Source organism: Lactuca serriola, chromosome 7 (genome assembly GCF_051521515.1).
Source record: "Lactuca serriola cultivar US96UC23 chromosome 7, Lser_US96UC23_V15, whole genome shotgun sequence".
In the NCBI taxonomy this organism is placed as follows: domain Eukaryota; kingdom Viridiplantae; phylum Streptophyta; class Magnoliopsida; order Asterales; family Asteraceae; genus Lactuca; species Lactuca serriola.
Window position 1 is genome coordinate 175,466,461 of NC_136414.1, and position 72,089 is coordinate 175,538,549.

Genomic DNA, 72,089 nt, shown 5'->3' on the forward strand with positions numbered 1-72,089 from the left:
TTAAAACTAGTTGAGTTTGCACACATCACTCGCACACAAACATGTTGCGAACATGCGGTCGGGGCGATTTGCAGTCAGTTATAGAAACGATCCGATCATTTCCCTATGCTTATTCTAATCAACGACATCACCAGTTAGATCGGACAAGAATTTGTGTTTGAAACCCATGGGTACCTTGGCATAGGCATAGGCCTTCATTCAATACTTCTTCAAAAGTTTGGGAACGTATTTCTCTTGGTGTTTAAATATTCCTTAGCTTGTTTGTTTAATTTGTAATCCAAGGAAGAAACTCAATTCATGATTCATGCTCATTTGGAATCGGCTAACCATTAACTTAGCAAAGTCAACAAATATTGTGGCGTCTGTTCATCCGAAGATGATATCATCAACATATATTTGAACAAGCATAAGATGCTTTCCATTGGTTCTTCGGAACAATGTAGGATCAAGAAATCGAATTTGAAAATCATATCGCTTCAGAAAGCAAGTGAGAGTTTCATACCAAGCACAATGAGCTTGCTTCATACCATAGACAGCTTTCTACAGTTTGTAGCCGTAGTTCGGAAAAGTTAGATTTACAAACCCAAAGGCTGTTGAATATAAACGTCTTCATTAAGTTCACTGTTGAGGAAGACACTTTTGACATCCATCTGGTAGACTTTAAAGGCCTCGTGAGTAGGATACGTGAGAAAGATATGAATAGCTTCTAGATGAGAACCAGGAGCGAAAGTCTCATCGTAATCTAGACCTTCAATCTGTGTCAATCCTCTACCCACAAATCCCGCTTTGTTTCTGATGATTAGTCCTGCATCATCTAGTTTGTTTTGGTAAATCCAACGAGATTCGGCAATTAGGTGATCTGAAGGAGGATACATAAGAGTGCAAACTTGGTTTCTGTTAAACTTCAAAAAGCTCTTCTTGCATAGCGGTTATCCAATCGAAATCGTCTAACGTTTCTTTGACGTTTTTTGGTTCAACGAATGAGATAAATGTAAAGAAGTGACATTCATTTTGAATATAGGTATCATAGCGAGTTTATACTCCGGCATTCAAGCTTCCGACCACTTGGTTTAGAGGGTGATCCTTCATCCAGACATCCAATCGAGGAAGTTCTTGTGGTGATGATGGTCCCACGTCAATGATGGGATTGTATTGCTCCCCCTGGATATCTTGATTTTGGGGATGACGCTCCCCTTGAACTTCTGAACCAGCTATTGTTGCATCTTCTGAGGGAAAATCAAAGAAGGTCGCATCATCTTCATTGTTTGGAATAGGATCAATTTCAATGAATTGGTCTATTGTATATTGAAATCCTTTAGTGTTTAATCCATCGTTTGAAATGCTTCCCTGACCTTGATGAATGGAAGTAGAGACATTCTCCCCCTTAACCTGAGAAGGTTGAAACAATTTGGAATCAGGCTAGATAATGGTTGAGAGACCGGTGGAGTCGGAGTTGGAAGTGATCTTCATCAGACTTCAGAGTCCAATGCAGTTTCTAGTGGTGCAAAAACACTTTCAAAATCAACTCCATACATCACCTGGAAATTCATAGAACTAGTAGATTGAGCATCAGACTCCGTGATGTGTGTTGTTAAATGAGTTGGTTCCGAATTTCGAAGGAATTTGTCGTCAAAACTCACATCAAATCTTTCTTCAATGATTCTAGTACGTCAGTTGAGAACCCGATAGGCTTTCTTCAATGATTCTAGTATGTCAATTAAGAACTCGATAGGCTTTTGAAACTTGGTAAGTTAGCCTCAGTTGTTCTTAATGAAACATTTGCATCCAAAAACATGAAGAAAGGAGATGTTATGTGTTTTACCATTCCTTGCTTCTTAAGGAGTCATGTTTAGCCTTCGAGTGATGATGCTCCGATTTTGGGTGAAGCAAACAGTGGTGACTTGAAACAACCCAAAAACAATAAGAAAAATTTTCATTTAAAAACCATTAATTTTCATTCATTGACTGTACCAAAAGCCATCATTCATTACAGTATTCCAAAACATCAAAGTGCAAATACATCAATTACGGAAATCATATGAGGAGGATGCTCTGCCATCATGTCGGGCCTTCTCTTTTGAACTAGAAGTACCTAAAACCATACAGATAAACTATAAGCATAAAGCTTAATGAGCTTCCCAAAGTACCACATACAACATACATATAATATAACAACATGTGGCTATGTCGGGTCCGTATCAACCCCAATGTCCGTATCAACCCAAAATAACAACAAGTAGTTGTGTCGGGTTTGAGTCAACCCCCAGGTCTATATCAACCCCGAGTCTGTAGTGACTCTGAGCTCAAACTAGCTCAATACATAAACCATACAATAAAATCATACAATAACATATAGTTTCTACTTATACAAAACAGCGGGTCCGCCTTGGTGCCTTTGGCTCAATTCAGGTGGTAAGAAAGACTCACCTTACAGATAGACGAAAAACTGAAATGACACGCTGGTCTGAAACCCACACTATTGGTCACATTTACGAATAGCAATAACCAAAAGCTCCAAACTGCACCAAAAATGGTTCAACAAGCTTCACAATGCACAAACACTCTTTAGGGTTTCGAAATGAGGAGGGAGGCTTAAGATAAGAAGGTGCATGTAACCATAAATGTGTTCAAATAGGGTCCAAACCCTAAAAAATTTTGTTTTCACCCTGGCTGTGTACGCCCGAGCATACGCACAACATACTAATGCGATCCAGAGTACGCTCTGTGTATGAAGGTCAATGCCCCACATACTCCAACTGACTCTAAAATTATGAAACTGCCATCGAGGACTAAACTTGCAATTAAGGCACAACTCAAGGGTTAAAACGAATTCCTGAAAAATAGTTGTTCCAACTCCCCCCCACTTGAAGTAGACTTCGTCCACAAAGTCTGTTGTCGCGAATAAATCTGGGTAGTTCTCTCATATCTCCGCCTCAGGCTCCCACGTTCACTCAGAACCTTTCTAACGTTGCCACTAGACCTTGACCAGTGACACTTCCTTGTTGCGTAGAGCCTTTGTCTTCCGATTTAAGATCGCCACCGGTCTCTTCATATAATTCAGGCGATCATCAACCTGAATGTCATCCAGAGGAGCAACTACAGACTCATCGACCACACACTTCCGAAGCTGAGACACATGGGAGATGTTACGAATATGGCTGAGCTCATCGGGAAAATCCAACCGGTAAGCTACCTTGCCCACCTGTGCTGAAATTCTAAAAGTCCGATGAATTTGGGGCCTAGATTACCCCACTTCTAGAATCGAATGACACCTTTCAAAGGTGAGACCTTCAAAAGCACCAAGTCTCCCACCTGAAACTCAAGATCTGAATGTCGCTGATCTGCATAACTCCTTTGTCGGCTTTGCGTGAATCGCAACCTGTCGCATACATATTGAATCAAATTAGTAGTTTTAAGTACAACCTCTGTACTACCCATGACTTGATGCCCGACCTCCCCCAACAAACATGAGTCCTGCACCTTCTTCCATACAACATCTCAAATAGTGGTCAGTCAATACTGGCATGGTAACTATTATTGTATGAGAACTCGGCCAATGGGAGGTAAGTATTTAAATAATACTACATGTAACACATCATTTATAGTTTATTTAAGTTGATATAAAAATGTGTATGTTGCACTTGCTACTTCAGATACTTGGGACACACTTACCATGGAAAAAATATCATAGATTGTTCAACAATTGTATACTTGGTTGTTCTTAAAAAAAACACAAATGTGGTCTACATATGATTATAAATTGTATACTTGGTAGTTCTTTTAAAAAAGAACATTTGAAGAAAATAGAAATGAATGATTATACTCAACTTTTTAAAATCATTTGAATCATGATATTTTTTTCAAAGCATATCATAGGAATATTCTGCATTGATGTCATTATCACATATAATCCATTAAGTAGGATACACATCCCCGTCCTATTGGAATTTTATAAACCAATAAAGATTGTCTCAACTTCGTTCATGGATATTGTTTTTAAATAACGACAACAATATTGGAACATAAATAATTAATAATTTTAGTGGTAACGACAACAAAATTGGAAAAAAAACAACTTTGCATGGAGATGTCTGAATAAAGAAGAAGTGTATTTATAAAATAAAGAAGTGTAAAGAAATGAAGCTCAACAAACGTTTAGAACGGGAAAATGTATTTTTAAAATAAACACAACTGAATATCATAATTATGTTTAAAACTTATTAGTCTTATTTCAAAACTAATCAAGTCTATAATAGTTTTAGCGGCAATGACAACATTATCGAAAAACCCTGCTAGGCATGTGTAGGAAAGTCATTGATACTTGCTACAACTGACTTTTCTCTTTGCAAAGGTTTTCGTTGGAGGGTTTTCTCGACGAAAGAAAATCCCTTAGGAAAAAACTATTTTCAAGACATTTTCTAGGAAACCCCGCCTTTTTATCATAGAGTCGTAGTTTTTGTGGGTGATTAATATGTTACCAAATAATAGTCAATCCGACATTTTCACAATTTCATCATTTGATTCCTAAATACAATTTTGTTTTATATTGTTGTAATTGCATGAGGTACGTAAAATAGGCCCTTAATAGCATTAGGTTAAAACAATATTTCGACAAAAGATAAAAGATCTCACCAGATTAATAAATACAAAATCAAAAGAACACGACACAATTAATTTATGTGGTTCATACAATTAAATACAAAATCAAAAGAAGAAAACAAAATCAATTTACGTGGTTCACACGATTAGAATGATCGGCTACGTCCAGGACAAACATGAGAGAGAGATTTATTATATCCTGTCGTAAAATGCTTTTTTTTCGTACAATACATTAAGGTTATAGTAAATGAGACTATTTACAGAGGCTGACCTTATAATAATGGGCTCAGAAAACATCATGGGCCGAAGTCAACACTGACAAATCTGGCCCCACTTGAACATGCAGGTCAAAACATGCTCTTTAAGAAAACCTGCCCTGCTGCTTGAGCACTTGCTGATCACTTAAGCAATGTTGGTTGTTTATTGGCATAAGTAGCTCTGCTTACGCGGATTGCCATAAGCAGCTTGCTCTTGTGGACAGCCATATTATGCCAACTTGCTCCTGTGGAGTGCCATAAGCAACTCATACTCTGTACTCAAACAAGCGTGCACATAAAACTTAAAGTTCAATGAACATGTATACAAAACTAACCATCAACCGGCATTCCATATAATGATTTTAGGAGGCGGAGACAACTGGTGTATGTCAATTGTGTAAATACAGCGCAATAACCAAGAATACAAAGACATAAAAAAGACTCAATTTTTAACAGTCCACAAGTGAAACTCTCCACTACAAGTTCAACCACTTTGCTGAATATAATCAAAAGGCTAAAGAACAATACATGTTATATCCATTAATAACAAACTTTAAATGGTTGCAAATTATGCCATAAATCTCACTGCAGCTTGCATGGAGACTTTAAGTCTATCGCAAGACATATGCCTACCCAATAGAATATTTGATGTTATGTCAAAACTCAAGTATGTGCCTTTCATTAAGATTTATAAAAAAACACTCATGGTCTAGTTCATGGAACATATATTCTATATATAAACTAGGAAAGAAATGAAAGTTTAGGGCCAAAATATGATGATTTTGAAATTCTTTTTTCAAGTTAGTTTTAAACTAAATAAATTATACAAATTCATACAAGATGTAAAAGCTAAATTAAAAAACTTCGATCGAGATATCATTAAGAAAGATGTTATATCTTGGACATAATTGGACGAGATGCCATTAAAATGTGGGATTTAGTCAAGGCGAAGAGGACTAAGATGAAGACATCTTAATTACCTTACAAAAAAAACTTTTTAATACATCCTGACTTGCGAACGGATAACCAAAGTGATAAACGAGGTTAAGGACCGGTTATAACTTATACCCATTATATCATTTTTGGGACTAGACCCATAATTTGTTATGGTACATCGAAACCATCACCTATTACAACATATCGACCCATAACATGTTACGGTACATCGGACCTAGGCAACGACCAACTATAACCAGTTGAGAGCCTGGTTTGTGCACCTCCAACCGTTCTATTATCAGGTTGGACTTCATAATGTTAATGTTATAACTATTGTACTCAGTAGACCCTCCATAACCGGTCTCTAGCCCATTTTAACCGGTTTATTTAAACCATGGGATGAAATTCTTTAGGTTAGTTTGTTGACATTTATTTATGACTTGATTTACTTTTAAGGAAAATTAATAACATATGAGTTTTTTGGGATTGCTTATTTGAAGTGCTTATTGATTTATTGCGGTTTGGTACATGTAGGTAATAAGCAAGTTTAGTCTTTTGATTTTGTCACATAAGCAAAATTTATCAAACAATACAAAATAACTTATCAACTTATTACATTTTGGAACCAAATAAGCAATCCAATTTTCTTTTAAACTCTGTTTTGACACAAGATAAATTAATAATCATTTCTAAAAAAAAGTCGTTTTAATAAGTAAATCCCAAACACCTTTTAATTTACTTTTTAAGTAAAATTAATAATACATAATTTTTGAGCGGTCTTATAGTATTTAATTGTTTATATTCTATAAGTATCTTATTGCCCATTCTAGACGTTTGTTGGAGCCCCCACTGTATTTGTCTCCATTATTGTACATTGTATACGTCATAATTTAAAAACTTCCAAGTAAAGTTGATATTTTCCAATATTCTTGTCATTATACCACTTCAAACAAAAATTTCCAACGATGTCGTCAAACAAATAGGTAAAGACATACAACATTGTTGTCATTATTTGAAATTTTCCACGATCAAAAGTCGAGTCTTTGTGGGTGTTCAAAATTCCAATAGAATGGGGATATGTAACCTGCATGATAGGTTATCTATGATAATAATATCAGTGTAAAATATTTGTGGTTCGAAAAAAATTATAATGACAGCTATGCAGAATACTGGACCACAAAATACGGGTGATTTTCTAGGATTTGATTTGAATAAAATCTCGTAATACAAATGATTTTGGACATTATTATAATCATACATGCCATAATTTTTTCAAAGATGTTTAGTAAAACAACAACCAACTATACAATCTACAATCGTATGCAGGTTGATGAGGTCAGAAGTTTAGAAGTTTGTGTCTGAGTAAACATTAATCATCCGTCTTTAAGGTGTCAAAGGTTTCGTTGTTGTATTTGATTCTTCATCTCATAACAAAAATATAAACTGTTTGAGTGGAAATATGATTTAAGATTTATTTAATATGTTAATTAACATGTGCAAATTAATACAAGAGCTCTTCAGTTTTGCTAGAACAGCTTTGGAATTATCTTATATATCACCAAATAGCATATGACGGTAGTGATATAAGGAGTTGTTGGAAAGGATCCCTCAACAAAATAGTTTAAGGGTTCAACTCTAGATTTAGAAGTAGATTAGGAGTGTGAATTAGTCGTACAAAAAAAATATGCGCTATACATACATGGAATTAAATTGTAATGCTAAAAACAAGAAAATGATAAACATGAGGATTATCTATACCAATTTTTCAAAACTTGGACTAAACAAGTGTCAACCATAATGACCCAAACTGTAATTTACTATAAAATTTACATTCAGAACATTTTTCACAAAGATACTTGTTTTTTTATTTAGCACAAATTTAGACAGAAGAAAAAACGATCATTTACCATCATTTAGATATTTTATTTAGTTAAAGAAAAGAAATAAATTCATTATAGCTAGAACACAACATCCAAACAAAATCGTTTATCTGGATAACACTTCATAGAAATACAAAAAAGATCGAACCCTGAGCTTCTACTTTCCACTTTCCACATATCAAGTTTCTAATTTTTTTGATGCAGTCATCAAATGACAGAAGGCTATGAAAATCAAAACAGAAGACCAACTAAAGGTAAAAGTATATATACAAAATTTTCTAAATCCATAACAAGAATAACTAGTTGTTTTTAACATTCCAACTTGTATTACTTTCAGAAAAAGACAATAGTAATTCAGGTCATTTAATTAATTAAATTTTTTATTATTAATACCCAAATAAACGAAGTTTTTTTATTTTTTTTTCTTGTATTTAGTCCATATATTTCTCTTCTGGTGGTATTTTTTTCTTTGACTCTGTTAGTTGACTTCCAGATACATTTTATTGGTTCCCCTTTGCTCACAGCCATATATGTGACATCTTATCTAGTTATGGTGGAAGGTTAAACTTAACTTGGAGATGGTCTATATAATGATCATGGAACATTGAGCATTACACATCCACAAACAACTTAAGTACTATTAAACATTTCTTTCATGGCTTCATACATGAATCACTTCAGCTTGTTGCAAGCCATCTCCCTTTTATACTTTTTTTTCACACTCACCTGCATTGGATCATCCCTAAGCCATGATCAGGAATGCTCAGCCTTGTTTCAGTTTAAGCAAAGCATGATTTTTCAGTTTAAGCAAAGCATGATTTATCCAGATGATGAACCGTTTTGTGGTGCTAGTTGGTTTCAAACATTCCACTCCTGGAAGCCCACCAGTAATGCATCAAATGCTGGTTTTGATTGTTGTTCATGGTATGGGGTGGAGTGCAGCAATGACCATGAGTATGGTCATGTGATCGGCCTTGACTTAGACGGATGCTCTCTTTGTGGGCATATCAATTCTACCAGCACCCTCTTCAGCCTTGTTCATCTTCAAAGCCTCAACCTTGCCTTCAACTACTTTTATGAATCTCAAATCCCATCTGAGATTTCTCATTTAAAGCAGTTAAGAAGCCTCAATCTCTCTTATTCTGGGTTTAGTGGCCATGTCCCAAATGAGATCTCACAGTTGATGCACTTGTCGTCTTTAGATCTGTCATTGAATCCACTAAAGCTTCAAAATCCTTCTGGCCTCAAAAACCTAGTGCAAAACTTAACAGGACTCGAAGAACTCCATCTCTCATGGGTTGACATTAGTTCTTCTGTACCTCATTTCTTGGCCAACTTTTCTTCTTTGAGGTCAATCACGCTAGAAAACTGTTTGCTTCAAGATGAATTCCCTGCAGCCATTTTTCAGCTACCGAAGTTGAAAATTCTTGATTTGGCATTAAATACAAACCTCACAGGCACCTTTCGTGAGTTTCGTAACAGCAGCTTACTTGAACTTGTGCATCTACATTTAACAAGTTTTTCCGGGATTTTACCAGAATCCATAAGCAATCTAAACCATTTGACATTCTTGAGCGTTTCGAATTGCTCTTTCACAGGGCACATTCCAGGTTCACTCTCTAACATGACACAACTCACTAAACTATCTCTTGGTGGGAATAAGTTCACAGGATTTGTTCCTTCCTTGGTAAGTCTTTCGAAACTCATCATTTTAGATCTCAGTGATAACAGATTTGAAAAGGGGGTCTTGCCCAACTGGCTTGGCATGCTGGCTGAACTTGAAGAGCTGCATGTATACGATACTAACATAAACAGTAAAATACCAGCCTTTCTTGCAAACCTAACAAAACTTAGTGTTGTTGCGATGGGAATAAATTCTTTTACGGGTCATATACCATCCTGGCTTTTCAACCTCACCCAACTATCATTTATAGACCTTCAACGAAATCAACTGCAAGGACCAATTTCAAGTTCATTTTCCAACTTTAAAAGTCTTAAAGTTTTTCAATTTAGCTTCAATAATTTCAGTGGGAGTGTAGACGTAGACATGTTCTTAGGACTCAACAAACTCGAAATGCTCGACTTAGGTCATAACATGATATCATTAGTGGCCACCAACAATTACACCAATAGCACCTTACCGGAACTTAAAATCTTAGCACTGTCGACATGTAACTTGAAGGAATTCCCTGCCTTTTTGCGTTTCCAAAATAAATTGGAACTCTTATTTCTCGATCGAAACAAGATTGATGGCATGGTACCAGTGTGGATCTGGAACAACAGCAAAGAAACATTACATGCGGTTGACCTTTCATACAACTCCATCACAGGCTTTCATCAGTATCCTCAATTTCTACCATGGAGCCGTTTACAAGTATTTTTGATCAAGAATAATCAGTTACAAGGGAAGTTACCAATTCCACCACAAACCACAGTTGTTTATGTAGCCTCAGATAACAATCTGACTGGAGAAATACCACCATTGATATGTGAAGTGAAATCTCTGCGCTTATTACGTTTGTCTTCTAACAACATGAGTGGAACTCTTCCTCCATGTTTGGGTAACCTATTCAATTCATTGTTGGTTTTGGATCTGAGCAGAAATAACTTTCATGGCATAATGATGAATGTGTTTATGTATGGAAGCCAGTTGAAATATATTGATTTTAACAAAAATCAGTTTACGGGTGAGCTACCAAGATCATTGACAAATTGTACGAATTTAGAGTTTCTCAATCTTGGAGATAACTCGTTCCATGACATCTTTCCTTCTTGGTTGGGAAATCTTCCCAACCTGCAAGTTCTCTCGTTGCGGGCTAACAAATTTTATGGGCCGATTCAATCTTCGACAATTGTTTCCTCACAGTTCCCTAAGTTGCGGATCATAGACCTCTCTAACAATGATTTTAGTGGTCAACTGCATCAAAACTACTTCCAAACTTGGAAAGCCATGAAATCAGTTTATGCTAGCAAATCATCTGTTATGGAATCAGATATGACCATTATACCGTTCGGTACAAAAGATACATTCATAAGGGCTTTATACAGTTACAGTATGACAATAATACACAAAGGTGTTAGAACAAAGTACGAAAAGATTCTAACCATATTCACGGCTATTGATCTCTCTTGTAACCATTTTGAAGGAGAAATCCCACCATCACTCCAAGATCTTCGAGGCATTGAATCCCTCAATCTTTCCAACAATCAGTTTACTGGACGTGTCATGCCATCTTTCGGGTACCTAAAGAAACTTGAATCTTTGGATCTTTCCCAAAACCACCTATCCGGAGAAATTCCCCAACAGTTGGTGCAACTCAACTTCCTTTCCATTTTCAACGTGTCATTCAACCATCTTGAAGGGCAAATACCACAAGGTCAACAATTTGAGACATTCGAGAACGACTCCTACATGGGGAATCCACAATTGTGTGGAAAACCTTTATACAACGAATGCCAAGGTTCAATGCCATCAAGGCTTCCACCGGCAAGCAATATGTCCGAGGCCGAGTCTCTCCTCCCAAATGAAACAATCGATTGGATCTTTGTATTCTGTGGAGTTGCAAGTGGATTGGTTGTTGGGGTTGTTATTGGAAACTTTCTATATGAAAGGTATAGTGATCGGTTCACAAAGAGGAAGAACAGATGGGTGAGGCCACTTCGTCACACAAGGAGAAACCAAGGTATAATAATTCATTAGATGTGCATCTCTTATTTGATTTTTTATTGTGTTAAAAATCATTGAGAAAAATATCTCTTTACAAATCTATTTTTTTTAGATATTTGTTTACTTTAAAGCAGCCTTTAGAAGATATTTGTGATATTATCTTAGATATATAGACACACACACGTTTCTCAAATTTGTCTAATTAAAAATTTCTTTCATTTTTCTATCATTATTCAAAAGCTTTATCCTCGAACCATACATACATTTTAGCAAAGAAAATATTATTAACATATTTTAACATTAACATACTAAAACAATATTTCGTATTTTAAGTTGGATTTGTTATGTGACGTTGGTCGCTGTTTTCAGCATGTTATTTGTTAATGGTATGTTTAACATGATGTCTGTGAAAGACATTTTTGTTTCGGGATTATTATAATATAGTACATGTTTGAAGTATTTTGTAGTAATCGATATTATAACCATGTTTTCTGAAACGCAAGTTTTATGACTGTGGGCGCTGTATTTTGTATAGATAAAAAGCCATGAACTTAGCTGCGTAAAACATACATTATCATATATCTCAGGAGGTATCATATCTTCACATTCAAAGGGCAAGGAGAAGATGTAGAAGAGCTTCAAGGGATTTTAGTCTGTTAAACCATTATGCGTGTGTGTGTTTTAAGTGTAAGACTGTGTTGGTTTGAACTGGATTTCTTTGAGTTAGACTTTAATTGATATATCATTTAGTAAGAGTCCATTGTTTCAGTTTATCGTTTATGGTGGCATGATCATGGACTCTCACGTACGCTATTGGTTCGTACTGGGTGATAGTATGAGATTCATGTGTTTTGTTATAATAAACATAATATAAATATTTTTTAACAATTAGTTTATGTTAAAAAGAAAAATATACAAAAAACTGAACAATTTATAACCAAAACTTAATTATATTTACCATAATATCATTATATGCACCATACCACAAACTTTAACATTTACACAGATGCTAATTCATCCAAATAGAATCAAGTATGACATTTAGCAGTAAAGTTGTATCAATTCTTCATTACTAGGTCAAACTCACAAATTTCTACGTCAAGCTTATCAGCCATCAGCTCAAGCAACTAGAGATGATATACCAACTAAAACTGCATCAATTAACATTTATTTTCAAGGATTTCATCTGAATAAACACACACAAGGTACACATACCTTTTAAAGTTCTAGATGGGAATTCTGTGTGTTTCATCCATTTTCTTTCATGGTTTTGAAAAAATTCATCAGCCTTAACTCCTACAAAAGAGCTTAACTCGTTTCACAAACATCAATTTCTACATCAAATCAACAATTACCAAAATCTGACAAACTCTAGGTCAAACATTTAGCATCCTAAGCTCTTTTGGGTTGATTCCAAGGCTTGATTTTGGTTATAAGTATGACTATTACCATACTTTTATCATCAATTTGAAAACAAACAATCATAATAATGTCATTTCAATAGACATACCTTGTTCAACCGAGCCTCTGTACTCGGACCCTGATCAAGCATTAGCACTGATACAAAAATAGGTCGATTGCTGCCATATTTACTTCCAATTGCCGAGTGTTCTTCCATATTTTCGTTTCTCTCCTCAATTCAAGACCAAAACATATGCTGTTAACCCCCACTTTATCACTGGAAATATACGACAAAATTGAAGTTAAATTTCTAAACTCGGTATTTATACTTTTGCACTTCAACAAATTACACATTGGTCCACAAATTTGAATTTCATTCTACTAAACCCCAACGCTTTTTATGTTATTACTTAATATCGCAATGAGCATTTCACACTTAATCAAGTCAACCACTTGTTTCACTATTTTCCACACATCACGTAATTTACTCCTTTTACAAATATAGGTGATATACCTAATTTTTACCCGTGTTAGCAATTACTTTCATAGATTTACATGTAATAGCAACATGCTTAATTTTTTTAACATTAACAGAATTATGTAATCCATAACAACGTACTTGCATCTTATTTGACATAATAACAAAACACTAACAATATCTTAGTCATAAGAGAGATGTACTAATATTCAATAAGTGATTCGTATAGAAACAGGGGGTCTGGATGCCATAAACATCTTCCAGTTGGAGAGTGCAAGTGATCTCCATGACTTGCAAACTCCACTAAACCAAACAAAATCAACAATCCCCAGTTGCATCGTAATCCAAAAAAAGCACGTTATGGTTAACATCTGACCAAGCTGCTGCTGAATAGCCCTTGTCATAAAATCTCTTCTTGGTAGGTGAAGGTGCAGATGCTTCATCATGATTCTGTTTTCTACTCATATTCAAAATTCAAATTCAACATAAAATACAAGATCCACAAACAAGGGATAAGCATATACATCATCACACACCATAGTCTTATTTTTAAGCCAAATATAAAAACATTAATTCATATCTTGTAAACAAGTTCAAATTTCTACTAGATGGACGACAGAATAAGTACCCAGTCAAACCATGAAAATCCTAGACAAATCAAAATTGTTATATTGAGAATATAAAGATAAGGTTTAATGTATTGCTAGCTAATTTGAAATAAAGTCAACATCATCCAAACACACTTCATTTCGACTAACAAGTTTTTGTAATGTAAGGTAACACAATTTCAGCTCTATCTCCCTCCCACAAACCTTAGTCTCAAGGCTTGCTATTTTAATCTTGATGTTACTTACAACAGCTATTAGAAAAAGGTACTGATACTCATCATCCTCTTGCTAGATACTTTAACTATACTTATCTTACCAACAATCATCCCAAAATCATAAACCAGAAAGAAAATTAGCAGTAGTTGTATAAGAGATAAATACTGTTCCAGAGCCTGTTTAAATATTCTGCAACTCGTTAGTGGCAACCCCATGCAACTGTCCTTAGTGTCTCCTTCTGTACACCCTCCAAACTTTGGACACTTTGGGCTCACTCACTGTGGGCTGGGCTTCTTGTGCTTCTAAGTTATGTTCCTTATCAAATGCCCTACATTAAATGGTAATTTTGAGGGTGATATTTTCCACTAGATGGGATTCTTGTTTTGGAACGAATTGGTTTTTGCAAAATGTGTCATAATCATGGAACCTATTAAGTCTAAAAAACAGAACAACTATGAATTCGAAAGAGTATGCGCTGGTTTAGGCATTCAACAAACACTTGCAACGACTAATCGACACAGTTAGTTTCTCAATAACTTGATAGCCAACTGAGGTAAAAGGGAAAAACCAATCTGCATCCCACAAAATCAGTTTCGAAAAAAAAAAAAAAAAAAAGTAAAAGATACTCTGAAGTGATCAAATTCATATGTATGACAAAGAAATACAGAGACAACAGAGTGTATATATATCAACAAAGGCTGGAAATCAAGACTCAAGAGAAAGCAAAAGACTATGGGTTTTACCTGGCTTTGAACATGGGATACGGTTATCTAGACGATGAAACGGCAGCGGCAGTCGCGAATTTCATCGATAAAACTACAGGTTTCAATTTGAACGGGTTGGGTAGGATAATCCAGTAGAGCCCAATATAGGTTCCCTGGTATTGACTTATTGGTTCAGATCCAGCCCAGTCCAACATATCTAAATGTTTCAAGAAATTTTAAATTTCATTGTTTTTATAATGTGATACTTTTTAAATAAATAACTTTACATATTAGATGTCGTGAACTTAATCAACACACATCACAAGCCGGAATTATTGATTTGAGATGAATATGATTTTGGCTAGGGTATGACAAATGTGTAATATTTATTGACTTGATAGTGAATGCCTTACCCCTATTGATTTTTCGGTTCACTCGTGCACTCCAGATTTAGTAAATACTATATAACAAATATCGATTTTTACTTTGTGATTTGTACTGTCCATCAACAAATGTCAAGAAAAGCATATTAATGTGAGAGTATGTTCGTTAAAATCTATAAATAAATGTTATCTGTGTAAAAATGATTTCTAAAAGTATATTATCGGTATAAAACAAGTTGTAAATGAAATATTTTTTTTTTGGTCGGTGTTTGAAAAGATCTTTTCAATCACATTTTATACAACATCACGAGGTGAGGACAACATTATTGGAACAACTTGCATTTCACTACAAGAAAAAAGGCCATTAGCGGCGACAAATGTCGCCGGTAAAGATTAGTGAAGTTGCCGGTAATTGTAATAGTAATAGCGGCGACATGTCGCGGATAATAGGTCGCCGCTAGTGCTCTGTCACTATTGACCAAAATGTCGACGGTAAAGAGATTTGTCGCCTCTAATGTCCATGTCGCTGGTAATACTTTGTGTCGTCGCTAATGCCAATGTCGCTGCTAATGCCCATGTTGTCGGCTCTCCTACGGGATCACATGTCATATGTCTATCTTAATCCATGTTAATCGTTTTTCCTTATTCTGTAAGAGCGCTCTTTCAAACTTAATATTTTTGGCTTCGCCTCGGACTTTCTTACGTTGCTGAACCACAAATATAATTAAAAATTATTAGAAACGGTATTTAATTTATAATAATTGAATAAAATTAGTAAATAAAAATTCATAATAAGAGTTACGGTCCTACTCATGATGACCGGCACCTCTACCACCTGGGAAAGGTGGGTGCTCAGCTCCATCACCCCATGTCCACAATCCATAATAGTAGCCATGATGTACACAAACAAAATCCATATAGACATCATTTCTTGAAAAATTATAAAATATACTGATACAATTTTTTTTACAAATAGACATTACATAGGAATAAACATTTCTTTTTAAACTAGGAGTCCAAATAAAGTTCATATTACAAATACGCATTACATAGCAACTATCATATCCTTCGGTGTCTTTTTCGATATCATAATCAGAATCGGTCTCATCGTAATCAGTCTCGCAATCAGAAGCATCATTAACTCTACTAGTTGGCGGAGGAACTTCAGTTGCACCTTCTACATCAACGACTCTAGGAATGTTTTGAAAGTACATGTTGAACTCGATAAAAAGTGGAGCATCGGATGAAGAGATATTTTGAACTACGTCGACATTGTAAACACTTTCGTAGGAGCCATTATCAACATTTCGGATGGAGTCATTGTAAGCAAGTTGGATAGGATCATCGTTCGATGGTAGATCCCCAATACTTAGATAATTAACATGCTCGGCAACACACCGATGGTTATCATTTTGGTTTGTTCGAGAAGGCTCTCTAATGTAGAACACTTTTTTGCCTTGTGAATCATATATGAGTTGGTCATCTTTGTATGCTTCGCGTCGTGTGTTGATATTGGTGAAATTATCACTAGAAATAATTCATGTTCAAGTATCAAACCACTTGCAACAAAATACTACAGTTGAATAATCATGTGGATACCGCAACTCTATAATCTCTTCTAACTGGCCATAATATTTCTCGTCTTTCTCACCCAAAGCTAAAACCCTAGAGTTTTGTGTTGTGCGTTGTGCTTCATGACTAAGAACCATAAACCTAACACCATTGACTATGTATGCGGTGTAAGTATAAGCATTCATTTGCGGACCCATTGCAAGTGCCGACAACTCTTTATGGAATTCTGGAGAGTTTTCTGTTTTCTTTGATGAAAATAGGAAATATAAAGTAATACGTATTATGTATTCTTTAGATTAATGAAACAAATTTGTTTCTTAATTTGTATTACCTTTTCACGAAACTAGTTAGGAAATTCTCTGTTTTCATCACTTTGGGGATGTTCAGATTTGAATTTCCTACGTTGATGAAAAAAAAGATATCGATGTAAAAAGAAAAAAAAAATAAGGATAAAAGTTAGAGATAATAATAGTTACTTGATATATTGTATGACTTCTTCACAACTATTCAATACAAACCATTCCATTGTATACATTTCCGTTAAATTAAGAGTTTTGATTTGAGTTGTGCTGGCCGGTCGACATTTAGACTCAAACATCCAAAACATTTTTTTTAATGACAACATCTTCATTTCTTTCGGGAAGAATAAATTGAGTATGTACATCTCGAAGGTACATCGAACAAAATAATAAAGCTTTTTCAGCAACATAACCCTCAGCTATAGAACCTTCCGGCCTCGCCCTGTTTTTGACATAGTTTTTTAGTTTTTTCATATATCTTTTGAAGGGATACATCAATCTCATACATACCGGGCCTCCGACAATCGCTTCATCAGGTAAATGCAAAAGAAAATGAACTACAATGTCAAAAAACTTTGGAGGATAAATCAATTCTAACTTGGACAAGATTGCCATAATGTATACTTTTTCTTTCATCATATCCTCCACCTTAAATGTTCTGGAACAAAGTTGCTTGAAAAACGTACAAAGGTCTACAATAGGTGTATAAGTGTCTCTGTCTAACAACCCTCTAACTCCAATCGGTACCAAACATTGCATAAGAATGTGATGGTCATGCACTTTCAACCTAATAATGTTAGTATTGGAATCGTTCACTTTCTTACTGATGTTAGAACCAAACCCATCTGGCAGTTTAATATCTTTTATAAATTGACAAAAGAGTTGTCAGATAGATTTTGTGAAAGAGTATCTTGCATGGGGTCTATGAAACATGTCAACTTTTTTTTTGCAACCATTCATTTCTCCAAATGTTTAGAATTCTCAAGTTCTCTCGTGTATTTGATGTGTATTTACCTTTATCGTTCATTAGAAGAGTACCTAACAAAATCTCGTCCATATTTTTCTTAACATGCATGAAATCTATGTTGTGTTCCAGCTGTAGAGAAGAACAATACTCGAGTTCAAAGAAAATCCTTCATTTAGACCAGTTTAACTCGTCATCTTTCCGCTTTGGCTCCCTACCTCCATGCTCAAGATATTTATGTTGGATTAGGTGTCTAAGCCCATAACTAAAATTATGATGTACTTTACGTCTTTACCCAATAGTAGCATGGTCCTTTTGGGTTGCCTTAACCATAGAAATTTGATAGGATGAATTATGGAGAAAGATGTTAATTGTGATTTATTAATATATTATAAGAATAATATATTAATTGAGAAATCGTATTAATTAATTAGTATTCATCATAAATTAATTTGGTGATCAGAAGAGACTAACTAAATTAGATGGACTGATATTGCAATTATATGATAGTTGCAAGTTAGGCTTATGAATCCCTAGGAAGGGATAGACGAAATTCAATGTGTAGCCCACATAGAAATCGTCTAAAGGGGGCTTCTGGAAGGATCTACTAGGTTGCTTAAGGCCTAAGCAGAGAATTAGAGTTCCAGTCAGAAACCCTAGCAGCTCAGCTATATAAGGAACCCCTAGGGTGCCTAAAATCAGACAGTCCATCCTAAGAGGAAACAAGTGGGTATTCTAGGGAAAATTACTTGGGCTTGGCTGATTGCATGCATCACACACATTGTTCTATTCAAAATTCTTTTCCCTTTTTAGCTTCTTTTTCAAATTCCTTTTTGTGAAAAATGATTTTTGTTTCGAAAATTTCATACCAAGTCCTCAGTCTGAGTCCAGACACATCCGAGAGTGTACCTGAATCCCTCAAACCAAGGCTTTGATACCAACTTGTAACATCCCAAAATTCCAGACAAAAAATTTCGTTTTAACTAAGTTATTACATAAAACCATCAGTATAAAACATTCATAATAATATCTCATGTCAGAACCAGTGTATCAATAATTAAGCATGTCGTCACAAAATAATATCAAAGTTTAATCCCAAAGACCTCCTATACGGAAAACATAGTGTGATGCGCTGCGATCGAGCCAACTCCTTTCCTTTGGAAATGAAGTACCTGAAACAATAAATAAAACCTATAAGCACGAAGATTAGTGAGTTTCCTAGAGCATACCATACACACAATCCACATATCACATATCCTGTTAGCTATAAAAGCTACCTGTATCACATATCCTGCTAGCTATAAAAGCTACATATAACACATAATCCATGCATACAAAAACCTGTAAGAATGCCATGGGCTACCCCACATGGTCTTTACCTAGAAATGCCATGGGCTACCCTACATGGTCTTACATCTAATGTCATGGGCTACCCCACATGGTATTTACCTAGGAATTCCATGGGCTACCCCACATGGTGTTACTGTTGGAATACTGTCTAAGCCCGTAACTATATTTGGTATGTAATTGACCCGGTTGTGCATGGTCCTTTTGGGTTGCCTTCTTCAAAGCAACTTGACAAGGTGATTTTAGGAGAAAGGGAGAATATTATGGTTTATTAATATATTATAAGAATAATATATTAAAGGAGAAATCATATTTATTTGATTAGTATTAATCATAAATTAATTAAGAATTAATTTGGTGACTAAAAGAGACTAATTAAATAAAGAGGTATAAACTGTCAAATGCATGATAGTTGAATTTTGGGCTGGAGAACCTAATGGACTAAGGGAGAACGAAATTATGATGGGGATCCATCATATTTTCGTCCAAGGGCCCTAATCTAGAAGGTTCTATGGGCTGCTTGGTGATTAAGCTGTCCATTAGGGTTTAGGCTAAAACCCTAGCAGCTAGCAGTATAAATAAGACCCCTAGGGTATTGAAATCGATTACCACTTGATTCTAAGAGAATCCTAGGCCGATTTCTAGCATCTCTCACCCTCTCTCATATTGCCTTCTTGCTTGTGGGGTTTGTGAACCATTAGAGGAGTTGCATTTGTGACTCTAAGCTCAAGATCAAGAAGACTACAAGGATTCAAGCTACTTGGAAGAGGTAAACTACTTAGATCTGTTTTCCTTATGATAATTTCGAATTATATATGATAGATATAGGTTTGTAAGTTTTGGAATCAAAGCATGTACAATAGAGAAACCTAGATCCAAGCATTAGGGTTTGTATGAGCACATAGGAATGTTTCTTATGCATAAAACCCATCAGTTACATCCAATGGTGGTTAGAAACACAACAGTGAGCTTCATCAGAAACTACAATGGTGGTTGGCATCGGTGGTTGGCATCGGTGGTTGAGAAGCCCCATGACGACGATTAGAGAGAGCATAAGTGACGGCTTATGTCTTCAACAGCAACAGCGACATCCCGGGTGTGTTCCATTCGATCATTTACTTCCATGATGTCTAACAGCGGCTTTTGTCTTCAACCGGACGGCACCACAATGGCTCGGTGGTGCAACGTGACTACAGGAGAGATGGCAACGACTGCAGGAAGGATACGTGAAGGTGGCGGTTGAGGATATGAGAGTTTAGGGTTAGGGTTATGAACAAAGTGATAGGTTTATACCCGTCCACATGCAAACTTTATCCTTCATCCACTTCCAACCCCTCCCCCCATATTCTTTTCAACTTCAATCCATTATTTACCAATTAAACCCCTTCTATAATAGTTCATTACAATTCTAGTCCAAGAAGTTACCACTTGACCCCCAACATTCCAAAATCCTTTCAATCTAAGTCCAATAATTACCAAGCACACCATGACTTTTAAAATCATTTTCAAATTAAATCCAGAACTTACACTTTTAACCCCCAACATCTAAAACTATTTCATTTGGCTCCTCGAAACCTACACCCCGCTAAATAATATGAATTAATTGCGACTATTCATTCATCAAATTTTATCTATTAATTTATTAATTAAACAGGATGTTACAACTCTAAAGAGAGAATCCATGGGCTGTGTGGTGACTAAGCAAGGTATTAGGGTTTCCATCTAAAAATCCTAGCAGTGACAGCTTTTTAAAGACCCTCTAGTAAGGATTTTCGGCTCTATGCATTCTAAGAAGAACCTTGGCTGAAAATCCACCTCTCCCCAAGAGTCAAAGACTTCAAGGATTGTCTTGTTATTATAATATAACAAGTGAGGAAATCATCAAACCCTGAAATATATGTGATTTTCGAATTGTGTATGCGAGTTTTAGGGTTCATTGCTTTGGTGTTCAATTTGCATGTTCAATAGAGAAGACTTTAGATCCAAAGCAATTAAGGTTGCATGATCACATAGGATTGTAGATATGCTCAAAACCCATCACTCGTGTCATGCTAAACTGTAGAAGTACGTCCTCGTATATTTTTGTCACAGGATGGTTTTGTGAGTTATTCCTAATTAACTCTCACTGGCACTAGAATGGTACACTCAACTGAGATTCACAAACCATTGAACGTCTCGTCAAGGACCAAGTTAACTTATTAACTTTAAAAACTATATTGAGATCTTTGATCGAGGATATGCGGGGGCTAACATCAAAAATAACCTTGATTAGTTCTCCGATACTCAACAAATCATAGTGCATTCCTCCATGTTCACACATATACTGCGAGTAGTCTCGATCTGAGCGAAGGTTGGGTCCTTGAACAACTGTGGTGAGAAGGGTCTTTATGACTTTATGATCCACAGGGACTTTTAGTCATGGTTAATTTTTAATACACATCTATGATCGACGAAGAATATTCATTTGAAGGAACAAAAAGTGAAGATTATTTTTAAACTCCCAATCTTTCAACCCCAGAAGCAAGGTGAAGCTGTATTTGAATTTATGTGATGAGTTGCATTGAAGCCTCATCAATCAATTTGATGATATCTATCAACTTGATGAAGTGATGTAGAAGAATCGATTTCTCTGTAATTATCTCTGAAGTTTTTCAAAGCTGAAAGTGCGGATTTTCAAGAACCTATACAAGAATCCTTTATACCCAATTTGTGAAGAAATCGAAGATAAAAGCTGAAAGTCAAGAAAAAAGAAAAGATTGAACAGAAAAGAAAGTTATAAACCAAGGGGGAGATTGTTAGGACATGATTTGTGGTTTATTGTTAGGTGTATTTCATGCATTTATTTTGTAGTTTTAATCCATAAAAGTGCATTGCATTTAGGTTTAAACTCATGCATTTTGCATATTTTTCGGAATTTTTCATGATGCAAATCCATTCACACACTTTTGTGATATTTCAGGGACTTTTGAAGGTAGGATCTTAGTTGAAGTGATGAATAAAAGATGTGGACGAAGTTTCGGGACTATTGGAGCATCGAGGAGGAAGTTAAGAAGAAAATGAAGATCTTGACTTTACAGAGGTTTACACGGTCGTGTAAATGAAAGCCTCGAGTTTACACGGGCCATGTAAATGCATATTTAACAGTAGTGTACTTCGAAGACCTGGCAGATTTGAGCATTTTTCTTCTCGAGTTTACACGACCATGCAAATGGTCACTGTTAATTAACACGGGTCGTGTAAACGTGTCGTCAGTTTTAAAACAGTTTCATCCTTTGTAAAAGAGAGACGGCCAGTTCCAGAGGAAGTTAAGTCGTATTTTGGGAGATTTTGGAAGTTGAATAACATCTAGAAACACTTTAATTTTCATTTTGTAAGTCAAATTTAGGATTAAACTTGTTGAATTTGTAGTTTAATTTAGACATGTGTGGCTGATTTCTTTATCATTTATGATTCTCAATTCTTAAGTATTTGTTGTTAGGTTTTAATTTACACTTAACTTATGTTTAATATCTAGTAATCTTTGATTTGATCTTAATTATGTATTTTATTGGTTCACTTTATTCACTTGATCAATGAAATAGGGTTCTTATCAATCAAGTTATAAAATTCATATATGTTCTATGATTTGATGTTAGTAACATGCACTTGATTGGTTGTATTTAGATCAAAATAAGTGTAATCAAAGATTAAATGTTCATAATCACAAGCTTAATAGGAATGTTGAACATTGTTGGTAATTGTTGCAAGAACTCAATGTCATTTAATGATTTGATGCAAGAACTTATTTGAAATGAAGCAATTAAATGAAGTTTTATTTGAAGAACATGTTTTGAATAAAACACTTTTGTCAAGTTAGATATTAGAGTTTATTAATATCTAAATTACCAACCTAGATTAAACATGAGTCATAACCATATTACATCTTTCAACATAATACATATATAGAAATCAAAATTAGAAATGTATTTCTTTTACTAAATTTTGTTTTCAATCTTATTTCTTTATGAATTTCAATTTTAGTTCAAATATAATCCCCGATTATAATATTGTTTGTATAATGTGTGAGAATATGGCTAAATAAGGAGTCCCGTATTCCTATGGACTGACCCTTCTTACTCTATACTATCTTAAATGTATGAAGTAGCAGTGATTTGAGTTTTATTGTTATTATTTTATCTCATTATTTGTTGGTTTGACAGCCAAACAAATTGGCATCGTTGTCGGGGATACGGTAGTACTAATTGTTTATGCCAAGATCTTTTCGCACATGTATACCTTTACCAGTTAATTTGGAGATAGACAAATCTGCAAAACAAAGAAGGAAGCAAGCCAAACTTTTAAAGAAACAACAATCTAGAGCTTCTTCATCAAATCCATCAACCACATCTTCACCAACATCCCAAAATACCACCCACCATCTTCACCTTTACCCGTATCTGAAGCCTTTATCCTTACTCCTGCCATGGGAGACAACCATGGCCAAAATCCTCCAAATCCACCACCTGAACAAACCTTCAGACAGCGGGCCACTCAAGATGTCACCTAACAACCTTTGTGCATTAATTACCCTGCAACAATAAACTTTGAACTCAATTCTAGACTCATCCATTTGTTACCTTCATTTCATGGTCTTGAAATGAAGATCCACACAAATTCCTTAAGAATTTCATGTTGTTTGTGTGGGTATGAAGCCACATGAAGTTATAGAAGATCAAATCAAGTTAAGGGCATTCCCCTTTGCTTTACAAGATTCAGCTAAGGAATGGTTATATGACTTACCACTGGGGTCAGTCACAACATGGAATGAACTTGCAAGGATGTTTTTGAAAAAATATTTTCTAGAAATGAAAGCTTTATCTTTACGTAGAGAAATAATTGGTATCAATCAACAAAAGAGAGAATCCTTGCATACTTACTGGGAACGGTTCAAGAAATTGTGTTCAAGATGTCCAAAACATGGGATTTTAGAATATCAGTTGTTACAATATTTTTGTGAAGGAATGTCATCTTGGGATAGGAGATTACTCAATGGATCAAGTGGTGGATCAATACCTGATAAAACTCCAACAGAATTCAGAGCTCTTATCAAGAACATGGTAGAAGAGTCAAAGCATACAATTCAAGAAGAAGAATGGTACATTGATGCACCAAGAGGAGTGAAAGAAATTTCTACCCCAAAGATTGAAAGCCAACTGTCTGAGTTGACTAAAGTAGTGATGATGCTAGCAAAGGACAAGGGTGTGCAACCACCAACAGTTAGACCTTGTGGTATTTGTACACAAGTTGGACACCCCACTGCTATGTAACCAATGTTACAAGAAGATGTAGAGCCGGTTCAAGCTATGGGATTTTCAAGTCAACATCAAGGAAACTTTCAGCCAAGAAGCAATCCAAATTGGCATCAACCCAATGCCAATTTTCAGCCAAGGCTACCACCTTATCAACCAAGCCCTCCATTTCAAAACCGGATGCATCACCAACCAAATTATCAATCACGTTTCCAACCAAATCAACCTCCTCATCAATCTCAATTCCAACCTCAAAACATGCAACAAGGAAGTAGTTCAAGAGGATTGGGAATGTCTTTGGAAAACATTGTCAAGAGTTTAGCTACAAGTACTCAAACATTTTAAAATGAGATCAAGGCGAGTATCAAGACTTTGGAATAACAAATGACTCAAGTCACCACTTTTGTGAGTAAGTTGGAGTCACAAGGCAAACTACTTGCACAAACTGAAAGAATCCAAAGCATAGTGCATGTGCCATCACTTTGAGAAATGGCAAAGAATATGAAGGTCCTAAGATGATTGAAGAAGAAGAAGAGATGGAGCTAAAGAAAGAAGAAGAGAAGTCAACAACACCTTCAAAGCAAGTTCCTATTGAAGAAAAAGTCACTCCTCCTCCATTTCCCACAAGGTTAAGCAAGTCAAAGCATGAAAGGAAAGGCAATGAAATCATGGAGATGCTTAGAAAGGTTGAGGTAAATATTCCTCTTATTGATGCCATCAAACAGGTCCCTAGATATGCTAAATTCCTTAAGGAATTATGCACATCTAAGAAAATATTGAAAGGGAATGAAACTGTCAAAGTGGGTGAAAATGTATCTGCAGTGTTACAGAAAAAATTACCTTAAAAATGTAAGGATCCGGGTGTTTTCATAGTTCCTTGCAAGTTAGGTAATCTTCATGTTCCACAAGCTATGCTAGACCTTGGAGCTTCTATCAATGTTTTGCCATATTCTATTTTCAAAACCTTAAATATCGGCACATTGAAGAAGACCGGGGTAATCATTCAATTGGATGATAGATCTTTAGTACATCCAAAAGGTGTGCTAGAAGATGTGTTAGTCCAAGTGAATGAGTTAGTATTTCCAGCAGATTTTTATGTCCTTGACATGGATGATGACGACTCACCAGATTTAAGCTCAATTCTTCTAGGAATAACCTTTTTGAAAACAGCTAGGACAAAATTTGATGTTGATGATGGTACATTATCCATGGAATTTGATGGAGAGGTGATAAATTTCAACATCAATGATGCTATGAGATATCCAAGTGATGTTTCATCTTTGAATATTATGGATGTCATTGAACCATTAACCAAAGAGTGTTTTGATTTGTCTAATCTTGATGTGTTAGCTCTCATTTTAGACAGGAATCTTCAAAAAGGAAAGAGTGGAAAAACATGCCAAAATATTTAAAATTGATGAAGAGATTTTGGAAGTTGTATCTTGCATGGATGAAAAGAAGAAAATGAGGTTTGATGTTCCAAAGCTGAAATTACCGATGTCTACTGAGAAACTTGTTCGTTCTATTGTGCAGGCACCGAAATTAAAACTCAAAACTTTACCCGAGCATCTCAAGTACGCGTATCTTGGAGAGAAAGAGACTTTACCAGTGATCATCTCCACAAAGTTATCAACAAAAGAAGAAGAAGAGCTTGTCACCACCTTCAAAGAGTATAAGGAAGCTATTGGGTAGACTATAGCCGACATCAAAGGGCTAAGTCCTTCACATTGCATGCACAAAATCCTTATGGAAGAAGATTATAAGCCTTCCCGAGAAGCTCATAGGCATTTGAACCCTCCAATGATGGAGGTTGTGAAAAAATAGATTTTAAAGTTGTTGAATGAGAGGATGATCTATCCTATATCGAATAGCAGGTGGGTAAGTCCAGTCCAAGTTGTACCTAAGAAGACAGGTATTACCGTTACAAAGAATGACCAAGGTGAATTAGTCCCCACCCGTGTGCAAAACGGGTGGAGAGTGTGTATAGACTATTGCACACGGGTGGAGAGTGTGTATAGACTATTGCACACGGGTGGAGAGTGTGTATAGACTATAGAAGACCCAATTCCTCAACCTAGAAAGACCATTTCCCACTTCCCTTCATTGATCAAATGTTGGAAAGATTAGCGGAAAAAATACACTATTGTTGCTTGGATGGGTATCCGGTTTCCATCAAATACCTGTTGCACCCGAGGATCAAGAGAAAACCACTTTGACATGTCCCTTCGGAACATTTGCATATAGGCGGATGCCTTTTGGACTTTGCAATGCTCCCGCCACTTTTCAAAGGTGCATGATAAGTATTTTTTCGGAGTATGTTGAGGAGCTCATTAAAGTTTTTATGGATGATTTCACAGTTTATGGTAATTCTTTTCATGAATGTTTGGCCAATTTGAAAAAGATTTTGCAAAGATGTATTGAGACCAACCTTGTTTTGAATTATGAAAAATGTCATTTTATGGTTGATAAAGGTCTCATACTTGGTCATGTTGTGTCTTCTAAGGGGTTAGAGGTAGAAAAAGCAAAAATTGATGTCATCAAGTCTTTACGTTATCCCACTTGTGTTCGTGAGGTATGCTGGTTTCTTGGTCATGTAGGATTTTATAGAAGATTCATCAAAGATTTTTCCAAGATATCTCGTCCCATGTCTGAACTCCTACAAAAAGATGCAGAATTCGAGTTTCCAAAGGAGTGCAAGCAAACTTTTGATCAGTTGAAGAAGTTGTTAATATCAGCACCAATACTTTAATCACCGAATTCGAGTTTGCCTTTTGAAATCATGTGTGATGCTAGAAATCATGCAGTTGGTGTAGTTTTCGGGCAAACAAAAGACCGAGTTTATCATGTCATTTATTATGCTTCAAATTTTGCACAAGCCAATAACTCAACAATTGAGAAAGAATTGCTATCTATTGTCTTTGCTTTAGAGAAATTTCGTCAATATTTGTTAGGTTCTAAAGTGATTATTTATTCTAATCATGCAACTATTAGATATCTACTTGCAAAGAGGATTCAAAGCATAGACTCATTCGATGGGTATTACTCTTACAAGAGTTTGATATTGAAATCAAGGACAAGAGCGGAAAGTCAAACCTTGTAGTTGATCATCTTAGCTGGATTGTTTCTACCGATGAATCGACTCCCATTCATGATGCATTTCCCGATGAGAAATTATTTTCAGCAAAAGTTGCCCCATGGTATGCCAATATTGTGTACTACATCGTCACAAATCAATTTCCACCAGATTTGACTCGATGACAAAAAGATAAGATCAAGAAAGAAGCCAAGAGGTACGTTTGGGATGAGCCATATTTGTGGAAATAGTGTGCTGACCAAATGATTAGATGATGTATGGATCAACATGAGGTACCTTCTATCTTAACATTTTGTCACTCTTATGCTTTTGGAGGGCATTTTGGTCCTCAAGGACTGCAAGAAAAATATTAGAGAGTGGATTTTACTGGCCAAGTATTTTTCGTGACTCTTATGTGTTTTGTGCAAGTTGTGATGAATGTCAAAAGATGGGCTCTTTAAGATCAAAGAATCAGATGCCTCTTAATCCCATTTTAGTTTGTGAAATTTTCGATGTTTGGGGCATTGATTTCGTGGGACATTTTCCATCATTTTCGGGTTTTATTTATATTCTTTTAGCTGTGGATTATGTTTCCAAGTGGGTGGAAGAAAAGGCTACCCGTACTAACGATTCAAAAGTTGTGATATATTTCTTGAAGGCTAACATCTTTTCCAGATTTGGTGCTCCAAAGGCCTTGATCAGTGATCGTGGTACACATTTTTTCAATCATATGCTCGGGATTGTTTTGAAGAAATATGGCGTTTCTCGTAAAGTCTCCACAGCATACCACCCACAAACAAATGGACAAGCCGAAGTGAGCAATGGACAAATCAAGGGTATTTTGGAGAAAACCATGAATACAACAAGGAAAAATTGGAGTACACGACTTGATGATGCTTTGTGGGCGTACCGCACTACATACAAAACTCCAATTGGAGTGTCTCCATACCGCATTGTTTTTGGAAAACCATGTCGATTACCCATTGAGTTGGATCATAGAGCCTATTGGGCGATCAAGCAGTTCAACATGGATTTAAGTGAATCGGGAAAGAAGAGGAAATTGGACATACAAGAACTTTAGGAAATCCATAATGAAGCCTAAGAGAATGAGGTTCTTTACAAAGAAAGGACCAAAGCATACCATGACAAGATTATTACACGTAAGGTATTTCAAAAAGTTCAAAAGGTAATACTTTACCATTCTCATTTTAAATTGAAGCCTGGTAAATTAAGGTCCCGTTGGGTGGGACTATTTGTTGTAACTAATGTCTTTTTTATCATGGTGCCATAGAAATCACAAGTGAAAAACCAGGAAGATCTTTAAGGTAAATGGCCAATGTTTGAAGCCTTATTATGAAGGATTTCAAGTCAAAAAAGAAGAAGTGGAGGAAGTAATGGATCCAAAGTACCAAGATTGACAATTAGATGAGGTCCAAGTCGAGCCAACGACATTAAAATGGAGCGGCTAACCGGGAGGCAACCCGGGGGTATTTTTGTCATTCTTATTTCTCCATCATATTTTCTTCGTTTACAAGTTTCCAAGTTGTTTCTCATGTTTAAATAGGTTTAAAAATCATTTTCCGAGCAGTAGTGGATTCGCGGATTGCAATTTCCAAAAGTGAAAAAATCAATTTTATTGGCCTTTACAGAGGTTTACACGGCTGTGTAAACTTTAGCCTAAGGTTTACACGGGTCATGTAAACGCATGTTCCAGCACAGATCAGTCGTACCATTTACATGGCCGTGTAAAATTTGCCTTATAGTTTACACGGTCCGTGTAAACGTAAATTACGAGCTGGACGATTTTAAGCTTGAAACTCGATTTTTTAACTCATTCTTTTCATCTTACCTACGATTCTTCTCCTCCCTACTGCCCCCTTCGAAAAAACCCTAAAAAATATTCCATCTTCTTCAATTTTGAATAAAAAATAAGCTCCAAGGTATGAAATTCTTCTCATTTCTTCATCTTCTTTGTCTTGCATCTCAATTTCACCCTTTCAAGGCCGATTTACGGGATTTTGAGCAAACACTAGAATTTTTGAATCTCTAAATCTCGACCTAATGTTTACAATTTCTTATAGGATAAGCTTGGGGAAAGCATGGGGAAACATTGGACATCACCCTACCACCATTTTCAAGCACAAATTGGTATAATTGTTCCAAACTCTTTACTTGTGCATATAGTTAGATTTTGGGGTGATTTTTGTGATATTGCTAGTTCTTGTGCATACTTTAGAGTTCAAAAATTACCCAACATTTGTGTGCAAAACTTTGTTGAATTCATTTGGGCAATGGCTTCCCATGGAAAAACGGCTAGCATTGGGACTTCACATATGGGTGGTCAAGAGACCTATGATGAACAAGACCAACATTACATGGAAAACCCCTATGAATTTGTTCTTATTTTTGAGTCCAATAAACAAGAGATGTTGTATGAAAACCTTATTCACAGGGTAAAGGGGCACAAAAATTTGTGGACATCCAAGCCATCAAGGACCTTCATATCTTAAAGGTGTCCACAAGCTCTTTAAGAACATTGGTTGGGAAGGGTTATTGAATCTCCATGCTGTGAGCTATCAAACACCCATGTTGGAATTCTTGTCATCCATCACTTTCGATTACCAAACACACATCCTCACCTTCCGTTTGCTCAATCCATCCCATAGAATTCATGTTGATACTCTCTGTGATATTACTGGTGCTCCAAAAGCAAAAAGGGATGTATATACAGCAAGGGGAAGAAGAAATGTTGTATTTGAGCAAAACTGCAGGGTTTTGGAGAAGCATCTCTTGTGAATACGAGTTTCAATCAGGTACAACAAAGGCTTCCAGTATCATTCATCCGGTTCTTAAAGTCATCCACCAGATTATTACTTCTTTCCTGTTTCCTCAAGAAGAGATTAGCAAGGCCAACAAGAAAGAGTTGGAAGTCTTATGGTGCATTATTAACAAGCCCAATGAAGTTCCTCACTTTGGGTGTTGGGTAACTCAGAAAATGCTCAGAAACTCCTTGAGCAATGGTGGTCAGCTTCATTGTGGAGGCATGGTTTCTATTATAGCTGAACATCTTGGCCTCCATTTACCCAACAATCCAACCAATATAAATCCGGGCCGTACTCGTTTGTTACTTGATGTTATGGAAACCATGCATCTCTTTCACCGTAATCCCAATGGGGATGTTCGTTGGACCGTCGATGGAAAAGAATATCTACGCATTGACAGCCGAAATAAGAAAATATTAGCCTTGACCAATGACATCCCATCTACCCATTGCCACCTCCAGTCCAACTTGGGTATTACTGCATGTGACATCCCCATTTTCACGGCCAGAAAAGACTGATTTTTTTTTTATATTAGAGTACCTTTTTTAATAAAAATGTGCGGAATTTGTTCCTAGTGAAACATGATAGATACGTTATCAAGGCATTTCTAAAGAAAAGTATTTTTATTCATTTTAAAACATTTGGAATGTCATCATCAATACAAAAACATAAGCATAAACAAAATTTACAATCATTATCACTAGTGATTTATATCTCCATAATCTCTCAGTGTAATGTGACTTCATATCAACACCCGTGATACAAATAAACTGAGTGGGTCAGGTTGGGAAACCTGGTGAGTACATTGGGTTTTCAACACACAATTACCCATCCTCATTATCTTCTTTACTCTTAAGGATCTACCCTAAAAATCAGCTATTTCTCATTCATTCATTCCTAAGGATTATCCTAAGGAATAGGTGTGAAGTCCATCGTTGTCAATGACACAGCTGTCAAGCACAGCTACTAGTTCTATTACATAGGCGTAGCTGCCAGAATTGTGACATTCTATGTGAGGCGCAACTGCCAGTATTGTCGTTCGAGCACAGCCGCCAGGGTTTTCCCGTTTATTGACAATATCATTTTCGAGAGTCCACTTGCAATACATGTCAATGGGTTTTTAGAGTACACCTGTGAACACACCGTTCACAAAACCTATAGGTTGTGAGCCTGCTAGTGTTCCACTGGACTGTCTAGAATAGTTCGTGGTTGTCATCCATACTCTGCTAGATGACGGGGCCAACATTTGGGAACAAAGCTTCTCATATAGTCCACCTCTCACCATTACCTCATGGTCTATATCGCCTCTCAACTCATCATCCAACTCATATTTCATCTACCCATGTTTTACCCAACATTTATGTAAATATAAATAGATATACAATTTAAATCATATAAAACTTGTATAAAATCATTCATCCAACATAGATAGCAAGTATACAGATAATATGCACACATAACACGTAATTTATATAAAATACTTCATATCTATGTGTAAGATAAAAGGGACCATGCAGTCACATGAAAAGGTGGTGAGTCGGCACTCGGACAACACTTCGTTACTTTTAAAACAATTATCTCTTGACGAAACCTAGTATCATTACCACTAGAGTTTAGTCTAACGTTTGACGAGACTAATTAACAGTCTAGCTATTATTACTATTATATAAGCGTTAAACAATACTTATATAACCCATAATAATAGCCCAAATACTCCTTATAAGATCCTAATAACATTAACATATTGAAACATAAGCTACACTAAAGATAGGGTAGACAGAGCTCACTTACAGCGGGTTTTCTCGAAAGTCGGGCTTCGCTAGAGCTAAGGGTGTTACCGGGGCGGTTCAGTTCGGATAGTAATAAAAATTTGAACCATCACCACGGGGCGGGTACCTCATGTGCACTAACCGAAACCGAACCGAACCGAACCGAACCGTATAAAGGCGGATAACCGCGGTTCGGTTCACGGGTACCCGCTAAATATAAAAAATAAAATACAAGAAAACATAATGTAGAAGTATAAAACAGGAATTGTCAATCATGATTTTTGTGTGGGATATGGCTAACACTTCAATGGAAATGAATAAATTATATATATATATATATATATATATATATATATATATATATATATATATATATATATATATATATAAAGCGGTTTGGTTTGGTTATCCGCGGATACCTAAGTATCCAAACCAAAACTGACCCGTTGATATCCGGTTTCTTCAGTTTTGTTTTTTTTTTCAGTTTCGTTTTTCTTCGGTTTCGGATCGGCCGGTTTGGCTCGGTTTTTCGGTTTTGCGGTTTTTTTGCACACCCCTAGCTGGAGCAGCATTCCCGAGTCGAAAGGCTCTTTTCTCAGGGCTTTGGGAGCCTTGGGGCTTCCTTCGGGTGCTAGGGGGTTTACCTAGGCTTAGGGGGGGATTGGGAGCTAGAGAGTTTAGAGGGAGAAAGAAGAGGTTGGAATGGTGTGAAGAATGAGGGAACTCGACACCTCTATTTATAGGTTGGAAAATAGCTCTACTCGTCGAGTAGGTCCTCCTACTTGTCGAGTCCATGCCACATGTCACCTTTCTGGTGGCTTGCCTTGGGGAGATAGCCTTCGTCCACATTCAGCTACGTCACCCGATTTCACACAGCACCCTGCCGACTTCTAAACCCCGTAACATTCACGTATGAGCTTCACTTTCGACGTTTTTTATATCCACGCGTAGGTAAAATCAAGATCTACAACTTTCATTTAGACTCCTTTGACTAATTCTCAACCGATCTTAAATTTAACAATACGAGAAGATTATACTGTTAAATGTCTGCGTAAAATTCGTAACTTCTACATACGGACTCTGTTTTTGTCCGTCTTTTTACCATTGAGTTCCTATTAATGAGATCTTCAATTCTCATTTAGGATGCGTAGGCCAAAAACCGCTCGAACTAAAATTCGAGTTTCGGGCAATGCACTACTAAGCCAAATCTTAGAAAATTCATAACTTCCTCATACGAAGTCAGATTTGGGTGTTCATTTTTTGTATGTTCTCGGTTTAACATATACTACAACTTTTGTTTAGATCACTAAGGCTAAAAAGTACTTTATCAAAAATTCACTATTTACGTCTCCCGATGCCATGCTAGTTTTGCCGTAAAACTTCGACGAGCCATAACTTCTTCGTTGTAACTTGGATTTTGGCATTCTTTATATGTATGGAACCCTTGAGACATATTCTACAACTTGATTAAGATTAATCCTTCTAAATAATATTCCATTAAAAACTCATTTTTGACGTTCATTGTCACTAAATTGACTAGCCCGGATTTGCGGGAGTTACATAACAACCCGTAGACCTCCAACCACCACTCCTACCCCTCTTGCTCAAACTACAACTGTAGGTGCTTCCAGCTCGTCTTCCCCCATTCCTTTCCCTGAACACAACCTTCACATGGGAGAGTTTGCACGCTTAGACCATCATTATTCGAGCCTCCGGCAAGAAGTAGGAGAGATTTACACGGGTGTTGCTGAAATCACTTCCGAATTTCAGGACTACCGTAACCTTCAAGAAGAGCGTTAGGCCCAGCAAGAGCTACAATGGGCTGAACAAGATCAGCGATGGGTTGCTCAAGAGCAACACAATCACAATATCCATTTTTTGATCAATGACCTTCACCGAGTACTTGTCCTTCCCACGCAGAAGCAACCATCTGATGGGTTTATACAAACAGTCCTATGTGTGCATGCAACCCTAGTTTGGATATATGTTTTCACTATTAGATACACAACATTATGAACACATGAATAAAACCCTAATGTAGCTTACTATTTTCGAAATTCATATATAAGGTTAGATCACATACCTCATGTTGTTATATTGCAATAACAACTTAAATCTTCAAACCCTAAGTCTTTAAAGAAAGCACCACAAGTGTAGTGCCTCTAATGCTCACAAACACCACAAGCAATTGGAGAGGCTATAGAGAGAGAAGGGGAGAGGTAGAAATCGGCCTTGGGATCTTTTAGAATCAAGTAGACGAATTCATGAGGCCTAGGGGTCTTTATATTGGGTTGAGATTGGGGTTTCAGTCCTTATCGTTATCTAGTTTCTTGCTCACCAAGCAATCATAAGATAAGCCTTGAAAAACCCTTATCCTTTATCCCTTGGACGATTTCAAGGATGCCTTATCCCTTGAATTCGTCCAACCCATAACAAGGATAACCATTGCCCTATTTTGCAACTATCACATAATTACAATTCAGCCCCTCTAGTTTAATTAATTACACTTGTTTACAAAATTAATTCCTAATTAATTATTGACCAATATTAATTAAACAAATTTTATTTCTCCTTTAATATATTATTCTTATAACATATTAACAAATCATAATAACCTCTTTCTCTATTTAATTCTCCAGTCAAGTTGCTTTAGTGAAGGCAACCCAAAAAGGACCATGCACAACCGGGTCAAGTACTTACCAAATATGGTTACGGGCTTAGACACTAATCCAACAGTCTCCCACTTGGATAAGTCTAGTAACCACAAATGCAATGTACAACTCGATTAGCAATCGTAGCTCTCAAAGACGTTGTCGAACTTTGATCTTATCAGTAACCTGTCCTTTAGATAAGGGATCGTATAGTCCTCTGTTTTGATATCGTGCAGACAATCTCAAGAAACATTGTCATACTTATTGTCTAGCAATTAATTTCTCGATCTCAGATTTATTTGATATAGAACTTAATTGAACACATCAATTCAGTCTTGACCGGGCCCGACACATAAGTCAAATCAAATCATCGAGCGGCCATGATATCGCTTTTACCCTCTTAGGATAAAAGTAACAGATAAACTTCGACTTATATGCATTTACTATTCACTAATCAACTATACACAACAATGCGTTTTATGACAACAATTTACTGATGCGGTTTCGCATTATCAATGCACAACCAATTAGTAAACAATAAACCATATATCTTGGTTTTAAGACCATATGATATTATCGTCTTGCGATCACATGCAGTACATTCCATAAAGTGATTCCAGAAAGCGTGAGTTTATTCCAATGCTCAAAACTTGTTCATAAGCACTCATGAACGTTGTAACAAACCTTTGCTATGTCTAATACCATTTAGACAATCTACACACCAATTCATGACAGTCTTCATTCATATCTACTTCCAACATATGAACGACTGTGGACCATTTGAATAATTCGATTATTCTTAATAAACTTGATTATTCTGGAAGTCAAAACATGCAAAGTGAAACAATAGTTAAACAATAAACAAAAGACAATAACTTTACTCATAAATAATACTCCTTTATTTAATCATCAAATGTCAATTACATTTATCTATTAGATGTTTCTAAAACTATCTAATCTAAACTAATATCATCCTTCAGCCCAATGCTCTAGCATGCTGCAAGTGCTTAACCCTGCTCAGTCCCTTCGTAGGCGGATCTACTAGGTTATCTTTTGATGATATCCTTTTAACCAAGAGGTGTCCTTCTTCTACTCGATTACTAATAAAGTGATACTTTCTGTCGATATGATGAGATCTACCATGATCCCTCGGTTCCTTGGTCAAGGCAACCGCTCCTTCATTATCATAGAAAATTTCCATAGGCTCCTTTATGGCAGGTACAACTCCAAGGTCACCAATGAAGTTCTTCAACCATATCGCCTCCTTTGATGCTTCGCTCGCTGCAATGTACTCTGATTCGCACGTTGAATCAGCTACAGTTTCCTGCTTGGAACTTTTCCAAGTCACTGCTCCTCCATTTAGGGTAAAGACCCAGCCCGACTGTGAACGGTAGTTGTCGCCGTCGGTCTGGAAGCTGGCATCACTATACCCTCGCACCTTTAAGTCATCACTCCTTCTGAGGACTAGAAACCATTTATTGGTCCTCCGAAGGTACTTAAGGATATTCTTGACTGCAATCCAATGAGCTCTGCCAGGGTTCCCTTGATATCTACTGAACATGCTCAAAGAAAAGGCCACATCAGTGCGAGTACAAGTCATATCATACATGATCGAGCCAACTGCGGAAGCGTATGGTACTCGGATCATCTCAGCTATCTCGGCTTCGGTACTCGGACTTTGAGTCTTACTCAACTTGGCATTACTTTGTATCGGTAGTTCTCCCTTCTTCGAGTTTTCCATACTAAAATGTTTTAGTACTTTATCCAAGTAAGTATTATGACTAAGTCCAATTAGTCTCTTACTTCGTTCTCTCGTTATCCTTATTCCCAAAATATAGGAAGCCTCTCCGAGGTCCTTCATAGCGAAGCACTTCCCCAGCCAGGACTTAACCTCCTACAGAGTTGGGATATCGTTTCCTATGAGCAGTATGTCATCGACATACAAAACGAGGAAGCTAACTATACTCCCACTAGCTTTGACATATACACATGATTCATCTTCGCTTCGTAAAAATCCAAACTCTTTGACTTTCTCATCAAAGCAAAGATTCCATCTGCGAGATGCTTGCTTAAGTCCATAAATGGACTTCTCAAGCTTGCACACTCTATTGGGATGCTTCAGATCGACAAAACCCTCTGACTGAGCCATGTAAACATTCTCAGCCAACTTCCAATTAAGGAAAGCGGTCTTGACATCCATTTGCCATATCTCATAATCATGAAATGTAGCAACAACTAGCATCACCCTGATAGACTTTATTTTCGCAACTGGTGAGAAGGTCTCATCATAGTCACCTCCGGGAGTTTGAGTAAAGCCCTTCGCCACCAATCGCGCCTTATACATGTGTACATTCCCATCCACGTCGGTCTTCTTCTTGAAGATCCATTTGCACCCAACCGTCTTACATACGGGCACATTGTCAACCAAATTCCAAACTTGGTTGTCATACATGGACTGAATCTCGCTGTCCATCGCCTCTTTCCATTTTATAGACTCTGGGCCTGCCATGGCTTCCTTCTAGCTATTAGGTTCATCTAGATTTATTAGTGCACCATCACTAATATACGTGTCCCCTTCGGTAGTAATATGAAAACCATAAAACTGGGGTTGAACTCTAACTCTTTCGGAACGTCTAAGAGGTAAGGACTCATCAATTAGTTCAACTAGAGTTTCCTCCTCCGGTTGAGCGCCAGCGGTAGAGGTTCCTACATCACTCAACTCTTGAATCTCTTCAAGATCGATCTGCCTCCCACTGTCTCCTTGGTTTATTAGTTCTCGCTCTCGGAAAACCCCTCTCCTCACGACGAAGACAACATTGTCGCTGGATCTATAGAAGAGATATCCAAAGGATCTCTATGGGTAGCCGATGAAAATACATTGCTTACTACGAGGTTCGAGCTTTTCGTGAGTCTCTCTTCTTACGAAAACCTCACAGCCCTAAACCTTGATATGTGCCAACAAGGGAGCTTTCCCTGTCCACATCTCGTGAAGTGTTTTGGCAACCTTCTTTGTAGGAACTTGGTTAAGGATATGGGCGGCAGTCTCTAAGGCATACCCCCAGAATGAGATAGGTAGTGAAGCATGACTCATCATAGAACGAACCATGTCCAAAAAGTTTCGATTACGCCTTTCTGCCATACCATTCAACTGTGGTGTCCTAGGTGGCGTCAATTGCGAAACTATTCTGCATTCCTTGAGATAGTCATGGAATTCAAGACTTAGGTACTCTCCTCCTCGATCAGATCGAAGCATCTTGATTTTCCTGCCCAATTGATTCTCCACTTCATGTTTGAACTCTTTGAACTTTTCAAACGTTTCTAACTTGTGCTTGATTAAGTAAATATACCCATATCTACTATAATCATCAGTGAAAGTCACATAGAAGTGGTTTCCATCCTTTGTGGTGGATCTAAAGGGCCCACATACATCGGTATGTATGAGATCCAATAAACCCTTACCCCTCTCACAAGTGACAGTGAAGGGTGACTTAATCATCTTTCCAAGTAAACAAGATTCGCACGTGTCATCTTCCCTAAGGTCGAATGACTCCAACACTCCATCCTTTTGGAGTTGGGCTATGCGCTTCTTGTTGACATGTCCAAGACGATAATGCCACAAACATGCTTTATCCATACTATTGGAAGAATCCATACACAACACATCATTTCCTAGGTTATCTACAACCATAACAGTTTCATAAATTCCATTACAAGGCATTGCTTCAAAGTATAAAACACCATTTAGATAAGCATAAATAGAACTATTCTCATTATTAAACGAATATCTAAATCCTTGTCTAAACAAACCATGAAATGAAATGATGTTTCTTTCCATATCTGGCGAATAGCAACAATTATTTAAATCTAAACCTAATCCATTACTAAGCACTAAAGAATACACTCCAATCTTGGTGACAGGCGACGATCTTCTGTTTCCCATGATTAGATTTATTCTTCCATGCTCCACATCCTTATTTCTTCTTAGTTCCTGCAAATCAGAACAAATGTGATAACCACATCCTGTATCAAGAACCCAAGAAATAGCATGAGATGAATCATTTGATTTAATTGTGTAAATACCTGCGAAAGACGGCTTGATCTTCCCATCCTTGATGGCTTGCAGATATTCCGGGCAGCTTCTCTTTCAATGCCCTATTTTGTGGCAATAGTGGCACTCTGCCTCCTTTGGGTTAGAGTTAGGCTTAGCAGGGCCATCTTTGGTCCCACAAGAAGAAGAACCATCTTGGGACTTTCCCTTGTGGTGGCTCTTTGACGGAGCCTTCCTCTTCTTGCCCTTTCTTTGCCCAATTGCCAAAACAGGAGCAGCGGGTGGAGCGGGAGTTGGTGCAACAGACTTTTCCTTTGGGTTGCTCTCAGCAGTCCTTAGGAGCCCTTGGAGTTTGCTTAGGGTGACCTCTTCCTTGTTCACATGGTAGGTCATCCTAAATTGGTTGTAGCATGAGGGCAAGGAGTGAAGAACAATGTTGATGGCCAAATCCTCCCCAAAGTTAACATTTAACTTGCGAAGATGATCAACATATCTTTGAATCTTTTGCAAGTGCACGGTAAGCGATTCTCCACTTCCCATCTTGGCGATGATCATGTCCGTGATGATCTCATAGCGCTCTTTCCTCGCGCTTTGGTGGTACCTCTCAATTAAGTCTCGATGCATTTCATACGGATACATGTCCTCATAGGACTTTTGGAATTCTTGGTTCATAGTGGCTATCATGATGCAATCGACTTTTGTTGCATCACGTTCGTGGGTCTCAAAGACAGCCATCTCTTCGGGAGTAGTGATTTCTGGATTGATCTTCTCGAGCTTCTCGTCGATGACATACTCTTTGTCCTCGTAGAGCGCAATCTTGCGAATGTATCTTATCCATTCGCTAAAGTTCGTTCCATCAAAAGTCACCTTTTGACAAAGACTCATTAGCGTGAATGAGTTAGCAGCAACGTTGTTTGCGTTAGCCATCTACAAATAGAAAGGACAAAGTTTGATTAGAATTGAATTCCTAATTAAACACCCAAAATGAAAAATTAGGGCTAGGACCCAACAACATCATTTACATATTAGAAAAGGGATGCCGTAATCCAACACGCAAATAATTTGGAGGTAAGTGAATGACGATTCACTAATTCTTCACCATGAAAAACATAAGCTTAAGTTTTAAATGTATTGAGAATTCCTAGATTTTCTTGGAGATTCATTGAACTTTTCAATGGCATGTTTAAATCTCGATATGCCCCTCTTGTTTGTGACTGGGATGCTGAGGATCACAAAGTGGGTGTGAATAACCATGCAAATCTACGTGGTGCCTTCATTGTTACAATCATCTATTCGATGTGCCAGTAAACCACACACGCTCCATCGAACTATGATAAACAATGAATCACCCTTTGCCCCCTTTGATTAGAATCAATTAGTGTGCCGGTAAACTACACACGCTCCACTAACTTCTTAGCAAGGGTGCAAAGTGTAATTTCATGGGATTGCATCAATTTCACTTTTTCCTAAAGTAACTAGGATTGGGAATTTTGTAAAAACGTTTAGTTACTTTATATAGATTCATTATACTTATTAATGAAGAGAGGATTGCCTTATCCTACCCGTCCGGCTAACGATCATCCACCAGTCAAGCAAGCGGTGGGTGTGACTGTGCACCCATTAAGCGCCATTTTATAGGCAGCAACCTTATACCCACCTTATAGACCGGCTTCGTGAATGAGGCCTACTAACGGTAAGACTAGCAATTTAATTATACATATATATTCATTAAGATTGTAATAATATAATAGTATAGGGTGTATTTTAAACATTTCAAAATACTAGGCTTTTAATTTAAAATTTTCGAATTCAATACCATTTAAATCAAAATTTTAAATATTAAAACAATTGATTTAATAATTATCTTAAATTAAACTATTAATTTAAATTATGAAATCATAAGGGATTATCTAAATCATAAGGATAATTACCATTTAAACATTTAACTTATCCTAATCCCTTAAATCCCTCTAAATTTCGAAAATAAGGGGATGGGATAATTCAAAATCTTTAATTACCATATTTAACTATTAAAGGATAATTACAAGATATGGGATTATCCAAATCCCTAAAATTTAGGATCTTATCTTGGGGAAGGAGGCTAATCTCTAAATCTTAGGGTTTGCAAACCCTAGATTTCGAAATCTTGGATTAATGGAAAGGATTCAAAAAACCTTTTCATAATTTTCGCAAATTAGGGTTAGGAAACCCTAATCTCGAAATTTCATGCCTCCTAGGGTTTATTGGCTATAAACCCTAATTTATCAAGTTCATACAATTGTATAATACTAATTGAAAAGAAGTTAACCAAAGTCTCTGATACCACTGATGAGTTTTATACAAACAATCCTATGTGTGAATGCAACCTTAGTTTGGATCTATGTTTTCACTATTAGATACACAACATTATGAACACATGAATAAAACCCTAATGTAGCTTGCTATTTTCTAAATTCATATATAAGGTTAGATCACATACCTCTTGTTGTTATATTGCAATAACAACTTAAATCTTTAAACCCTAAGTCTTGAAAGCAAGCACCACAAGTGTAGTGCCTCTAATGGCTCACAAACACCACAAGCAATTGGAGAGGCTATAGAGAGAGAAGGGGAGAGGTAGAAATCGGGCTTGGGATCTCTTAGAATCAAGTAGACGAATTCATGAGGCCTAGGGGTCTTTATATAGGGTTGAGATTAGGGTTTCAGTCCTTATCCTTATCTAGTTGCTTGCCCACCAAGCAATCATAAGATAATCCTTGAAAAACCATTATCCTTTATCCCTTGGACGATTTCAAGGATGCCTTATCCCTTGAACTCATCCAACCCATAACAAGGATAACCATTGCCCTATTTTGCAACTATCACATAATTACAATTCAGCCCCTCTAGTTTAATAAATTACACTTGATCACAAAATTAATTCCTAATTAATTATTGACCAATATTAATTAAACAAATATGATTTCTCCTTTAATATATTATTCTTATAACATATTAATAAATCATAATAACCTCTTTCTTTATTTAATTCTCCATTCAAGTTGCTTTGGTGAAGGCAACCCAAAAAGGACCATGTATAACCGGGTCAAGTACTTACCAAATATGGTTACAGGCTTAGACACTAATCTAACACCATCATCTTCCCAACCCCCAATGGCCCCCATATTATCCCACTGATTATCCTTCATAGTTCCCACCATAACCACCACCGCCTGGCCCTCAATAGGCCGGCTAGGCCTCTCTCCAAGCATCAAGGACGATGTTATATTTTAAGCTTGGGGAGGGGCATCTATCCATGCATAATCCCGTTGCATGTAGGTTGCATGTAATTTTGCACTAATTTCCATTTTCTTTATCATTTTTCTGCATAGAAAATTTTTCAAAAAAAAAAAACCAAAAAGATTTTCTTTCTAACTTTTATTATTTTTTGCATTTTGCATTACATTCATTTGTTAAAATAAAAAAATAAATAATAAATAATAAAAAAATTTTAATCCAATTCCAAGCAACCGAATCTTTTCAAAACACTTGAACTGGTAAGTGAGTCATGTGCCTTGAGATTGGCTTGCTCTTTTTATTGAAAAATCTTAAAGCAAGTCAATCACACATGAACGCACCTCCCAAAGCTACTTGTGCAAAACAGAAAGTGAGAAGATTGTCAACATTGGAGCATAACAACAAGTATGTGTCAATTCTTTGGGAGGTATGACTGGTATTATGAGTAGTAAATGCTCAATTGAACTTAAAATGCAAAATTTAAAATTTCATAAAAAGAATACAAAATTTCAGTGTCTCGAGCCTTCCAGCGCTCTAAAAAGTCCTTTCTATTCATTTCCTTTTATATACCTTGCTTGGGGACACAGTTTCCGATTATACTTACGGGTCTTTGCATGTTAATTTTAGTCCCCCGAAAAATGTCTAGAAGCCCCTCATGGTAATAGACCGTGAGATATCCCACAATAGAAAAGTGAATGATGAAAATATAAACAAATAGGCCTAGCAAGTAAATTAATAAGAGTGTTATGTGTTATCTTAGTTATATAAAAAAAAATATTATATATATATATATCCACACACACACACACACACATATATATATATATATATATATATATATATATATATATTATTAAGTTAATATGTGACCTTTGGAACTCGAATAAGTAAACTCCAAGGGGTGTTCTACACCTAATCGCCTAAAGCAAAATTGTTTGGGACTGATTGGGTTGAAAGTTCTCTACATGGGTTCCATAGAAAGTCATGAACTTAATAATAGCAAATAAAGCTAATATGTGACCTTTGAGGTTCGGGCAAGTAAACCCGAAGGATCTTTTTTAAATCTAACACACTGAGGTCATTTGATTTAGATGTGTTTGTTGTAATCCCGTTACATGGATTTCAAAAAAAGCCATGAGCTTTGTTTGTAGAAAAAAATGTAATTCGGAAGTTTGTACATATTTGTTTATAGTTAATTGAATAATATGTTTAGGAAAAATGTTTGGCTGCCAAAAGATTCCTTTGGACTTGGATTTGAACTTATGACATTGGGACTGAAAATTAATTACTTTGACTGGAGTAAGTGGTTTGAAGTTTGTATCAATCTGGGTAAATTTTAGGGAATTTTTAGAAAAGATTTTTCAGAAAAAGATTGTTGTTGACCAACAAATAGCTGGAATCGGTCATTGATGTATTTTGTGAAACAAAGATGATTGAGCAAGTTTTGTCACATACAATTTCATGAGAGTAAGACCATAGTTTGTTCCATGAATTGGCTTGATGATATAAAAAGGGAATAAATGTTGTGATCTTTGATTATGTTGAGTTGTATTAGGGAGTAGCTAAAGTCTTATTTCTATTGTTATATAATTTGAGACTAAAGCCAAGTTGACTCAAGGCACGACATGTACATTCTCAACTTTGGTACGAAAACAGGGTTAATTGGGTTGGATCTTTATCATGTTTGTTTTAGTTTCATGCACTAAATTTCAAAAAGTTTTAGCTTTGATTTTCTTTTCTTCTATTTTATTTTTATATTATTTTATTTTCTCCAGTTAAAATTTTTCTTGTTCTTTCTTGAGGGCAAGAAAGGCTCAAGCTTGGGGAGATTTGTTAGGTGCATTTCATGCATTCATTTTGTAGTTTTAATCCATAAAAGTGCATTCCATTTAGGTTTAAAACTCATGCATTTTTACATATTTTTCTAGATTTTTCATGATCGAATTCCATTCACACACTTTTGTGATATTTCAGGGACTTTTGAAGGTATGATCTTAGTTGAAGTGATGAATAAAAGATGTGGATGAAGTTTCGGTACTATTGGAGCATTGAGGAAGAAGTTAAGAAGAAAATGAAGATTTTGACTTTACAGAGGTTTACACGGCCGTGTAAATGAAAGCCTTGAGTTGACACTGGCTGTGTAAACGCATATTTAACAGTAGTGTACTTCGAAGGCCTGGCAGATTTGAGCATTTTACTTCTAGAGTTTACACGGCCGTGTAAATGGTCAATGTTAATTTACACGGGGCATGTAAACGTGTTGTCAGTTCTCAAACAGTTTCATCCTTTGTAAAGAGATATAGCCAGTTCCAGAGGAAGTTAAGTCGTATTTTGGGAGAAGAGAAAGGATTTTAGGAGATTTTGGAAGTTGATTAACATCAGGAAACACTTTAATTTGCATTTTGTATGTCAAATTGAGGATTGAACTAGTTGATTTTGTAGTTTAATTTAGACATGTGTAGCTGATTTCTTTATCATTTCTAATTCTGAATTCTTAAGTATTTGTTGTTAGGTTGTAATTGACACTTGACTTATGTTTAATATCTAGTAATATTTGATTTGATCTTAATTATGTGTTTGATTGGTTCTCTTTATTCACTTGATCAATGAATTAGGGTTCTTATCAATCTAGTTAATAAAATTATAAAATTCGTATATATTTTATGATTTGATGTTAGTAACATGCACCTGATTGGTTGTATTTATATCAAAATACGTGTAATCAAAGATTAAATGTTCATACTCCTAAGCTTAAGAGGAATGTTGAACATTGTTGGTAATTGTTGCAAGAACTCAATGTCATTTAATGATTTGAAGCAAGAACTTATTTGAATTGAATTAATTAAATGAAGTTTTGTTTGAAGAACATGTTTTGAATAAAACATTTTTTTCAACTTAGATATTAGAGTTTATTAATATCTAAATTACCAACCTAGATTAAACATGAGTCATAACCATATTACATCTTTCAACATTATATATATATATATATATATATATATATATATATATATATATATATATATATATATATATATATATATATATATATAAATCAGAATCAGAAATGTATTTCTTTTATTGAATTTTTTTTCAATCTTATTTCTTTATGAATTTCAATTTTAGTTCAAACATAATCCCCCATTTTAATATTTTTTGTATAATGTGTGAGAATATGGCTAAATAAGGAGTCTCGTATTCCTGTGGACTGACCCTGCTTACTCTATACTATCTTAAGTGTATGAAGTAGCAGTGATTTGAGTTTTATTGTTATTATTTTATCTCATTATTTGTCTGTTTGACAGCCAAACATTTATACTTTACTTTTGATAGTTTTTAGAGTTCTCGGTCTAGGACCGAAAACACCATGATTTCGGTGGCTTTTGGTCCGAAACCACCATGTGATTTCGGTAGGCTTAATGATGCTTTCAGTTGGGTTTTGGGCTGGGCCTTTGCAATTATATATATATATATATATATATATATATATATATATATATATATATATATATATATATATATATATATATATATATATATATAGTATTATTTGAGCCGTGTAAAGGGTTGATCATTCTAAGAAGCTGATATCGAGTTTAGAGAGATAGAGAGATAGAGAGATCCGAGAAACATAAAGATCTTATGTACTAGACTATTGATCAATATAGTGTACATTTAAGATTCGATAATTATGTTCTTAATTCATTATAACTATTTTGCATTAATCATTAGAATGAGATTCCGCATCAAGTCTAATGACTTTGATTGACACATTAGATCGAGTTTTACACTTCAATGCTACATCTGGAATATAAATGCTCAGCCCTTAGTGCAAGTCTGCCACGCTCCCCTAGCCATCAACTCGCATCTATAATGCTTAGATGCCCTCAGTATGAGTGTGACATGCTTTCTTTGGCTCTTAGCTCATATCTAACATACTCCAGGGTTTGTTGGTTACCGTACGGAGCAGTACAACCTCAACCCTACCCACACAACATGTCGACATTTAACAGCTAAATACACATACAGATAATCAAACAATATCACAAGTAGTCCTACAGATCTTCTAGACTAGCATATCAAACTAGCATCCATAACTAACTCATACTCAGCATATCAACAACTATCAGGATACCAATCCAATGGGCCGGCATTGGTGTCTTCGACCCCTAAGTATGGTGAGGAAAACTCACCTCACAATATCGAATTGAACTGAAAAGATCAAGCTCTCGAATCATGACTCGAAACTCAAACACCTACAACCACCATAGGACTAATTACAACAAGACCCAAATTACCAAAATACCCTCAGAAATCAAACTTGGTCAACCCCGGTCAAAGTCAAAGTCAACAGCTAAAGTCAAAAGTCCATGTTGACCGAACTCGTCGAGTGCAGCTAGTAACTTGTCGAGTTCATTCCAACCTCAGAAAATCAGGAAAAACCCTAACTAACTCGTCGAGTTTATTCAGAATCCAGAAAGCGGGAAAACCCCTAGGGTTTAGATACCACGTAAAGTTGCTAACATTATGTCCATGCATGGCATCAAATGGGTTAAAACACTCATATGAAGCTTAATATGGGGTTTAGGGAATAGAGGATGGCCAAATATTGATAACGGTTGAATCTTTAGGCCCAAGGAGGCCTAGAGGTGTCTAGATCTGAAGTCACCATTGAAGCCACGCTCAACTCCAAAAATGGTTCCAAAGTGGGCTAACAAGTGTACTAAACATCCATAGGAGAAGATCTAAGAAACAAAAGGTCAAGGTAAAGACTTTTTACCTCTAAATGGTTGCTACCACAGTGTAAATGTCGGATCTACAACCTCTTCTTCAGCTATGCACTTATCACTTCAAGCTTCTTCAAGAAATGCACCAACTAACTCTTTATGTTCACAAACACTCAAAATGGGGAAAGGGGCGCGATTAGGGTTTTCTCTGGACTAAGGAGACGGTGAGGGAGGCCACAAATGAGTCATAGTATCCTTAAATAGGGTGTAAAACCCTGAAAATTAGGGTTTCATAAACAGCCGTCAACTCGTCTAGTTGGGGCCTTCCAACTCGTCGAGTAGACCCTGAAAAGTGTGCTGCTAGTAAACTCTAAACGACGAATTGGATCCTTCCAACTTGTCGAGTTTCCTAGAAAACACATATATAAGCTTTTAAATTTCATACCTAGAGATTTAGGATGTTACAACATCTCCCCAAAACCTTCTAGGTAAACCAGAGAAAATGAATAAGGACCTAGAAACATTTAAAAGATGCCTATGTTTTCTTTCAACAATACCATTTTGTTGCGGGGTATGAGCACAAGAAGTCTTAATAATGACAATATTATTTTAAAAAAAAAGTTTCCATTCATGATTAACAAATTAAGTACCTTTATCAGACCAAACAACCTTGATTTTTCACATCAAATCGAGTTTCAACAAATAATAAAAAAACCATGAAAACAAGAAAAAACTTCATCTTTAGACTTCAACAAATAAACCCAAGTAGCCCTAGTGAGTCATCAACAATAGTAAGAAAGAACCTATAACCTCTACAAGCAACAACCCTATAAGGTCCCCACACATCTAAATGAATTAATTCACCAATACAGTTAGTTTTACGTTTCCTTAAAGGAAATGGTTATTTAGTTTGTTTACCTTTATGATAGACTTCACATGACAAAATAGACTTGTTATCAAATTTAAGAGACTCTTTTAACAAATTTAAGGCTTTGTTAGCAGGATGACCCAGTCTATTATGTCAACTAAGTTTAAAAAAACATTAACAACTCTTATTAATTAAGAACTAGTTGGTTTACACAAATTACACAAAAAACCTCGCTACAATTCTCTTAATCACTCAAAATAACACTGATCCTCATTACAACTATCACCTATTTTACTCATTCCTAGTTTAGAACAAAAATTAGTAGAAGAACAAAAACATGAATGATATATCACAAACCCTATTTAGGAGAGACAACCCTAATCAAGATCAGAGAGAACTAGAGAGCTAAACATGTAGTGAAAAGTGAACAAATGACTCGATCTATGTCCAATTACACACAGGTAGAACTATATATACTTCGGGTAGGAAACGGGTCAAATACACACTGGATCCAAACAAGACCTGAATCGAAAAGATCAGTATGTGCTTGTGGCTTTTTATTAAGTGAACCGCAACCCACAATTAACACAAATGACACCTTTAGTCCCTCCTGTAGAATATCTTAACATAACAACTTCCAATAAATTACACAATAATCCTTCAAAACAAAATTATTTACATTGAAATAAATAAAAAATAAAAGGATATTTTTTCAATGATAAGTCTCAACAAAAATGATTAGGTGTCAGTCCATTAAACTCTAATAAGTTCAATGCATTATGGATGCCCTGATTACCTGTAAGATGGCTTGTTGTCAATGTGCTTAGTTATGATTCATATATATATATATATATATATATATATATATATATATATATATATATATAATGCAATATTAGTAATTCAAGGGTCTTTCCTCATTACAATTTTATTAGCTGAGACAACTCATAATAATTACTTTATTTGAGAGATTATGGGCTTAATGGTGAGTCCCTAGTACACCTGCCAAGGCTACAACTTCTTGATGTGACTTGTGAGTATTCACAATGATATTATTGGTTATTTACCCAAGTACTAAAGCATCTCATCCTCACATGAACAAAACTTCTCATGGAAAAGGTATTGGCTTTAGTGGGGAGCCTCATATATTTGAATCAGTTGGATCTAAATCTCCCAGGGACTAATATATTTTCTTTAGAGGTCTCAGATAAGGTTCTTATAAGGCCAGTTAGACAAGAAGAGAGAAAGTCAAATGGTTAATGTTGGGTGAATGAAATCAAACATTTATGTTAGACAAGAAGAGAGAAAGTCAAATGGTCAATGTTGGGTGAATGAAATCGAACAATTAAATAGGTCAATGAAAAAGTTAATCCATTTGGAGTAACTAAGTAGGTTAGGACTTTGGTGGGTGCTTAGAAATCAGTAGCTTGCTATAAAGTTAAGGTGGGAAGATTTAATTGTAATTGGTTTTAATTTCTCTCTTGGTGAGATATACCAGTCTTGAAAGTTAGTAAAATTAATAAAAGTAGATTTGGTCCAATTTGTTCACCGGTCTCTTCACGTTGAAGAAACTGTCGGCCCACCTTTCAAAATCCGCTCCTTTTAAGTTCCCATTACATGTTTTGAGAAGAAAGGGAAAAATTTAATGGAAATAGCAACATAAATACTACTTCTACCAAAATAAAAAATGTACTTTATTTTTTTTGGCCACAATGGCAAGGAACTTGAACACTTTTTCCCATAACAACTATATATGTACTTACAAGTTTTTATAGTTGATAGTAATATGTGATCCATGAATCAGGATACCAACTTACTTATATTTTATTTGACATAAAAGCAACATTCTTAGTATGTCTTACTCATTATAGGAACGTACTAGTATTTATTTATTGATAATAGCAATATTTAATAAATTCAGTGCAATGCCTATATATCTAAAAAATGTACGTGCATTGTTACTATTGGTTCAAAATAGATCATTGCTAGTATTAAAAAATATAAGTAGATTAGACTTAATATAGAGAAAAAAATAAATACAATACACACCAGCTAAATGATACAGTTTAAAATCCGTTTACCCGTCAAAGAAGTTAGAACCATAGTTAGTGGGGAGTCTAAAATAGAAAACCACCTATTTCACTAACAATGTTCAACCGAGCCGATTTAAGAGAAAATCGGGTTCATTTAGACCGGCTCAACTAGAAAAATATTCAGTTCAACTTATATAAAAACTAGTGGTGATAGAACATTATAGCCCAACTTAGTAATTACTTAAAAAACCAACTTAAAATTGCAGTAACGTCGGTATCAAAAATTAACAAGTTATATGATGTGGAAGAGTAAAAAGCGAATCGTGTATTTATAATGAAAAGTCACTCACCGTTTTCTTTTTGAACCGATGTAGGACTCCTACGTACCACAAAATATTATATTTATTTATTGTAACACTATAAAGTAGGTGTTAATATCTATCTTTTTTTCTTTTTTTGCCAAATACTAAAAGGTACGTCCTGTGTATTTTATAAGATATTTCATAATATTTTTAGTGTATATTTTTTGAAATTTTAGATGGGTCATAAGAACCCCCTTACCATAATGTGACCATAGTGGACATTAGGTCCACATGGAATATTGTCAAATTTCATTGCCCAAACTTTACGCCAATGACCATTTCCACCCAAATTTGTTTATTATTAATTTACACCTTAGTTTTATACAAACATTTTTAATGATTTTTTTTTTTTTTAATTTTACAATGTTTATTTTTATATTTTTATTAATTTCAATGTATTAATTTTTTTTACTTTAAACAAATAAAAAAAGTTATCTTTTATTTTAACAAACTATGCCATTTAATTTTTATACTATGTTCAAAACAATATAATTGTTGAATATTATTGATTTTAGTTCTATTTTTATTCTTATAAAAAAAGTTAAAATACTTATTTAATAAATGTATAGATCAATATAATCAATGAGTCCACATATTTATATTTTCAGATTTTTTTTTCATGTTCTTAAATGTGTTATTTATTTATTTATATAAAGATCATAGCTGACAATTTGATGCATTAAACATAATATTAGATTTTCCTTTGGAATGCTTGGGACCACAAGAACTTCAATTGAGTTGTGGAATCTCATGAGTGTATGGCGTAATGATGAATGTGGAATTTAATCGAATTGCTAAGCATGTGCATAGACTTATATTAGTGTTAGAACTGGATGGATTAATGTTAGAAATAACTTGTTTTTATACGATCAACAACAAAAAATCTAAACAAAAATGTTTGAAAAAAATATGAATTTTTGGAAAAACCATAAAAGCTTATTGGGTTTGATTTTGGGAAACATTTTCAGAAAAAAAATGAGTGATTGTAGACGCCTGCCTTACTTTATTGGTCCCTAGTGTTTGTTCAGAGGTCTGAAGCAACTTATACTACACTTTTTTTTTTTCCTCTAAAGGTTCAACGGTTTGCAAGTGGTTGATAGCTCAAGTAAGAACGCTTGGAGGAAAACAATACATGACCATTGTGTCTTGTTTTTATGGTTTGTGGACCGCCACTAAAGTTCACACTACAAGTGGATTGACTATGATGGTAAACCAGAATAATGGAGTAGCCTGAGTACATCTTGTGTTCGATTTTATATTTCTAGCTATCTCTTAATTTTTTTATGTTGTCACATTTAAATTTTACTTTTTTTTTTATGTTGTCACATTTAAAATTTATCATTGGAATTCCTAACCCCTAGTTGAGATATTGTAACTAATTTGTATATGTTTTTATATAAACTGAGTGTTGCTTATATGTTATGAACAATAATTTATTTGGTGTTTTGACTTTTATTTAGTGACATTAACACCTTTCCCCCCTAAGGTGCACCAATTGAATAATATATATGAATGATTTGTTTGATCATTTTATAATGAACCCCTGTCCTTTTCCCACCTTGAACATATACCCATTCCCCTCCCTCGTCACCAACATGAACCCCTCCCTCACCTCCTTATTCTCTCTCATATTTTCCTCCCGCCAAACCTCCCCACTGGAGCCTAGCTAGGCATAGAAGGTTCCACAATTTCACCATACCTCTGCCCCAACAATTTAGGCTTTTGATTTTGCTTGTCTTGGTACCAAATTTCCATTTAGGTTCACAAAATCTTAATTTTTCTGGTTTTGGTTAAGTTTACATGTACTCTTGAATCTTGATTGTTGTCTGGTTATTGTAATGATCCAATTTCATTCGGGTATAATTTTTGTGTGATATTGGTGTTCACACCTGTGTAATATGTTCTTGACTTCTAGGTGCTTGGGGTTAAAATATATTCTAGGAAGAAAAATAGTAAATCAAAATAAAATCACACTACAACATTAAAACCCTATGGTGACGACAAATTCCGACCCTATACCGATGACTTGTCGTCAGTATACCGTATACCGACAACTTGTCGTCGGTATAGAGTCGTCGGCGTAGCCTCGTCCGCATAGGTCAATAGGGTCGTCGGTATAGGGTTAAAATAAACGACATCGTTTGCTATTTACGCTGAAATAAAAAAAATGAAAAATAAAAAAACATCTATGCCGACGACAAGTCGTCGGTATAGATTCCGTAAAAGTACATCGTTTCTATAAACCGGGCCAGCGAATATAAATAATTGGAAAATAGATTTATCAAAAGCTGTACCAACGACAAGTCGTCGGCATAGGTTTTCAGCAATGACGCATATTTTTTGGTAGTTCCCACCAGAGGTTTCGAGACAACATGTCGTCGGCACAAGTATCCGGGTCAAACGATTTTGGTCAAAGTTGGCAAAACTTGTGGCGACGACTAGTCGTCGGCGTAGGGGGGTTGTAGCGACGACATTTGTCGTCGGCATAGGTGTCGTCACCATAGCCATGTATTCCTGTAGTGTCAAATTCATAAGAGATTAATAATAATAAGAAAAGGAGGATAAATTTGAGTTTATATTTTAAAAATGAACAGACAAGATAGCAAAAGCAACCCAACCTACTAGATCCATTACATAAAAATAAGGTTAAGAAGCGATTTCATCCATCTTGAATGTACACCTAGTCGATAAAGTCACATTTGTCCAACCAGCCTTCCTCATCTGTCAAATAATGGTCATGATTATAGGGGTTTTGTTCGGGTTTGGGGTTAATCGGATAATTTTCATCCAAACCAAATATCCAAATGTAAACCACAAACCGGTAGAGGATTTTTTTAATAGTTGGTTTTTGTTGTTCAAAAAAAGTGCAATACTATTTTAATAGTTGGTTTTTGTTTTTCAAGAAAAGGGGAAAGTTGATTTTTCCCTTTAGAATTATATGTCAAAAAGCTAAATAATGTGAACAATCAGATTAGGCCAACCCATGCTATAATAAAAACAGGGGACTATGTCATGGAATATTAACCAAAAGTCAACAGTACCTTCTTTAAGAGCTGGATGAGCAACATTTATTACCAAAATAAATGATCCCATTCTTTTAATCCTCTACATACTCCTAAACCTGAACATTACATATAAAGTGCATAAATAGCTGAATAGTAAAAGCTAGAATCAAGGAGCTATCAACACGTAAAAACTAAATGAAAAACTTTTCTCCACTACCTATGCTTCATTTTACCGGTCTGAACCTTCATTTTTTTATCCTAAAGCAAGTGAATAGGTCCATCATGAAACAAGATCCATAAGAACAGGTAGTTGGTATTTCTGTTTTCAAATTACATAGAAACGAAACAAATAGGTATAAAGATTGATAACAGTTGAATTAAAAAACTTGGGTGGTTAATTAAGCTAGTTCAAAAAAGGATTTGATGTGCTTAGGTGGAACAGATTTAAAACTTGGCTTCTATTTAATCAATTATTAAAGCTAGGCCACCAATTCCTATAAAAAGAAAACTTTGTTAAAGTTTAATAAAAAAAATACAAAATACATAAAACATGTTTTTATAATAACAAAATAAATAAAAATATATTATCATTTCATGTATTTGGACCATATTTTTTTCCCCAGTTTTTTTTTTTCTTTGGATTAACAGTTGGTTCTTCATCTACCTAACTAAAGCTAAAGCAATATGTTTTTTTATCTTTCCACTATGGCAACTCACGCTTCATCTCTCTCTGGATAGTGCATGTCTTATTCATTTATGATTGAGCAACGTACAAATGGTCTATATAAAGAACATTGCACATCCACACAATTAAAATATTTCAAACCCTTTTTCCATGGCTTCATACTTGAATCACTTCAGCTTATTGCGAACCATCTCCCTTTTGTACTTTTTAGTCACACTCATTTGCAGTGGATCATCTCTAAGCCATGATGAGGAATGCTCAGCCTTGTATCTGTTCAAGCAAAGCTTAATTCATCAAGATGATGAGTTTTGCACTGCTAGTTGGTTTCAAACGTTCCAATCTTGGAAGCCCAGAACCAGAAGCAATGCATCAGATGCTGGTTTTGATTGTTGTTCGTGGTATGGGGTGGAGTGCAGAAATGACCATGAGAATGGTCATGTGATTGGCCTTGACTTGAGTGAATGCTCTCTTTGCGGGCATATCAACTCTAACAGCACTCTCTTCAGCCTTGTTCATCTTCAGAGGCTCAACCTTGCCATAAACGACTTTGATGAATCTCACATCCCATCTGAGATAGCTCATCTAAAGCAATTAAGAAGCCTCAATCTCTCTTATTCTGGGTTTAGTGGCCAAATCCCGAATGAAATCTCACAGTTGATGCAATTGTCTTCCTTAGATCTGTCGATGAATCCACTAAAGTTTCAAAGTCCTGGCGACTTCAAGAATCTAATGCAAAACTTAACAGGACTCGAAGAACTCGATCTCTCATGGGTTGACATTAGTTCTTCCGTACCTCATTTCTTGGCCAACTTTTCTTCTTTGAGGTCAATTGGGCTGTATAATTGTTTGCTTCAGAATGAATTCCCAAAAGCCATACTTGAGATGCCAAAGTTAGAAATACTTGATGTGGCATCAAATACTAACCTCATTGGTTCCATTCCTGAATTTCATAACAGCAGCTTGATTAAATTGGGCCTTTCAGGTTGCTCTTTCTCAGGTACCATTCCAGGTTCACTCTCTAACTTGACGCAACTCACTGGCTTGACTCTTGGTGGCAATAAGTTGAGAGGATTTGTTCCATCATTGGCAAGTCTTTCAAAACTCAGTATTTTAAAACTTAGTGGATGCAAATTCAAAAAGGGACGCTTTCCCAATTGGCTCGGCAATCTGACTAAACTTAATAAACTGTATCTAGATGGTATGAACATAAAAGGTGAAATACCACCCTTTCTTGCTAACCTAACCGAGCTTGGTGTGGTCGCGATGGGAAGAAATTTTCTTACCGGTCATATACCATCCTGGTTTTTCAATCTCACCCAACTATCATTTATAGACCTTCAACAAAATCAACTGCAAGGACCAATTTCAAATTCATTTTCCAAATTCAAAAGGCTTCAATTTGTTAGCTTATTCTCGAATAATTTCCAAGGGAGGGTAGACATAGACATCTTCCTACAACTCAACCAACTTGAAACTCTCAGGTTAGGAGATAACAGGATATCATTACTTGCCCCCAACAACTACACCAATAACACATTACCACAACTAATCGAATTGAACCTCGAATCATGCAACTTGAAGGAATTTCCTTCCTTTTTGCGCTTCCAAGATAAATTGATAGACTTACGTCTCAAAGACAACACAATTGATGGCCTGATACCAGTGTGGATCTGGAACAACAGCAAAGAAACATTACAGAAGATTGATCTTTCATACAACTCCATCACTGGCTTTTATCAGCATCCTCATTTTCTCCCATGGAGATCTTTACAACTATTTTTCATCAGTCATAATCAGGTGCGAGGACAGTTACCAATTCCACCACAAACCACAATCGCTTATGGAGCCGAAAATAACAATCTGACTGGAGAAATACCACCAATGATATGTGAAATGAAATCTCTTCAAATGTTAGATTTATTTTCTAACAACCTAAGTGGAACACTTCCTCTGTGTTTGGGTAGCTTAAGCAATTCGTTGTCGTTTTTGGATCTGAGCAGAAACAACTTTCATGGCAAAATTATGAATTCATTTATGCATGGATGCATGTTGGAAAGCTTTGATTTGAGTGAAAATACATTTACGGGTCAGCTCCCAAGATCATTGACAAATTGTACCAATTTAAAGGTTCTCTCCCTTGGAGCTAACTCTTTTGATGATGTCTTTCCTTTTTGGATGGGAACTCTTGCGGAATTGCAAGTTCTTGATTTGCGGTCTAACAAACTTTATGGTCCAATAAACGGTTCCACAGCTGTTTCCACACACTTCTCTAAGCTGCGGATCATAGACCTCTCTAACAATGGTTTTAGTGGTCAATTGGACCAAAAGTACTTCCAAGCTTGGAATGCAATGAAATCTGTTGGCAAATCATCTGTTATGCAAGCCAATGACAAATCATCTGGTTTCACTTGGGATTATACAATAAGAGTAATTCACAAAGCTGTCAATACTCAGTACGAACATATCTTAACCATAGATATGGCTATTGATCTCTCTTGTAACCATTTTGAAGGAGAAATCCCACTATCACTCCAAGATCTTCAAGGGCTTCAATCACTCAATCTTTCCAACAATCATTTTACAGGACGCGTATTGCCCTCACTAGAATCTCTAAAGAATGTCGAAGCTTTGGATCTCTCCCAAAATAAGTTATCTGGAGAAATTCCTCAACAGTTGGTGCAACTCAACTTCCTTTCAATTTTCAATGTGTCATTCAACAATCTTGAGGGGCGCATACCCCAGGGAAAGCAGTTCAATACATTCGACAACAGCTCCTACATGGGGAATTCTCGATTGTGTGGACAGCCTTTATCCATGGAATGTCAAATGTCAAAGGCGTCAAGACTTCCACCAACAACCAATATGTCCGAATCTCTCTTCCCAATCGAAAGAATTGATTGGATTATCATACTCTGTGGAGTTGGAAGTGGGCTGGTTGTTGGGATTTTTTTTGGAAACTTTCTATATGGAAGGTATAGTGATCGGTTCATAAAGAGGAAGGACAGATGGGTAAGGCCACTTCGTAACACAAGGAGAAACCAAGGTACAATAATCTACCCTAATAAATGAAATGACTTTGCCACATGTCATTCTCTCATAATTTATTAGTCACATGTCATTTTGTTATAATTTGAGATATATTTATTTTCCATTTGTCATTACTTTAATTTTCATTTTCAATATATCATTAATTTGGTTTCCATAAATTAAACCTACCATTAATTTTAAATTTTAAATTTTAAATTTCAAATAAATTTACGGTTTAAACCTTTATTTTTAACATTTTGTTATAATTAACCCGTGTACTACACAATAAATACATATTTTTTTTCTTTATTTTTTGCATGTTTTTTTCTAATAATTTTCACTTATTTCAATTTCAAATTCAAATAAAATTTCTATTTAATCGTTGGTACTTAACATTTTGTTTTAATCAACCCGTATAATATACGGGTCTCACAACTAGTCCTTTATATTATCTTAAAACTTTGATGCAATTTTCTAAGACAATATTATCTTAGCGTCATCTACAAAAATCTAATACTTCTATAAATGATTTTTTTTAAACTACATTTTTTACTTGAAAGCAACCGTTACAATATATTTGTGAGATTAACCGAGATATGTTTCTCAACATTGTCTTGTTAACAATTACTTTTAGTTTTTCATCATTATCAAAAACATTATTAAATTATATATCAACCCAAATATGCATCTAAGCAAAGATTGTATTATTTACATATTTTAAATTTAAAATACTATGGAAAATAATTTTAATTTTTTACTTGGCAATCTGTCCAATTATGTGATGTCGGTATGTCTTTTTCAACAAGCTATTCTTTTACGGTACGTTTATGATGATATTTATGAAGGAATGTTTGTGTGGAATGTGTTATGGTATGGTACATGTTTAATGTATTTTGGTATATAACCATATTTTCTCATGTACACATTTTATGATCTTGGGTGCAACAGTTTCTATAGATAGAAAACTGTGAATTACCATCATAATCCTTACCTAAACATGTATCTCAGGACTATCATAGCTTCAAGTTCGAAGGACAATGAGAAGATGTAGAGGGTCAAGGGATTTTAGTCTGCACACTGTTAAGTATGTGGATTTCCATTATATTTCTTTGAGTTAGACTTTTGTTTTTAAGACTTTTATACACCTAGGACTTTTGTTGCTTATGTGTATCCTTGATACATAAAAGGCATACTTGTTTTAAAATGTGATATACTAACTTGGACTATATATATTATTGACGATTTCAGTGTCAAGAAGGTGTTTCTTTCATGCTTTTAAACAACTTTATGGAACACTTTATTCGTTTACCTAACATCAATTTCTACGTTAAGTCAACAATAACTCGTATGACAAGAAACTCCCAATATTTATCTCTTTTGGGTTGATTCTCAATATTAGGCCAACCCAAAAAGGATTTTGCTTCTAACTAAAGTATATACCTATTTAGTTATGGGCTTAAACATCTTAATCTAAAAGTTTAGCCATAATACAATAATCACAAAAATGATTGTATTTTTCTATATCTAATTGATGAATTTTCTTCAAAACTTCTTTTGAAGCATGTCCTAGTCTTTTATGCCATATTGCTTGTTTGCCAAAAACCGCCACGACCATTTTATTTTTCTTGAGCGGCTCCAAGTAATACAAGTCGTCACATTCCTTACTTGTCCCAATCAGGTTCTTCGAATGCACGTCATGGATGAACCAGATGTCCAGAAGGAATGTTAGTGAACATTGCAAGTCATATGAGAACATTATCGGTCCCTTCAATGGGAATGGTTTCACTATTCGGAATGGTCAGACTAATGCCATCTTTGTTTTATTTAATGGATTTCAACCAATTTTTATGGTGGTTATATATTCACTAGCCCCCGAGTCTATAATCCATGAGTTTCTAGGATTATTTATGTTGATCAAATTTTCTTGAGGAGCATAAAGTATCTTACCATCCATATTAGCCTTTGAGGCATGTTCTTGTGGTTTCATCGATTGGGTCATTTGAACAAGATTGTTATATTCCTCCTTTGTAATGTTGGTATTGCTTTGCTGGTTCACTTTGGACATATTTGCAGCCCTTAGTTGTAGTTTCTTCCCAGTTGACCTTTTGTGTTGATAGATATCATATTCCACCTTGTGTTGATAGATATCATATTCCACCATTCTGGATAAAATGCTATTTGGAAACAACCATCCATAGTATGGCTCCCCTTTCGACAGTGGTTGTCTTTCGTCGTCCCTTTTTTTGTAATCATCTCTTCTATTGTTTAGAGTATTGGTTTTTTGTTGTTGTCGGTTAAAGTTTCTTTTGTTTGCTTGGAAGGCAGCAACTTCTCATGTGGTCTATCAGCAGTTTCGATGATGCGTTGTTGTTCATCTTAACTCACGAGATGGTAGGTTATTCCAAGAAGTGGATGGGTGCTCATAATCTGTGTCTTGACTGTGTTGAACTCATCATTGAGATCCATCAGGAAATAATAAAGTTGTTCTTTGTCACGTAGTTTAGTAATCTCCTTTGGAGATGTTGCATTTACAACCTTGACATTTAAACAACGATAATTGGGTTATCGATTGATTTTCGTCCCAAACGCTTCTTAATTTGGTATAATATAGAGACAGTTATGCGTTCTTGGTGAATAGCGGTAATGGTGCGTCTGAGCTCATAAGCCACTGGGGTGTTTTCCTTATTGAACCTTTCTTCAAGATCTATCCATAAGTCGTGGGCGGTGATAGCGTATTTAACGCTACCTTTTGTTTCCTTGTCCACGGAACTAGAACTAATGAGCCATCCATCGCACTATGGCATTGCATCACTTCCAGTTCATCAGTTTCGAAGAATCATCAGCAGGCATTCGAATAGACCCATCTACAAACCATATCTTGTTCTTTGCAAATAATGCTTTTGTCATCTCCATCTTCCAATCATTGTAGTTTCCATCGCAAAGTACGTAGATTATCGCCAACAAAGTTTTGTCCTGGGTGATCGACATAAGCAAGAAAATATGAGGACGAGATGTCTATGATCGACGTCTGTTTCTTGTCACCGGACTGTTCGTCGGTGCGCCGATCATCGTTTCGAACAAACTAAGTTTAATTCTCATGTTTGCTTTGATACCGTAATATATTTCGAGAAATTGATTTCATTGATTAATTAAATTTGATTACAATCCCTAGATTTATAGGGTAAAAGCAAAGACTTCTAAAAGGAATCTAAAACTAAAATTAGGAAAAACAAAATACTTAGAAAACAAGCAACCTTGTTTAACAAGGAAACGTGACGTATCACTACAAGAAAAGTTAGCATTAGCGGCGACAGCCAGCAATAGCGGCGACACGTAAAAGACGCGTTACGTGTCGCCGCTATTGCTGGCTGTCGCCGCTAAAGGCGTCGCCGCTAATGCTTTCATTTAGCGATCCGCGTCATTTTCACCCCAGCCGTCCGATTTGTTTTCAATCTAACGGTTGTTAAGGAAAAGGGAAAGGCGCGCTGAGTTTTCCCTCCGTGTGTCGCCGCTAATGCCCTAATGTCGCCGCTATTGCCATACGTCGCCGCTAATAGGCGTCGCCGCTAATGCTAAACGCATATACCCTTCACAGTTTACCTTTCTGCCATTCACAGCTTATACCCATAACTCTTTCTCTCTCGTTTTTTCTTCAATATCTCGCAATTTTTCAACTTGGTGGACGCATTGCTTCTTGGACCGGTGCTAGCTAGCTTCTCCTTCCCTCAAGGCAGCCACAATACCGCCACAACCCCAACCAAGGTCGACATTTAGCCAAAATTCCGAAATTGCCCCCAACCAAGGTCAAATTTCTCATCTTCTTTATGATTTTTCTGTTTTAGATGATAAATAGTGAGTATTTTTCAAGTACGTTGAGTGATTATGTTTGTATTTTGATATATGAATTGGTTATGCATTTTGTTGGATTGTATGTATTTTGTTGGTTATGCATTTTGTTGGATTGTTGAATTATTATGTGTGTTTTGTTCACATTTGTGGGAATTTTGTTGGATTGTATGTATTTTGTTGAAATTTATGTTTAGATTACATTGAAGTTATACCACATTGCCTTAACATGAAACTTAGATGTATATATTTGTATGAAATTGGAATATGCAAATTGGATTAAATTGGAATATGCAAATTGTATGAAATTGAATATATACATTTGGCTTAATTGTATGAAATTGGATGAAATTGAAATATGCATTTAGCTTAATTAGGTTATTGAAATATGAAATTGGATGTATACATTTAGCTTAATTAGGTTATTAATAGCAACTTACTTCTAGTAATGTATTGTATATGGTTTGAAAGTGCTTAATTTTGTTAGTGACTTAATGTTTGGCCAACTTAATAGCAACATACTTTTAGTGACTTAATATTGGTCATTACAACTTTAGCTTTAATTAGGTTATTAATAGCAACGTACTTCTAGTAATTTTAATTTAATTATAGAATAAATTTAAATTAATTTAAAAAAAACATTAAAAAAATAATAAATTAGTTGTAAATCAAGTTAATATTAATATTAAAATAAAATAAAGTTAGTTTAATAAATTAAAATTAATAAAGTTAGTTTAATAAATTAAACTAATAACAAAAAAGAAAATATTAAATTAATTATAAAATCTAATTAATTTACCTTTAGAATCAAATTAAGTTACCTTTATAAAATCAAATTATATTAATTACAAAACTAACTTAATACCAACATATTTTTAGTGACTTAAAATAAAGTTAATGTTAAAATTAAAATAAAATAAAGTTAGTTTAATAAATTAAAATGAAAATAAAGTTAGTTTAATAAATTAAACCAATAACAAAAAAGAAAATATTAAATTAATTATAAAATCTAATTAATTTACGTTTAGAATCAAATTAAGTTACATTTATAAAATCAAATTATATTAATTATAAAACTAACTTAATAGAAAATATTAAATTAATCATAAAATCTAATTAATTTACCTTTAGAATCAAATTAAGTTCCCTTTATAAAATCAAATTATATTAATTATAAAACTAACTTAATAGAAAATATTAAATTAATTATAAAATCTAATTAATTTACCTTTAGAATCAAATTAAGTTACCTTTATAAAATCAAATTATATTAATTACAAAACTAACTTAATAGCAACATATTTTTAGTGACTTAAAATAAAGTTAATGTTAAAATTAAAATAAAATAAAGTTAGTTTAATAAATTAAAATGAAAATAAAGTTAGTTTAATAAATTAAACCAATAAAAAAAAGAAAATATTAAATTAATTATAAAATATAATTAATTTACGTTTAGAATCAAATTAAGTTACATTTATAAAATCAAATTATATTAATTATAAAACTAACTTAATAGAAAATATTAAATTAATTATAAAATCTAATTAATTTACCTTTAGAATCAAATTAATTTACCTTTATAAAATCAAATTATATTAATTATAAAACTAACTTAATAGCAACATATTTTTAGTGACTTAAAATAAAGTTAATGTTAAAATTAAAATAAAATAAAGTTAGTTTAATAAATTAAAATGAAAATAAAGTTAGTTTAATAAATTAAACCAATAACAAAAAAGAAAATATTAAATTAATTATAAAATCTAATTAATTTACGTTTAGAATCAAATTAAGTTACATTTATAAAATCAAAATTTATTAATTATAAAACTAACTTAATAGCAACATACATTTAGTGACTTAAAATAAAGTTAATGTTAAAATTAAAATAAAATAAAGTTTATTTAATAAATTAAACTAATAACAAAAAAAATATTAAATTAATTATCCCGTGTTGGAATACTTTTTGAATCGTCAACTTTATGAATACTCTACTTGATTTTTGTTTCCCGTAAAGTAAACCTTAAACACTAAATTATGTTTCAGTTGCATCATGTCTATTGATAAAAGCTGGACTACTAATCCACATCGTCAATCTCCCAAGTTCCAGCTAGGACTCGACACTTTTGTCGAGAGATCCATGTTACACCTAGATTGTAAAGGTGAAACCAGATGTCCGTGTGAGAAATGTGATAATCGTTACTTAATGAATCCGAAAGCAATGAGACGTCATGTTCGTATATATGGTTTCAGTCAATCATACAAAACATGGATATATCACGGTGAACCTTTAATCCCTCCAGTTGTAGATGCCGTATCGCCAAGCAACGAGATGGCTGATGTTATTGACGATGTTATGTGGGAGTCGAGAGAAAATGATATAAACCTCGATGAAGGAACCTCGAATACAGGGGGTAGTGGTGTCGATGATGATTTTGAAGAGTTGTTAGAGGCAGTCGAAACCAAGTTATATCCTGGTTGTACGTTTTCATTCCTTGATTTTTTAGCAAAGCTGATGCATATGAAGGTCAACAACAAATGGACTGATAGTTCATTTGATCAACTCCTTGAGTTGTTGCATTCGGAATTTCCACCGGGCAACAAGGTTCCCCGTTCATATTATTTAGCAAAAAAGAAACTGAAGAAGTTAGGTTTGGGGTACGAGTCTATTCATGTGTGCAAAAACGATTGTTTTCTCTTCTGGAAGGAACACAAGTCATTGCAAGTTTGTCCCGTTTGTAAAGAGAGTCGGTGGATTGATAAAAACACCAAGGGTAAGAAAGTGGCTCATAAGGTGTTACGGTACTTTCTAGTGGCCCCTAGACTACGCCGTTTGTATTGTTCACGGTACACTTCCAAAAATATGATATGGCATAGTACTGGGAGATCAGAAGATGGTGTGATGCGTCATCCCGTTGATGGAGAGTCTTGGCAAAAATTTGATGTAGATTTCCCTGACTTCTCGAGTGAACCTCGCAACGTACGACTAGGGCTGGCAGCTGATGGCTTTAATCCATTTGGTAACATGTGTAATCCGCATAGTACGTGGCCGGTTGTACTCACCACTTATAATCTGCCACCATGGCTTTGTATGAAAGAGTCATCATTCATGTTGGCCTTGTTGATTCCTGGCCCTAAAGCGCCTGGAAAGGACATAGATGTTTTCCTTAGGCCGTTAGTGGAAGAGCTTAAGTTTTTATGGCAATCAGGCATACGCATTAAAGACGCAGCGAAAAACACATTCTTCACGATGAAAGCTATGTTGTTATGGACAATAAACGACTTTCCAGCTCGTAGTAGTTTATCGGGTTGGAGCGGACAAGGGTATAGAGCATGCCTGACTTGCAATGAAGACACTCCTTCGTACCGTGCAGTAAACAAAGTCGTTTATATCGGTCATTGTCGGTTTTTAGATGCTGATGATCCATTAAGGATGAGTTTGAAATTTAATGGGCAACCAGAGACAAGACCCTCTCCTAGACACTTTACTAATGAAGACATACAAGAGCAACTAGGTCGTCTAATACTTCGTAAACCGGGTAAACATCCTAACACTCTCAAAGAAAACATGGATCGGCAAGGATTCGAGTTGAACTGGTCGACACGTAGCATATTTTTCGAGCTCAAGTATTGGTCTTCTCTACAGCTGAAACACAACATAGATTTGATGCATGTCGAGAAAAATGTGGGTGAGAGTCTTTTGGGTACTTCTATGATGAATGATAAGAGTAAAGACACATCAAATGCACGTGAGGACTTGAAAAATCTGAATATCCGGCGTAATCAATGGTTGCAAAAAAAGGGTAACAAGTTCACTAAACCACATGCAAGCTACTCATTCAAGAAACCTGACCGCAAAATCTTTTGTCAATTTATAAGAGATGTTAAATTTCCTGATGGGTTTGGATCTAACATTAGTAAGAAAGTGGTAGATAATGATACTAACATTGTTGGGTTGAAATCTCATGACTATCACATTCTTATGCAACGTTTGATACCGATTGGAGTTAGAGCGTTATTGGACAAAGAAACTTCTACACCAATTGTAGATCTTTGTATGTTTTTCAAGCAAATTTGCTCCAGAACACTAAAGGTGGAGGATATGAGGAAAGCAAAAGAAGACATTATTAGAATCTTGTGCAAGTTAGAGTTGATTTATCCGCCAACGTTTTTTGACATTATGATTCATTTAGTTTTGCATTTACCTGATGAAGCGATTGCCAGAGGCCCGGTATGTATGAGATGGATGTATTCGTTTGAAAGGTATATGAAAAAACTAAAAAACTATGTCAGAAATAAGGCGAGGCCGGAAGGTTGTATAGCTGAAGGTTATATTGCTGAAGAAGCTTTGACATTTTGTTCGATGTACCTTCGAGATGTCAATCGCCTTGAAAGAAACGAAGACGTTGTCATTGAAAAAACAAAGTTTTGGATGTTTGAGTCCAAGTGTCGACCGACGAGCGCAACGCAAATCAAACATCTTGATATAACAGTGAAACGTAATATTGAATGGTTTATATTGAATAGTTGTCAAGAAGTCAGACAATACATCGAGTAAGTGTTCTTAATTATCTTTCATTATTTATTGTTACTTTTTTCCATTCATCAATTATATATATATATATATATATATATATATATTTCATCAATATAGAAAATTCAAATCTGAACATCCTGAAAGTGACGAAAAGACCGAATTTCCCAACTGGTTTCTTGAAAAGGTAATCATAATTAACAAACAAATATCTTTCATAAATTTAATGAATCAAGAATACATAACACATAAACATATGTTTAATAGGTTTATCAGATGGAAAAAGAAAACTCTCCTGAATTCCACAAAGAGTTGTCAGCCCTTTCAATGGGTTCACAAATGGATGTTTATACTTGCACTACGTGCATAGTCAACGGTGTTAGGTTTATGGTACTTAGTCGTGATGCACAACGCAAAACGCAAAACTCTAGGGTTCTAGCGGTTGGTGAGAATGGAGAGAAATATTATGGCCAGTTAGAAGAGATTATGGAGGTGCAATATCCATATGATTATTCGACTGAATATTTCGGTGCAAGTGGTTTGATACGGGAGATATTCCTGGTGATAATTTCATTAGTATCGACACAGAAAAAGAAGCGTACCAAGATGATCAACTCATATATGCTTCGCAAGCCAAACAAGTGTTCTACATCCGCCAGCCTGTTAATCGTCGAAGAAACCAAAACAACAACCCTCGTTGTGTCGTCGAACATATTAATCATCGAAATATTTGGGATCTACCATCCGACAATCCTCGTGTCCAAAATGCTTACAGTGACTCTATCCAAGATGTCGACAATGTGGAGGCCGAAAATGTTGACATAGTTCAAAACAACTCTTCACCTGGAGCTAGACTTTTTATTGACTTCTCACAATACTTTCAAAACAATGTTGACGTAGCTCAAAACAATGCTGATTATGATGATGAAGACGAGACTGAAGTACCTCCGCCAACGGGTAGAATCGATAATGTTTCCGATGAAGAGACTGATTATGATGATGGCGATTCTGATTATGATACGGATGAAGAAGACATTGAAGTATATGATCAAGATTCTGATTAAAAAATCCAATTTTTTTTTGGTAATAAAATAGAAACTTTATTTGAAATGTACCTTTAATTCATATTGTTTGTCTAACTTTTATTTATGTTGTTTGTCTATATTGTATATCTTATAATTTCGCAGGGTAACTAACTTTTATTTATATTGCAGATGAGGTTTACTTGGGCAATACTCTTTGCCATGATGGCCGATGTTATGGGACTTGGACACGGAGGTGATGGAGCTGGGGATCCACCACCTCCAAGAGGCTTTGGTCGTGGTCAGCACGAACAAGATGGTGAGTTTTATTATGATATATTTATTAACTATTTTTATTATTTTATAATAAGTTATCGTGACTAATAGGTTTAATTGTATTTTTTTCAGCCGAGCTTCCTAAAAAAAGGAGGGGCATGTCAAAAAATATTGAGTTGGGAAAGTTGATAAGGGCAAATAAGGGAAAGCCTATAGATTTGGATTTCGACAGGGAGATCACATATTCCCCTGTTGGGAAGCGTGGTAATTGGTTCACCCATGAAATTGGGAGGTACTTGTGGAACAATGTCCCTTTCAACGTATCTGGTTGGGACAATGTTTCCCCCGCTTTAAGGAACGCAGCAGTTGTTCATCTAAAGGTAATTTTGGATACAATTTTAATTTTAGTTGTGATTGTTATTTAATTAACTAAAATTTTTGTGTTTTGCAGAATAAATTTGATTTGGATAAGGTTAACATGGATCCGGAGCGTGCTCAATTGTTGCGGAGCATTGATTCGAGTCTTGCAAAAATTTATAGAGGCCGAAAAAGTAAAGTTCATGCTTATTTTAAGGAAACCGGGGGGCCTGCAGATATCCAAGCCGCATTAAACAACCCCCCTAACGGAATGTCACATGAAAATTGGGCGAAGGCAGTCGAACATTTTCAAACGCCAGAATTTTTAAGGCGTTCGACGTCAAACAAGGAATGTCGTGCAAAACAAGTAGTTGTAAACAGAGGGGGGTCGAGCTCATACAGCAATGCATGTTTCAAAGAAGTAAGTTATGATATATTTAAATATTTATTTAAAGTATAACTAATCTAAATTTTAATGTTAAATAGGATATCAGTCGAATTGAAGCTTTTCGTAAAGCTAATTCCAATCGCCAAGGGGTATTTTATAGTCCTGCAGTCGAGCAACAATATGTAAGTGGTTAATTTGTATTTTTCATATAAGTGTTTATATCGTCAAAGGTATTTAGTAATCTAATTTTTATGATTTTTATTATTTTTAAAAAATACAGAATGCTTTACTCGAAGAGATAAACCAACGAACCCAAGCTACTTCTGAGGCAAGCGGTCTAGCACCAAATGATATAAAAGATTGTTTTGAAAGAATATTGGGTGTTCGACGCGGACATATCAGAGGCATTGGGCGTAAACCCCCTACCGTTGTGTCTATATACGATCAGCAACAACCAATGACACAAGAACAACCACAATCACAGGTAATTGTTAGTAAATGCTATAATGGAATGGTATAATTAATTATAATGTTATTCTGATATATTGTTAATATATTTTGTTTTTTTTATAGTTGCAAATGCTCCAAACAATACTACAGGACCCGACTTGTTCTGCAGCATTGGAAGAGTGGTTTCGCTCATTGCCGCCACCAAATAATGGAGATGATGATGAGGACGAGTAGTTATTTTAGGATTTTATGAAACGTTTTGTAATTTGAAACAATACTAAATGTGGTATATATATGGATTAATATTTTGGATTGATTTTGTGTATTAATATTTTGGATTGATTTTATGTATTAATATTTCTATATAAAATTATCAAAATTTTCAAATGCTATATGGATTAATATTTTGATTGATTATAAATTTAATGTGAAATAAATAAACAAAAAAAAAAATAAAAATCAAAAGAGCATTAGCGGCGACGGCTTTTGTGGCGACAGCGTCGTATTAGCGGTGACAACATATTAGCGGCGACTGACAGCATTAGCGACGACGGGAGTATTAGCGGCGACACCAAGTATTTGCGGCGACATTGAGCGTATTAGCGACGAAACAATACCGGCGACGTATTTGCAGCGACATGTCGCCGCTAAAGGTATTAGCGGCGACACGCGTAACCTTTAGCGGCGACAGGTGTCGCCGCTGTTGCCCAATCTTCTTGTAGTGTATATCTCAGCAATTTTGAAAAAACTCATCATTACTATAGCGAAATGTTAAATAAACTATAAAAATGTCAAAAGTCTATCATTTAAAATAATAAAATGTCAAAATCAAACGTTATGAAATTAATTAACATTTCCCACCATCAAGGTGGCATAGTGAAACGAAGACCAATAATGCATTTTTTCTAAAAGAGGTCTTAGCGCATACTGCACACCAGCGAAATGATACAAGTATTATTTCCTTTTAATTGGTCAAAGAAGTAATAAGAACCATAGTGTACATTAGCTCCAGATGGATTATTGCCAAATTTCTAGACCCAAACTTTAATCCAATCACCATTTACACCCAAATTTGTTCAATTATTATCTGGTGTGGAACCGTTCTTGTAAGTGGAAACTCTCCTTTACAAGAGCGGTTCCAGCTCTTTACAACAAGGAAAAGGTAAAATGATGCAGGTTGGAAGAGAAGATGTCGACCAATGGTTTAACTTGGAATTGGATCTAGGATCCAAATGATGCAATAACTCTATATGAGTTATGGAAATTATATTCATGTATTGGTTCGATGGACATTCCCCCACAATCTCCTTTTGGTTTTAGATTCATGTTAAACCCGAATGACCGTTTTACCGTCAACACTATGAGGAGACGCATAGATGTGAAAATTAACCCATATAGTGGTCCCTCAATCGTATGGGACAAAATGGTTCCATTAAAACTCAGGTGCTTCATTTGGAGGGGTTCATTGTATCGAATTCCTATAGTCACATCACTAGTTGAAAGAGGCATAACAATATCCTTTCATCTCTACAAGTTTTGTAACACTGGACCTGAAACGGCCGACCACCTTTTACTTAATTGTGAATTCGCAAGAGGTGTTTGCAAATGGATCTTCAAATGGCGTGGGATCAACACACAACATTTCTCGAATATTAGGGAGTTCATTGATTTGCGGCATCCTCGGGGAATTATCCAAGGGAAAGAACAATCTTTATGTAACATCCCAAAAATACAGGCCAAAAATTTCATTTTAATTATGTTATTACATAAAACCATCAGTATAAAAACATTGATAATAACATCTCATGTCAAAAACCAAGTGTCAGTAATCTAAAACATAGTATCATAAAACCATATCAAAGCGTAATTCCCAAGGATCTCATGTGCGGAAAACATAGTGTGATGTGCTGCGATCGAACCGACTCCTTTCCTTTGAAAACGAAGTACCTAAAACCAAAACTGAAAACCATAAGCACAAAGCTTAGTGAGTTCCCCCATCATACCACATACCACACAATCACATAGCATAAATACTCTCGGGCAGTTCTGGGGTGCCCGACCTACCCGGTACGGCCATTCTGGGGTGCCGACCTACCCGGTGCGGCCATTCTAGGATGCCGACCTACCCGTGTCAAGCCATTCTGGGTGCTGACCTACCCATGTCAAGCCATCCTAGGGTGCTGACCTACCCGTCAGTCCTAACAACCGACCCTCGGAGACTATTTCACCCCTACTGCTAGTATCACATGTATCATAACATAAACATACTATCAGACATGTCTGGGGTGTCCGAACTACCCTTCGGTCCTAGCAACCGAACTTGGGGACTATTCCCCTCCTACTACCACTATCACCTATAACATATCATGCCAGCATGCAAACATATCATCACGTACTTTCAGACATATCTGGGGTGCCTGACCTACTTCAGTCCTAACAACCGAACTATACTATTATCACATATAACATATCATGCCAGCATATAACATATCAGGTAGTAGCAAACCTAGATGATATCACAAAGACAATAATCTAACATACAACTCCTATTGGTGGGCCGGCATTGTGGCCGTAGACCCACCGCTACTGGAAGGAAACTCACCTGACACTGCTGAAGTCCCGTAGACCCAATCCCACACTGCTGAAGTCCCGCAGGCTAAACCCCAACTATTGGTTGACAGATTCCCGAACTGTCAACACCAAAATAACACCCAATTAATAATTGGGTCCCAACACATAACCATAATACATACTTGGATAATTACTACATTACCCCAGGCTTGGCTTATTTAAGCCCAACAAGGCCCAATCTATAGGCCCGAAGCCAACTAGGAATCAAAGCCCAACATATGGCCCAATTTTCTAAATTGGGCCCAAACCCTTATAAGGTCTTACCATAAGGCCCAACCATTTAGTCCAGTCCAACATTCAACATTCTAATGGCCCAATATCACATAATCATAAAGGCCCAAATTATGGCCCATTTATGGCCTAATTTTCCAAATTGGGCCTAACCCCTTACATGGGCCTTACCCTAGGCCCATTAAATTATTTTAGTCCAATTGCATGATCTTGTATGGCCCAATTAATAAACCAATCATCAAGGCCCAATAGAAGGGCCCAAAAATAAACCCATGTGAAATTAGGGTTTCTCATAAAATGACGGTGAGGGTTAAGTTTCCTACTTAACCCATTAAAGGTTTCATCCACTAAGGACTTAATCCATTAAGTCCAATATTGCTTAGATTAATCTTTGCCAATGATTATTATTTAATATCTCAAGTTATTAAATAATTTCCGTGTGTCCCGATTAATATCCCAAAATTAGGGTTTTGATTGCATTAGGGTTTTCCAATATAAATACTAGCCCATTTATTAATTTATTGGACTTTTATTACAATTAGGGCTTTATTGGGCCTAATAAGCCCACTAAAATCTTATTAATCCCATATGGGTTTTATTGGGTCCATTAGAGTCCATTAAGCTTCATTGGGCCCATTAGAGCTCCTTTGAGCCCACTAGGGTTTCTAGCACCCCAAACGAATCTATCATAAGAGGCAAAGCGCATCGCCACCAGACACGGCGGCCGATGGCGGCAGGAGGCGACAACCACCACCCTAAGGTGGTGGTTTTCAACTTCTTTCCATTATTCCATTTTTACAATTTACAATGAACTCACGAAATAAAACACACACTAACTACATCAACATGCACCCATGGCGGCTTATGGTGGCAGCGGCTTTTCCGGCTAGACAAAACACACACAACACCCATATAAAGGCAAAATCACACACCCACACAACTCATAGCCACCTCTCACGGTGGTTGATGGTGACGAGCCAAGGCAGCAACGGAAAGAAGTAGAAGAACTAGCGGCAGGTGGTGGGATTTGCGATGACAGCCACCATGGCCGGCTGCCATGGTGGTTCTCCATGGCTTCTACTCGACAGAGGCCCAAACTTACGAACACAACAGCCCTCAGGGTGGCAAACGATGACCGGAGCAACATACTTGAGCCATACGCAGGTCACAACTGAGAAATAGCACCATGAGAACGATGAGGAGGATGAATGGAGGCTGCCGTGGACCGAAGCAACGTTGACCGCCGGCTAGCGGGGCTTTCGTCTTCAACTGATGGAGCATAACGGTGGCAGCGAACACACCCGAAACTCGTCATCGACTTGCTCTCGCTGGACGCTAGGTGTTGCGACGTGTTGGCGGATCGGAAACGGTGGTTGGCAACCTCAACAGAGGTGGTGGTGCAGCATCGG

The 72,089-nt window shown here is 35.7% G+C and overlaps 4 protein-coding genes across 6 annotated transcripts; all 4 read left to right on the plus strand.

Annotated features, from left to right (window-relative positions):
* Positions 1 to 8,269: 8,269 nt before the first annotated feature.
* Positions 8,270 to 12,094, plus strand: LOC145061244 (receptor-like protein 7). 2 transcript variants are annotated; one of them, XM_079008676.1, is made up of 2 exons: positions 8,270 to 11,355; positions 11,875 to 12,094. In XM_079008676.1, the coding sequence occupies exons 1-2, from the start codon at positions 8,328 to 8,330 to the stop codon at positions 11,886 to 11,888; spliced, it is 3,042 nt and encodes a 1,013-aa protein (XP_078864802.1). In that variant the 5' UTR covers positions 8,270 to 8,327; the 3' UTR covers positions 11,889 to 12,094. The 2 variants fall into 2 exon arrangements, with proteins under 2 accessions (XP_078864802.1, XP_078864801.1); XM_079008675.1 differs by having other exon boundaries at positions 11,927 to 12,094.
* Positions 12,095 to 25,114: 13,020 nt separating this feature from the next.
* On the plus strand, positions 25,115 to 26,291 carry LOC145064573 (uncharacterized). The gene is made up of 3 exons (XM_079011995.1): positions 25,115 to 25,411; positions 25,454 to 25,825; positions 25,962 to 26,291. The coding sequence occupies exons 1-3, from the start codon at positions 25,115 to 25,117 to the stop codon at positions 26,289 to 26,291; spliced, it is 999 nt and encodes a 332-aa protein (XP_078868121.1).
* A 649-nt stretch (positions 26,292 to 26,940) lies between these two features.
* Positions 26,941 to 27,857, plus strand: LOC145064574 (uncharacterized). Its single transcript, XM_079011996.1, has 2 exons — positions 26,941 to 27,171; positions 27,591 to 27,857. The coding sequence occupies exons 1-2, from the start codon at positions 26,941 to 26,943 to the stop codon at positions 27,855 to 27,857; spliced, it is 498 nt and encodes a 165-aa protein (XP_078868122.1).
* Positions 27,858 to 53,872: 26,015 nt separating this feature from the next.
* On the plus strand, positions 53,873 to 59,180 carry LOC145061713 (receptor-like protein 7). Of its 2 annotated transcripts, XR_013687291.1 has the most exons (3): positions 53,873 to 56,961; positions 57,954 to 58,029; positions 58,624 to 59,180. XR_013687291.1 is itself a non-coding variant. In XM_079009254.1 (2 exons), exons 1-2 carry the CDS (start codon positions 54,069 to 54,071, stop codon positions 57,962 to 57,964), a joined length of 2,904 nt encoding a protein of 967 aa, XP_078865380.1. In that variant the 5' UTR covers positions 53,873 to 54,068; the 3' UTR covers positions 57,965 to 58,202. The 2 variants fall into 2 exon arrangements, 1 of the variants encoding a protein (XP_078865380.1); XM_079009254.1 differs by lacking the exon at positions 58,624 to 59,180 and having other exon boundaries at positions 57,954 to 58,202.
* The last annotated feature ends 12,909 nt before the right edge of the window (positions 59,181 to 72,089 follow it).

Excerpts from the sequence above, each read along its gene's own strand:
- LOC145064574 (XM_079011996.1), top strand. The coding sequence starts at position 26,941 with ATGGATGATTTCACAGTTTATGGTAATTCTTTTCATGAATGTTTGGCC. Across the intron at positions 27,172-27,590 it reads ATCCCACTTGTGTTCGTGAG|ATATCTACTTGCAAAGAGGA; the intron begins GTATGCTGGTTT and ends TGCAACTATTAG.
- LOC145064573 (XM_079011995.1), top strand. The coding sequence starts at position 25,115 with ATGATTGAAGAAGAAGAAGAGATGGAGCTAAAGAAAGAAGAAGAGAAG. Across the intron at positions 25,412-25,453 it reads CTGTCAAAGTGGGTGAAAAT|GATCCGGGTGTTTTCATAGT; the intron begins GTATCTGCAGTG and ends TAAAAATGTAAG. Across the intron at positions 25,826-25,961 it reads CCATGGAATTTGATGGAGAG|ACAGGAATCTTCAAAAAGGA; the intron begins GTGATAAATTTC and ends CTCTCATTTTAG.
- LOC145061244 (XM_079008675.1), top strand. The coding sequence starts at position 8,328 with ATGGCTTCATACATGAATCACTTCAGCTTGTTGCAAGCCATCTCCCTT. Across the intron at positions 11,356-11,926 it reads TCACACAAGGAGAAACCAAG|GAGGTATCATATCTTCACAT; the intron begins GTATAATAATTC and ends CATATATCTCAG.
- LOC145061713 (XM_079009254.1), top strand. The coding sequence starts at position 54,069 with ATGGCTTCATACTTGAATCACTTCAGCTTATTGCGAACCATCTCCCTT.